At 43.2% G+C, this 72,089-nt stretch overlaps 1 protein-coding gene across 1 annotated transcript; it reads right to left on the minus strand.

Annotated features, from left to right (window-relative positions):
• Positions 1–3,166: 3,166 nt before the first annotated feature.
• On the minus strand, positions 3,167–60,688 carry npy2rl (neuropeptide Y receptor Y2, like). Its single transcript, XM_074662400.1, has 6 exons — positions 60,271–60,688; positions 22,251–22,497; positions 22,045–22,177; positions 10,946–11,111; positions 6,551–6,704; positions 3,167–5,915 (listed from the first exon to the last, which is right to left on the minus strand). Exons 2-6 carry the CDS (start codon positions 22,431–22,433, stop codon positions 5,325–5,327), a joined length of 1,227 nt encoding a protein of 408 aa, XP_074518501.1. The 5' UTR covers positions 22,434–22,497; positions 60,271–60,688; the 3' UTR covers positions 3,167–5,324.
• Positions 60,689–72,089: the final 11,401 nt, after the last annotated feature.

Here is a 72,089-nt window from a genome sequence, read left to right on the forward strand (position 1 = left end):
CCACATGGTGTTTACCAAGTCTAGCTAGCTTCACGACGTTTTGAAGATCCAGAAACGTTGAGGTCTGAAAGACATTTCGGCATCTCGATGGGAATAAACGGCTGTTTTGAAGGAACTAACCTGTGTCGGTCGTTGTGCAAGGAGCTACATAAAGTGTTTATCTTATAAAAGAGCAGAAACCGTCTCTGGGTCTCTGAAACAGTGTTTAAACTCAATGACATGAACTGTTGGGACCACACCAAGGAAGCTGGAAACCCTGAATTGTTGGGTAGATTTGAGCAAACACGATGAAGTCAGACTGTCTGAACCTCCGATCCCAAACCTGAGCCCAGCATGGTTCAGTTGAAACATTGACTGGCGTGTTGATTCAGCAGCTGTCATAGAGAATTACACCGACACACCGTCCCACAGGAAACAATCCCTTTGTTTCTTTTTGAGGCATTCAGGGGGAAGAGAGGAGAGGCGACAGACCGGCACAGACAGAAACAGCTGGTGAGCTTCAGTGGGAGGGGACGCAGGGATTTGAGAATGGCGGGTCGTGAAAGGCGGTGACGCATCAAATCTTTTATTTTTGGACTCTGATTCCCTCCTGCACCTGCGTCTGACTGTTGGTATCTGGTTCATGTGAGCCTTCACAGAGAGTCTGCAGCAGAGTCTGAGAGCCGGTCTGAGAGCCGGTCTGAGAGCCTGAGGTGTTTACTCTGGATTAAACGCTGAGTTCACGCCGGAGGGAATGTGTAATCACAGCTCAGCAGTGAAAGTTTAAACACTTTACGTCCCTGTGCTGAATTTAATTCATGGTTATGTTGTTACTAAATGTCCCGTTAAGACCTCTGACTCCAGGAAATAATCCACCAGCTGCACGTAGAGCAGGAGGCTGATGGAGGTGTGTTTTAACACCGTTTAACGTCTGCTTTGTGCTGATCCAACACTTCACGATCATCTTCAGCTGCTTTTGAGAATTTACACCAAAATTTAGGCAATGAGACGGAGAGAAGAGTGAAAAGTTCATCGAAAGCTGAAGATAAAGAAGAAAGAAGAGGAAACACCAGATAGCGACGTTTGCGTTTCTACATCCTTTTTGAGTTTTTTGATGTCAGCTTGACTAGATACTGTGACAGGATGAGCACGAAACGTAGAAATGGGTATATCACTTTCCCACTAGCACAAAGTAAACAATTCTTCTTCTCTTTCAGTAGCGCCTTTTAAGCTAGTTTTGGTTTCTGATGAAGACTGCAAACACAGAAATGAAACGAGGAACAAAAAATGTCTACGTCAGTCTCAAAAAGTCTCAAACAACACCAGGAAAAGTTGCTGGATCTGTCTTTGAGTTGGCACCAGTTTGACCAGTCTGAGGATGTGTTAGTGTTTCAGATTCTGCTGCAGCGTCATGAGCTGTGCCTACCACAGTCAGAGTAACAGGTGATGAAGTCTCTGTGAGGAGTTTTTAACAGAGGTTTGAATCGTTTCCTCCTGAGTCAGATCATCAGGGAGAGGAGCAGTCATGTCTCCTCTGTTTGAGCTCTAAGATCATTTCATTTTGACGTGACGTTTTGTCCTCGGTCTGATGCTCGAGCAGATCATCAAAAAGATTTTGTGTTGAAGTTTTAGACTGAGAAACTCTGAAGCTAAAAGAGCTAATCGTCTACGGACAGAATTTAATGCTTCAGTCAGTGTTTATGTTATTGGATTTATTGGGACTGGAGGGTTTTCTTATCGACTTTATCTTTGACCCAACCTCTTCATTCTTAACTATCTTAATTTTAACTGATTAATTGACATCCAGTTCAATGACTATTTTCTCTTGATGTGTCTCAATTCATTATTTTTTTAAATTAATTTTTAAATACAATTTTCCTTAATTTTCTAAAATAAACATTATTGATATTATCATTATAGCAATTTTAACCTTTGTCTTTTACTTTTAAGGTCAAAAGCTTTCAAGGGTTTTTTCAAAAATAGATATCTCCCTCATTTATTTTACAAACACTTTTATTCACACGCACCAGTGAGGTAACTAAGTGCTGCTTGAAGCATGCCAAACCCATAGGTGGCAGTATTTTTCAGCTGCAGAAAATCTTCACTTTGGCTGGAGTTTGCAGAAAACATAATTTTTAGTGACGTAAGACTGTGGCCGCGTTTACATGACGCCAAAAACGGTCAAATCAGATGACATTTCGTTGCGTTTTGTCCGAAAATGGAAACTTTTGAAAACGTTCTGAAGAGTGGAGAGTTTTCAAAACACTCCTCCATCCAGCCTCGTATAAACACAACTTCCTGTTAAGCCGTTCCGGTCCAGTTGGTGGCGGTAATGCGCCTCAAGGTTGGATTGCCAACCGTCTCACACAATAAAACGGCAGAAAAAGAAAGAACAACCACAACGATGATGGCTGATTTCTGAGTAGCATACACACACACATATATCCACATCGCCAACTACTGGCCTGGCTTGGCCACTACATCGTTGTGACTTGTCCTCTTGGAGTCTCATGTACGCAGATTATTTTTGACGCTGTCTTTATGTAAACGCAGGTGGTTTTTGGAAACGCAAAAGAAGAATCTTTGTGGGAGTCCCCGTGTAAACGTGGCCTGTGGTTTGTGGTTTGTGGTTTGTGTGGATGAAAACTAAGCTAAACTTATCAATCTGTGGTTTATCAGATACTGGCGACAATGTGGACATGGCCTCAGAGCTGTGGCTTGTACCCCTTGATTAATTTTTATAATCATACTGATTGCTACCTGATTTTTATGTCATTTTTAACTTTTTTTTTTTTTTCAAGGATTGTCCCTGTAAAAGTTTTAAATGACATTATTATTATAATACTAATTATTCTTATGATAACATTGTGACACCAGGGCTGTGTTCGCTAACATTACAACGCTAAGTCTTTGATGCTAAAATGTCAGAGTTTACAAGGTTCAGTTGTTAACTTTAAATTGATCATTTTGTTTGGTAGTGGTGTTAAAAATTCAGTCTTTATTCAAAAAAACCCCTACTGATTTCAACCAGAGGGGGTGTAGAAGCCCATAACGTAATAAATTTGGCCTTTTTAAAATGTAATAGGCCCATAACGTATTAACTGACCAATAACGTAAAAGTCCTGAACTTTTGATCAATAACACAATAATTTATTACGTTATGGGCCTGATGCAAAAAAAAAAAAAAAAAAAAACCCTTTGTTAATGTAATAACTGGTCTTTTAGAGCTGTTTGTTTAAGACAAGTTGGTGTGTTTTTTCAATGTAGAAAATAATTTGAATTATATTTTTTTTGTAATGTTTTAATGTAAGAAAAGGGAACAGTAAGGGCTCAGGTTAAATATGTTCAGTTCTATTGTTCTATTCTTCAGTTCAGGATCTAAAGTTGTTGAGACCAGAACTCAATTTTGTTATTTATTGTTTAATTTTATTTTGAAGAACACAAGCCATAACAGATATAGTAGATTTAAGGGGCAACTGTTACAGATAAAGATTGCATTTTCCATGACAAAAATGAGTGTTTTTTTGAGGCACTAACTGATATTCTATACGCTGTTATGGTCAGTTATTATGTGTTTTGCCTATAACATTCTCAAAAAGGGCAAATGTGTTACACTTTTGGCTGGTTATTGTGTTATTGGCTCAGTTATTACATTTTCAATGTTTTTTTTTTTTTTTTTTTTTGCATCAGGCCCATAACCGGCCAATAATGCAATAAGTTATTGCGTTATTGGTCAAAATTTATTACGTTATAGGTTCAGGACTTTTATTACGTTATTGGTCAGTTATTACATTATGGGCTTCTACAGGGGGCGCCAGAGTCAGAGCAACATGAAAACCCCTCACAGTGACTTTAGGAGTCCTCTGAAGTGTGTGGTGCTTTAATAAAGGCTGATTTATGCTTGTTGTGTGGGTCTGCGTGGCTTTGTCCAGACAAGTGACGTCGTTCTCACACATACGCCCCCTTTCACGGGGAAAATTTCCGCACCGCACACACTGCCGGACGGAGTCGCAGGGAAAAACGGGATCTCCTAGTGGTCAAAGTGCAGAAATACAGGCATCTGTTTGTCTCTTCACACAGAGATCACCGTGGTAACCAAGTGGTAAATAATTCATGGTGTGAAATTGTGACCACAATTTTACAGAGAAGAGGAATCGGTTAAAAACAAACCTGGAAAAATTGAAAGGACAGATTTGTTTTTTTTGTAAACAAAGGCAAACTTCTTCAAGTCTCGTTTAGTGCTCTGGTAGACGCACATTTGTGATATACCGCCCCCTGCAGTTTGGGAATGGACACCATCAGGCGCCAGGTGGGAAGTTAAAAAGCGTAAAAGCCTCAGAATCGTAACACAGCGTTTAGGAGATTAAAATATCTGTGGATTTAGCAGAAATATGGATAATTAAAGATTTAGACATTCGTTTGCCTGCTCGTCACAGAGGACGCTTCTTCTTCTTCTGTCTTGCTGAGACAAGCTGCTTTTCTTTGACTTTACGTTTCTCTCCTCCCACTGATCCCGTCTTGGAGTCATGTGCCAACCAATAGAAAAACAGCGTCTCTTTAACCAGTCGTCCCTCTCCCTCCTTTCCCATTCATCATCCCTATAAACTCTGTTTTACATCCCTATATCTGGCTCTTTTGACGGATAATCCACGTTAAACAAACACTTTCATTACAGAACAAAGCTGGAGATTTCACAAAGCTTGCATCATGCACCCTCGTCCACCGCGGCATCATGGGAAACCACTGGATTTTTTGGCTTTCACTCAATGACAAAGTGTTTAAGCTTTCAAGGAACATGCAGAAAATCGGTTCATCTGTTTCTCGTGCGGTAAATCCTGCAGGCTGTTAATCTCCACAACCTGCCCACGTGTCCCTTTTCAGCACCCTTACTTTTTTTTTTTTTAAGCCACTCTGTGTTTCACGCACAAGCTAAATGCTTCACATGTGAAGAAGGATGGAGGGAAAGCCCTATTTTCCAAGACGTGACCTTCCAATCAAAGGTCAGACACATTTGAACAGAAAGTCAAAGCCACTTCGTTTTGACTCCTCGGGACAAAAAATGGACTTAACGACCCGTCAAAAAGGGTCTGAGGAGTCTGCCGTTTTTCTGAGGTAACACCTTCGCCCTGCCGGGTTCAGGAGGCGCTGAGTCACTCCAGCTCCTCCTTCAAACCCTGATCCCCTTCCTCGTCGTTCCTGGTCTCTATCAGGTCTTCATCTCTGCGCGTCCTGACGTGCATCAGGTTTTCTCCCGTCGTCCTCTCAGGAACAAAGATTCCTCCTCCTGCTGTCAGCTCTTCATCTCTGTAATCCGTCCTCTCCCTGTTCCCGCCTCCTCCCGGCGCTCAGACATCAGTGGCGTTCAGCCGAGTGGAAACCACATCCTGTGTTTCAAGCACTATCTTCTTCGCCCTCCCTCCTCCTCCTCCTCCTCCTCCTCCTCTCACGGGGTGAATGCTGTCCAGTCGCCCGCTCCTCCCCCGCTCCCTCCCTTTGTGACACTTAAACACGGCGAGGAAGGCGGCGCGGTAGTTGCGGTTCATCCACCCGTACAGGAGCGGGTTGGCGAAGGTGGAGCACATGGCCACGACGTGGAAGATGGTGTAGAGCAGGCGGAAGTCGCGCATGTCCAGCACCGAGCTGTCGATGTCCGTGGCCAGCTGGAAGGCGTGGAAGGGCAACCAGCTGACGGCGAACACCACCACCATGGTCACCAGCATCTTGGTGGTTTTGCGCCGCCGCCGGTGGCGCTCCGAGCCCGCGCTGCTGCTGCCGCCGCCGTTCTCGGCCGGGCTGACGTGGCCACGCAGCTTGGACCAGATGCGGGCGTAGGCGAAGGAGATGATGGAGAGGGGCAGGAAGTACTGCAGGATCAGGATGGAGATGCTGTAGATGGTGCCGTCCGTGTTTTTGCCGGGCCACTTCTCCGTGCACACCTTGAGTTACGGCAGAGACAGAAAAAGGGGAGGAGTTTAAGCTCAGGCTGCAGCGATGGAAAATTTGCCAAACCTTCTCTGCCAATGCCAAACAGCTCCTGCTACTGTCTGGGAGCTCCTGGTGCCCCGCGGTTGGGACGGGTCAGGGTTTGACTGATCTGGATCAGGCTTCAACATGTTCTGCTTCAAACTGTGTTTTTTTAACGGCTGCTTGGCATTGGCAGAGAAGGTTCGGCACGTGATGACATGGAGGGAAACAGGAAGTGGTGGAAACCATTAGAGAATCAACAGAAGGGTAAGTGAAAAGAAGAAGAGCTAACGTAGCTGAAGTGAAGCTACGAGTGTGTGCTCAGGATCAGAGGAAGACAGAGTGGAAGAAATGAGAAAGTACAAAACCTGAAATGAAAAGTGTGGAGAGCAGAGCGAAAGAGCGCCGGGATTAAAGAGAGAAGGAGCACAGAGGCAAATCTGCGAGCTGGAGGAGGGAGGGGAGATGAAAAGGATGGAGAGGCGAACAGAGGAGGGGAAGGAGGGAAGGAAGGAGGGAGCAGAGGGATCAAAGAGTTCGATGAGGAGGGAGGTGAGGGGACTGGTTGAAGTGTCACAGGTGTGTGTGTGTGAGTGTGTGTGTGTACCTGGATAGTGTGTCCAGGCTCCAGAGTGAAGGAGCCGTACTCTCTGAAGATGGCCAGAGGGCTCGCCAGCACAGCGCTCAACACCCAGGTCAGCGCTATCACCCCGAAACACACGTCTTTACGCATCCTGGTCTCCAGGTGGTACACGATGCACCTGAAACGCAGCGACACACACACATCTCATCATCACACTCCTTCACACATCTGAGCCCAGCTTTTATTTGGAGAAGATCAGGGGAAAGCTGCGTGGATCATGAATGATTGATCAAACTGAAACCTGCAGCAGGGGTTGGGATACGGAGAGTACGGCGGTTACTGAAGCTCACACCTTCCTTCATTCCCGTTAAATCAGACACCCGTCACCTGAGGGGTCCAGGATCCTCATCACCACGTTAGCTTTCACCTCCTTCATCAATATTTCACAGAAGAAAACTTAAAACTCAACATTGAAATAAATATTTACGATCCTGCCTTTAAGACAGTGTATCTGTGACATCTCTACCTGAGAAATCTGCTGAAGAGACTTTAGAGATTAACCCACTGATGGAGCAAACTGTGAGCCCTGAAAGATTAAACTCTTTTCATACTAACAAGCAGAAAAAAGCTCTCAATTCTGGAACGATAAGGCAGCTTTTTATTAGTGTATATGCTAATGAGAAGCTAATGCTGTGGTTTTCAAAGTGTTCCCTTTAAACCACGCAACAACAGCTAAAATCTTTTTTTTTTTTTTTTAATAAAAAATAAAATAAATAAATAAATAAATAATTAAAATAAATGAATAAATAAATGAATAAATAAATAAATAAAAATAAATAAATAAATAGATAAATAAATAAATAAAAACAAAACAACGGCTAAAATCTGCTGTTTCTCCAGTGTCCACTTGGGGCTGGCTCCAGGAAGTACAGGAGGTCACAAACACACCAAGCCAAAAAAAAAAAATTCAGTTCAGAGACCACTTTTTTCAGACCCATCAGAATTTGTTTTCTGCCTTGAGTATCAGCTGCTGGTATCAGAAGTGCTACCTCAGAATAAAGCTTTGTGCACCAAAGGTGACGCTAATGAACAGCACGAAATTGCAAAAAAATTTGGAGGTGTTATTTTCAAGCTCTGTAGCTATTGTCCTCCAAATGACGTTTTTCTGTAGTTTTTAATAACCAGTGTTGAATATTTTGGTTTTTGACTTGTCAAGAACGAGCATTTTGATTGGTTAGATCGATGTACTCGTCGCAATAAAAGCTGCAATCTTGCTCAGCGGAGGTACGTTGTTGGTGCGAAAGCTTGAATTGTCCGTGGATGTTTCCTCTGTATTTCTTTCAGTCTCCATCTGTAGCAGCTCTGTGTGCTCCGGTTCATACAGGTATCCTTTTGGTTCCAAAGTGAATGAAACTTCATCGACGCTGTCATAGTCACTTATTTTGAATTTCCTACGCTGCCTCACAATCCTTAGAGTACAAACAAAAGAATTACGATACTTGATCAAACTTACACGAGGCTAAAACCAGCGCTCGAAGCATAGCTTGTTTACATTCCCTACGGCTGGAAGGAGGAGGGGGGACGGAGCGCACTAGCGCTGCACAGAAGGACACATGAGTTAGTTAGGTCCAGATAAATGTTTATATTTCCAAAGACTTAAAGCACTTAAAAAATATTTTATGTAGCGTACTCTTAAACTGTGGTGTTACTTTTTGATTTTAGTTCTTGTAGGCAGAGAAAATAGCCTTTGAATTTGGTACCGTCTGTCCCTGTTAGCGTCTATTTCCTCGTCACCATCGATTACAGTTTGTGTCTCACTGAGGGAGAGGAGACAACTTTCTACTGTATCTAATGTCCTTAGTGGTCACATAGAGCTCATACAACCCCACTTCAAAAAAACTGAACTATCCCTTTAAGGCTGGTGTTTCAATACCGGTACTCGCACATCCCTGAAAAACAAGTTAAGAATAAGAGGTGAATTAAAATTCATTCATTTATACGCACTTTAAAAACCATCTCAGAGGACTAATTATACTCACAAATGGAGAGCTCAGAGTTTGGGGGAACTTTATTTTAACAGCAGGTTTTTAATTGGGTCTCGCCGACACGTGGTGAACTCTTAAAAGCTGGAATCCAGGAGCTTTACAGTCAGGTCTTCAGGGTCACACCGGTTTCAGCTGAATTCAAAGAACATTTCTCTTCTGATGCACTCAACGTGCCAAACAGCCTCAAACTAAAGTGAAGCTTCCTGTTGGGATGTGTGTGAGGCCATTCTGTGGGCGTTATTAGCATGTGAATCACTGCTCAGATACTTTCATCCAGGGAAATGTGCCCAGGTCAGAAATGTCTTGAATGTTTTCAAACTCTCTGATGCAGAGGACGACAGCACAAAAGGTAGAGTCAGCCCAGTGGGAACAAGACGACTGATTAGCTTTATGTAACCGTCTGTTCAGAGTCCAGATCCAGAAAGATTTGGTTCATAAAACTTGCGTTTGACTTTATTAACTTAGAAAAACAAAAACAGTAAAGTTTTCATCTTTGGTCAGCTCATTTGGTTTGTTCAGCAGGTTTTAGATCGTAGTTTCTTATAGTTTTTTAGGGGGAACAGCAGGCAGTGTGAGTGGGAACTTGAACAACCAGGATTTAGATCTATAGATATTTTAGGAGATCTTTGAAAAAATCCTTGCTGGCTTGGTTAGGAGACAAAAAAATAGTCTAGGTGTTTGAATAAAACTCATAAACACTGAGGATACGGTGGCTGCTAGGTGTCAGACGATCTGCAAGGCCACAACACAACAGAAGTAAAAAGAGGTTAGTTATCCTAACAGACATAAAAGTTGTAAAAATAAATAAATATTTTTTTTCTAATCATCTACGATAAATACAGCTTTATAGGGATGTCACCTTGTGATATTCGTCATAGTTCTTATGTTTATTTACTGGTAAGATGTCATCTTATATTTAGCTTTATGAATCAGTCATGTTAAAACGTTAGCATTAGAGCAACTACAGTTAACTAAACAATTGAAGTAATTAAACATTCATTTCCTTACTTTCACTACTTTTCTGTGTCCATAGGAAAACTGTTCTTGTAACTTCTGTTATGGTTGTAACTCTGCTGTGTTGGGCCTTTTGCAAAGTGACCCCTACCAGCCACCGTATGAGCATGACAGCTAACCGGCTCTCTCCAGAATCCTGTCAGCAACAAAACACACAAGCCAATTTTCTATCAAGCCACCTGATTACAGCCAGCCAATCAGGATGGAGTTCAACCCAGAACCTAGTGGATGCATTTTGTGCAAAAACAACACTGAAACTATTCACGTTTGGTCACTGGGACCCAGAATGGAGAGGGGCTGACCACTGGTACAGTGTCCAAACAGGCAACTGGTTAAAAACCAACAGATTTCACACTTCACATTCTCTACATTCAATCATTTCCTACATCCCTTGTCCAGTTCACGTACCCTGAACTGGTCTTGGACCAGTTCAGGGTGTACCTGACCCTGAACCCAGACAACCTTTCACGTACCTTGACCCTGAACTGGACAAGCGATGTAGGAAATTGATGAATGTAGAGAATGTGAAGTGTGAAATGTGTCAGATTTTAACCAGTTGCCTGTTTGGACACTGTACCAGTGGTCAAACCCTCTCTGTTCTGGGTCCCAGTGACCAAACGTGAATGGTTTCGATGTTGTTATTGCACAAAATACATCCACTATGTTCTTGTTCTTGGCTGAACTCCATCCTGATTGGCTGGCTGTAATTCATTCATTCATTTCCTACATCGCTTGTCCAGTTCGGGGTCAAGGTACGTGAAAGGTTGTCTGGATTCAGGGTCAGGTACACCCTGAACTGGTCTCCAGGCAAATGGTACGGCCACACCGAAAGCGAATTTGCGTCGAGATTACATACAAAGTCAATACAAAAACATGTTTAGATGCAGATTAACCCCCAGATGGCGCATTGGATGAATTAGAAGTGTCATGGTTAGGGCATCAGTCGCCTTGTCAAGCAAGTTTCTGGACCATTGGGGGAAGCCGGGGAACATGTAAAGGCCACATAGAAAGGCCCACAGGGGGAGCTGGGATTCAAGCTGGTGACCTCGTAGCCATGAGACAGCAGCGCTGACCGTTGTGCAAACGTGCAACCATTATCCAATCTCAAAATAAAGCCAAAAATAAAGAAAACACTTTGAAGACACCAGTGAATAAGTGGGCCAAGGGTCGGACCATTGCCAAGGATCATCGCTTAGTTTTTACCAACTAAAAGAGCCGTTGGCGTCTTGGTCTCTCATGGGTTTTTACCCTATTGATGGAAAGGTGTCGTCACTGACTAAATAAATCAACTTAAAACTGCTAAAATAAATAACGAAACATCAATATGTCATGACAAAGTGTGACTTTTAGCCCCACCCACCTGTGGCGGTCCAAGGCGATGACGTTGAGCGTCACGGTGGAGACGTGCACAGCGAGTCCCTGGGCGTACGGCAGCAGGAAGCAGAGCGTGCTGCCGAACTTCCACTCTCCCTGCAGCGTGTAGACCAGGGTGAAGGGGAGGCACAGCGTGTTCACCAGGAGGTCGGCTGGAGGCGGGAAAACAGAGGTCACTGAGGTTACTGTAATGTTTCACACAGCATGACGGCGTGACGGCCGGCTTCATTTCTCACAGTGACAGGTTCAGGGAACAGCTCTTAACACCTTCCTCTCCGTGTGTTTGATACAAAGCCACCTTCGTTCCTCTGGTGGTTAAATCCCCCTGAAAGCCTGTCCTGGTCCGTGTGTGGATCCAAACCCTTCACAGTTAATAACAGCGACAGTCATCGAGCGCCTCACCAAGAGGAAGACAGATACTCTGATCCCTGCTATCTGGAGCCGGACGCCCGCTGTGATTGGACACCTGCTGCGTGCGATCAATCAGCTCAGGGACGACGTGCGAGGGAATGCAGGCAGCAGGTGCAGCTGCACCGATCTCATCATCTATTAGACCTCTGATGAGACGTGACAGTGCGTCTGGTACAGAAGAGGCCGGAGGGGATGGAGCGGGCGGCGCTCTGACCCTCTGCACCACGTCAGTTCAAGATATTAAATCTGGGAGAAGGGCACCATGCCAAATCGTGTTAGTTAGAAAATAAAATCTGTGCAGGCTCTCTCTGTGCCTCATGCCTGAACCCCTGACTCCTTTTCTTTGGGGATCTTCAACCGTGGCCTTTTGTTTCCAGTGAAGCTTCAGGGCACAGACAGAGACAAAGACAGAGACAGAGGCTACACGAGGAGAGGACAGAGACATAAGGCAATGAAGAAATAAACTGAGCAGGGAAAGGATTACACTCTGGAAACCAACATTCTTATTCAGAGACTGCTGGGTAAAGGCCTCTTTCCACGTTTTTCTGCACAGACTTGTGTAACAGGTTAGCAAAACGTCAAAGAAGGGAAACTGAAGATTCAAGGTCAGAGGTCAGAGGTCTGAAATATGGATACAGTGACTGTGCTCAGACGTTTCTTCTCTAAAACACTCGAACACAATGAGAAGTTAACACTCACCATGGGTGACAGTCCTCTAACAAAAAGAAAGATGCCTCAGGATGCCTTTCTTACCAATAAAATTATAAAAAGCTCCATCACAATGCCTTTCATGGAATACTAAAATAAAGAGCCCTCAGGATGCCCTTCCAGTCAAGGGTGCCAAGTTACTCACCCATAAACGCTGAAAAGTTCCCTTTTGATGCCTTTCATGCACATTAATTATGGCAAAAGATGCGCACAGGACACCCTGTAACCAACAAGAGGCTAAAACCTGCCCTCTGTGTGCCCTTCATGTACAATTAAAGTGTTCTTCTAGCCAATGAAAGGCTAAAAATGTCCTCAGGGTGATGTTCAAGTTTAAACAAAAGAAAACAATAGCCATAAGTATACCCTTTATGTACAATATGTATGAAAAGAGGTGTTCTCAGTACATTAAAAGTACCCTCTGGATGCCCTTCTTGTTAAATCAACATTAAAAAATGCACTCACGATCCCCTTCTAGCAAGTAAAATGCTGAACAGTAACCTTTGGATGTCCTTTTGTTGTTTTTTCGTTGTTGTTTGTTTTTTAATTAAAAAGTTGTGTTTAAATCACCGTTCTTGTAAAGTCTAAAACTGCCGTCAGGATGCTCTTCCAGGAAGTAAAAGCAGCAGAAAATATTCCTAAGAATGACATTATTGGACAATTTGTATGAAAAAGAGCCCACAGGATGCCCTTCCAGGAAATAAAATGCAAAAAAGTTCCCTAAGAATGACCTTATTGAACAGCTTCATGGTAAGGTAACCCCCGGATGCCCTACCAGGCAGTGAAATGTTAATCATTTTATTTAGAACTGGTTTTTTTTAAAACGAAAAAGAGCCCTCAGGATGCCCTTCCAGGAAGTGAAATGCAAAAAAGTTCCCTAAGAATGACCTTATTGAACAGCTTCATGGTAAGTGATGCCCGGATGCCCTACCAGGCAGTAAAACGTTTATTAGTTCATTGTGACTGCCCTTCATGAACATTTTTTTTAATGATAATGAGCCCTCAGGTTGCCCTTCCAGTCTTACAAACATTAATGAAAGCCCTCTGGATACCCTTCCTGCACTTCCATACACAAATGGTAGCCATGAGATGAGTTTCCGAACAGTAAAATGTGATAAAGACCAAAAGAATCCAGGAACTGATCCTGGTTCATCCTTTCCCTGTCAGAGATGAAGAGCCCTGGTTTCAGCGGTGACTCCTTCCTCAGTCAGACTTTGTTCTTTCTCCACTAAATATTCAGTTCACTCAGAGTGCCCGAGGCTTTTAGCCCCAGGTCTGAGGATAAAACCGTTCCTCTAACCTGTTTCTGTCTCTGTTCTCTGGGAGTCAAAGGACTTAGACTCAATAATGTGCTGACGAAAGGGGAAAGCTTTCTAAATGCTGAGGTCGTTGGAGTTTAATCTCTGAAAGTCCCTGAAAGTGTCGCAGCTCTGAGTGGAGACCTCTCTGAGGGGAAGAGGAAGTCCCTGGAACTTCATGTCACCAAAAGGTCCCTGAACTGTGTCCCTGAACTGTGTCCCTGCTCCTCGTGGACCTCCTGACAGCTCTACGCTCAGAGAAATCTGATCTCTGCTGCTGTCTGAGCCGTGCTGACGGAGAGACGGAGAGACGAACCGTCTGTAGCTGCTCTCTGGACTCATTTCCAGACACGTCTCAGCTCCGCTCTGAACGCTGTCGCCTGAATTGAATTATTGTTGTTATTATGAAATGACACGCTCGTTGATCAGCATAGAAATGACTCGTGGAGTGTCTATAAACAGCAGAACATTATCTGTGCCGCTCAGTAATGAGACAGCTCATATTGTTTCCATTAAGGCTAACAGACAGACAGGAATAATGAGAGCCATCAGACGAGCTGGGAGCGCGCGTTGGCATCCTGCGCTGTTCATCACTTACCGTCTGATGGACCGCTCGCTTCTGCTCGGTCCTCAGGGAGAGGAGCTGAAAACGCTCTCGCTACAATCGCTCAAACGTCCGGCACGTTTAACTTCACATCACACTCCTCTGCTGCTCTCCACCATTTCACTGAGAGCTACACAACAGCTCTCACCGTTCTCTGACAGGAAACAGAGTCAAAGCACCAGTTCCTGAACCAATCTGGCTTTCTGTCAAACCAGGTCTAAACCAAAGGAAGAAATTATCGATCGATTCAGGACGGAGAGCAGCGCCGATCACAGGCCTTTCATGATAGGGCTGGTTTTTCAAAGAACCAGGGTATACCATCCTCAAAGAGGAGAGTTTGTCTCTCTGCTTCAGTCCCACAACACGTTTTATTTCCTCTGTTCTCAAACAAGCCGCGGCAGCTTCCAGGAACCTTCGGTTTCCCCCAGAGCGAGGTCTCGTTCAGCGCCGCCTTTCATCTGGGCAGCGTCTGTTTGTCTCTCTGGTTATACCGAGATAAAGAACGTAAAAACATGGACGAGTGCCACGAATGAGTGACCGTTCAGGACAACGAGGAACCAACAGGGACGTGGACGTGCAGATCAAGTCCGTACCTTGTCTGTCAGTCCAAGACCAGGTCTGGACGTCTACACAATGTTCAGGTCCACTTCTAGGACGTCTGACCATGACCCCACTTGGATGTCGGCTTTTTGTCCAACAAGAGGACATCAGAGCAGGAGTAAGTGAGTCCACTGAGCAGTGAGACGTTCAGAGGACGCCCCGTCAACCTTGCTTAGGACGTCTTATCCTAAACATTAGGTTTGAATCAAAGTAATATTGAGTTTGTTTCCATTTCCTGTGTAGAGAGCATGACCAACCTGACAGGAAATGCTGTGAACAGACTGAAATGTTTAGATTTATGACAGATTGACTTGGAAAACCGAATGCAGCTAATTTCCTTTCTGCAATCATTTTGGTCGTCAAAAGCTTAAGAAAAGTTTATTTTCTAGGTCCAAAACGTGGCAGTTATTTACCATTTAGTGCAACAATAATCCTTCACACCCATGAGCTCAATTCTGCTCTGCTGTGCAAGTGCCTCCAACATGGCCGACAAAACAAACAGGAACAGTTGGCCACCTTCAGAGACTGGACTACAGATCTACACAGAAACAGGAAGTGGGATCAAAACAATGACAAGGGCTAAAACGTCTGCAGTGGCATCAGGAGAGACAGCAGCTCTGTCCACAGATGACGGTGAAGGGGCATCCTTTTACGTCTCTTTGCTTGATAGGATATATCCCGGAACAAAACAAAAGTCTCTTCTTTAGTTCATGTTGGTGTGTTTTTGTGGAGATACTGCACAAAGTTTGTTTTCAAACTGAAAGCAATTTGAGAGAAACTCTAACAAACTTTTCAAACTCCAAAGGCAAAACCAAGTGAGTAATTTCCTTTTTTTTCTCAGTTCACAGTTTGTTAGTGTTTTCTTCTCTCTGTCTCTCTGTAGAGTGGAGAATTAACAACAATAGCCGGGAGAAAGTTTCCCTTTGCCTCTGATTTCCCTGACACATTTCAAAACAAACGCTCCCGGCTGTACGAGGACGAGCACATCAAGAGATGCAAAGCAGTGAAGAAGTTTCACACTTTGTCTAACGACGTGCGTCTGCACCAACACATGAATAAACCAGGAATCCTGGCTGTAACGCCTCTGATAAGCTTAAGGTCCAGTTGGAAAGAAGACTTTAATGATACTATCCCCGATTAAACACGTACTTCAACCATCTGTGTCGAGGTACCCCAAACATGTGATCCAAGGATGATGGTGATGGTACGGTGCCTTTAATGTTTTTACGAGGCATCCAAAGAAACAATTTAAAATCACCTCTGAGCATTTTTTTGGGTGTTTTAGGGTACCTTTTGGCACCTACTTCAGGAATAAATCTGCGTCTGTCCTTCTCTGAGGGTTGTATTCAAGGTACCCCAACACGTCAGGTTCAAGGTACCCCAAAGTGGTATTTCAGGGCACAGTTTGGTGCCCTTTTCACTGTTTCTTCAAAGTCTTCTTGTTATCCTCTCATTCCGTTTTAAGGTACCATCATCTGTCTTTGACTTGGTACCCTAAGCTTCATTTTGACAATACCATTTTGTGTTTAGGTACACTTCAGCATCTGTTTTAAGGTGCTAACTTGCAACTGTTCTTTCTACTTATTGTTTCATGTTCAAGGTACCCTTATCTGGTAATCTAAAGCCGCATTTCCACCAAGAAGTCCGGGTCGGTTCGTCTCGGTACGGTGGGCTTTTAGCGGCGTTTCCACAGACTCATTCCGGGACGGATCCCTAAAAACCGAGACGAGCCGTCCCACTTTTTTGGGACCCTTTCGTATGGGTGCCAGACTGAACCGATCCGCTCTCAGGAGGTGGAGCAACACACTGCAGACGGTTGATTGGTCAAAAGAATCGTCACTTACCCCGACAGCGGCTGCATGTCTCCTTGCGGCTCACAGACTTCTCTGAAACAAAGCTTGACTGCACTTTGTAACAGAGAGTTACATGAAAATCACAGAGAGGACCAAATGCTGCATGTCTTCCATCCGTGCTCTTTGTTTACTGTGTCGCGTTTTCTTCTTTGTTGGATTTAATAGCGAGGTAAGCTGCTACGGCGTCGCGCTATTGTTTACCAGCTGTGGCTTCCGGCATGCGGCTTACACGCCGCCCACCACGAGAGGGCACAGTTTGCGGTGGAAACGCAAACGGGATCAGACTTAACTGTCCCAAACCGTCCCAAACCGTACTGAACCGACCCGTACCGCTTGGTGGAAACGCAGCTTAAGGTACCACACTGTGCCTTTTTGAGGGTATTTCAAGAGCCTCCTCAGAGTTACCCTCACATTCTGTTATAAAGTACCCACAGTTATCTCTAAATGATAATCTTAGTTTGATTTTAATCATATCATTCAGTGTTTTAAGGTACCCTTCACCACCTGTTGGAGGTAGTATCTTGCATCTGTTCTTCTGGGTCCATTGTGTTTTGTGTCTAGGTACCCTTGAGTATTTCAAGATTTTTATATGAATATTTTGCATTCAAAGATACCCTTCAAGATCTTTTTTAAGATACTATGTAACATCTGATCTTCACAGTCCTTTCTGTCTGTTTTGAGGTACCCTTATCTGGTATTTCAAGGTACCACTTGTTGTCTTTATCAAAGTTTCTTCTAAGTTTCCTTCACAGTCTGTTTTGAGATACCCTTTTCTATCATGAACAGGTATTCCTATCATCATGAGGGATGGGTACCTTTCACATTTGACGGTACTCCACAGTACCAATTTTTGGTACTTTTGTGTGTGTATGTGGAAAAAATATGAATTTGTTTAATAATAAAATGTAAATTCTTTTTTATTTAACACATTTATTCTTCAATATATAACCCTGTAATGTTGTGTTCATGTCCAGCATGGAAAATCTACTACTCTTTCACTCCCTCACAGTCATTAGGATGCATTTAGGTACCTAAACATGGTACCTTTTGGTTTTACATGAATTGGTACCCGGTACTTTTGACAGAATTTGGTCAGAAGTATCTAATTCAGAACCCATCCCTGATCATCATTCTTCAGAACATGCTGAAAATGTCTGTTTTAGGGTGTCCTTGGCATATATTTGAAGGTAGACTCTCCATGCTGAGTCCAGGTACCCCAGGTAATCCATTTCCAGGCCTGTTTTCTCTGTTTCTCAGAGCGCAGCCTCCTAACAGGGAGCTGGAAATCAAATATCATTGACTTCCTGTGTAACTGCTGTAGATTGTGTTGGAGAAGATGATATCAGTCGATCACAGAGAGGAGACAAAAAATGACTGAACACGAGTGAGATGTAAATGTTGCTCCCACAGACATGGTGTGAAGAGAGCATGTTCTGTAATGATTGTTTCTTTTGAAGCACAGCGGCGTGTTTTCATCCTCCCTGCCCCGTAACGATGATCCATATCACAGACCGGACAAAGACGACACAGGCCTGGGCGGTAAATGGCAGCAGTAATCCTTCAGGAATTGACTCATAAAGGATTAGGAACCTTGGTTGAGGGTCACACGGTTCAGTTCCTTTATTCAGGGCTGAAGCGAGAAAAATAATGGACTCCATAGATCTGCTTCACGGTGCTGTAATGTGATTATTTCCAGTATGGATCGCTGATATGAGGAGCCAGAGGAAGAAATCAACAGAGGCAAAGATGATGGAGCTGTCCATGAGTATACCCGCTACACATAACCCAGACAGCAAGAGACGGGCTGGTTATTCTGAGATGAGGTTTAGAAATTATTATTCATCGTTTAATTTTGATTGTTGATTGATCAATGGTTGAATTAATGTTGTTTCAATGGTGCTCTTTGTGGCACAGACTGACTGTGCTGCTCATGGCGTGGATCAGCTGATACTGTGATGTTTACGCTACCGTTACATCCCTACTAATGCTTTTTTTTTTTTTAGTTTTTTATGACTTTGAAATAAAAATAACAGCACTACAGATCTGAGTTTCCTCCATCACACGTCTCATTAGAGTTACTTTTGTTTTCTTCCTAACACCCACAGTCCCCCCAAACAAAGACGGTCCAAACAGCCAAAGTGAGATTCATTTGCAGCAGCTTGGGGTTTCACAGTGGAGCATCGGGTGTCACTTCACAGGCGGCGGACTCGTGAATCTTGTGTCTTCACACTCGTCTCATTAGTAAAAAAAAGCTCCTGGGAGGATTCAGCCGCGGTGTGTGGTGAGGAAATGCTGCTCAGAGCAGATGATTGGTTTCAGAGCAGGTGCAGGCTTCTGCTGGTGTTTACGGATGGTGTAGACCTGCTTTGTAGTCTGGAGTGAAAGTCCGGCTCATTAAAAACGTGCTAAGCTCAGCAGGCTTTCACATATTCATAGTTCAGCCCTTTGATTCCCACGCTCATCTGTGCCGTCTCATTTGTTTGTTTGTGTGGTTTCCTCGCTCTGGGTCCATGGAGGATAACGCGGCTCAGTCCTAGCTGCAGTTGGAGTCGTACCAACGCGTTGGAGTGCTGATGGTGTTAACAGACGTTTGTTTATCAGGATTCAGACAGGACATAATTCTGGGGAAGTGTCAAACAGAAACATTATTTCACCTGTTCAAACCAGTACAGCCTTTTGGAGCTTCTCTGAAATATGACAAAGACATTTTTTTTTCCCACCAGCCACTGTAGATATGGCTTCCTAGAGAAACAAGCCACAAACTTTGTTGTTGGATAAATATTTTTATTATGATTAAATAAAAGATAGATTCTAAACCTTTTCAAATGTAATGTTATCAGGTTTTTGCTCTGATAAGGGCTGAACACCTGATACGCAGTCTATGAAGACAAAGTCATACAGGAGGAGTTGAGTATTGCATTGAATGGAAGTAGTTAATGAGTTTAGAAGATTAACTAAAAAGCTAAAAAACTAAGCTGAAAAATCCTAGCTGTATTTTCTGAACTAGAATTCACATCTTAATTTGATTAGTCTATATTTGTATATATGGAAGTTTACATATTTTTCCTACAGAACCTCGTATCTGTGAACATAGTTAAATTTCACTTTCACTTCTCCAAGCGTCCTCACTTTTAAAAATGTACCCAATCTTTGACTCTTGTTTGTGACACAAAACCTGAAAACTGTTTATGACTGAGAGTGGAGAAGACATGAGTGCAGGCAGGGCTCATGGGAGTTGTAGTGTTGTACTCTCACATTACAATCAGTTTGGTATTTCAGATGCTGTTTATCCGCCAAGAGCTGACACTTGATTCAGCGTCCTTCAGTTTGTTTTCTCACACCAGCTGACAGCTGGTTTAGTTGCAGCTCTCACAAAGACTTTAAAAGGAATGGAAATAAAAAAGCCTCAGATTTCTCAAAAACGGTTCAAGTGTTGCATAAATAAATGAACAGAAATGAAGACTTTAGCCTCGGGGGTTGGTAACAGCTCCGTTTAAAAATGTGAAAGCTTAACGTGGAATGAATATTTCCTCATGGAAAAGCTGCACTAAGAACTATCGCTTCAAGTCTTTTAACAGATGAACTTTTACTTCAGACCTTCAGCTCAGGGACTGGAGGAGTCCAACAACGAAGAAACTTTATCAGTAAAATCTGCTGGAGTTAGAGTTTATATCGAGTTTAACGGTAACGCTGCTTGTTGGCAGCTGCTGGCAGGGACGCTGAAGGAGAAGTGGAAACAGATGTTTTTGGAAACGAAACGTAAAGGATCCCTGTCACAGATGATGAATGGTACACTGGAATTTGTGGGTCTTTGTCTTTCCTCCCAGCCCACAAAATGTGATATTTAATGACCAAACCTGTTCTTAGTAGAGCTTGTGAATGTAAAATCCTGACCTGAAACCAGCTGTTTGGATTTTGGGGATTTGCCGACATCAGCGATTCCCTTTTTTGACCAATCAGGAGCAAGTCTGACCTGATTGGTCCACCAGAGCAGATTCCCCCTCCAAAACTCTCCAGCAGCGGGAAAGAGAATGCCAAAGTTGAAGAGCCATCACTGCTCTGTTTTTGGCTGTAAACAGCCTCATAGCTCCATGCTCAAGCTTCCCATCTCAGAAGAAGACAGACTAAGTGTCTAGAGTTCATTTATCAGGAAATGTTCCAGCTACACTCAGTAAAACTGAGCATGTGTGTGCTAGTCACTTCACGGCCGACTGCTTTTCCAGCTTTGGACAGTCCAACAGAGGGCTAGCCAATAGACTGGTCCTGAATCCAGGCGCATTACCAACCATCCTCCAACAAACCTGGGACCCTGGAAATGTGAGTATTTTAAATGCTGTGTGCTGTGGAGCAGATGGAAGAGCTTTTCCTCAGTGTCCCCCCTGTCTCTGTGTTAGCTTCAGGATGCTAACTTTAGCTGCAGTTAGCCTGTTGTTTTAGCCTGTAATGTTACGGTAAAGGAGCTTCTCTGTTTTCTAAACATTGTGCACTCGGAGCTCGTGGCGCCGCTCTCAGTGACGTGGAAGAGCGGGGCGGTATCAGCGGTGGCTCATTTACATATGAAGGCCACGCCCACTAAATCAGAGCGTTCTGAACAGAGGGGCTATGAGAGCCTGGAAACAATGCTGCTGTGCTTGATTTATTGGCTTTTTGGACCAAAACATGTTACTACCATTTCATGAAGACATCAATGATCCAGATTACACTGCAGGAAATTAAATATCACGTAGCTGACGCAGCTATCAGCATCCAGCTTACATGCCGCCGACCAAGAAGAGAAGGTTGGCTGTGGAAACTTAAACAGGATCCAACCCGGACCACCCGGTGGAAACAAGGCTTTAATCTCTCCTATTTGTCCTGGCCAGTTTGATTGGTTTGTTGTTTTAAACCAAAAAGCAAAAATGCCTGAACAGCATGAAACAGCTTTACCTGAGACCCTTACACACCTTACACACCTTACACACCTTACACACCTTACACACCTGCATGTACACGTGTTACAACAGATACTCACACACAGAGAGGCGACTTGAAACAGACACTAAAGACACAGTGTGTGTCCGTGGGAGATAACAGAGAACAAGATTGCTTTCATGGCCTCACACACACACACACACACACACACACACACACACACACACACACACACACACACACACACAACAGACTTCTTCAATCTGTCTGTTTGCTGAAATTCAAACATCTATCTATCCAAACACAAATGACACTCATTGCGTAACTTTCATCTCTGGAACAATGTATCTATACACACACACACACACACACACACACACACACACACACACACACACACACACACACACACACACACACACACACACACACACACTGTGAGACCTGTGAATGTCAAATCCGTGAACAGCCAGTGTTTGATTTTATCTCTCCGTCTCTCCCAGAGACAGCCGCAAACAAAGCCCAGACATCATCGAAAAATCAAATATAACAGCTGACAGATGTTTGAGTCATCACCACACATGACCTACAGAGGGCACACACACACACACACACACACACACACACACACACACACACGGCTCAGTATCAGGCTGGAAATCCTCCCAGAGACGATGCTCTCTGAGGGAGTGTGGACACGTACCGACAGCCAGGTTGGCGATGAAGAAGTTGGTGACCGTGCGCAGCGTCTTGAAGCGGTAGATGACGTAGATGACCAGAGAATTACCCAGAACCCCCAGCACGATGATGGTGCTGTAGGCCAAAATCAAAACCACCTGCAGAGCAGAAAGATCAGCTGTGAGACAGAAACCAGCTCAAAGGATGCTGGGAGATCGTACAAACTCTTACCTGCACGCTCAGGAGTTTGATGGAGTCTTCTGGGAAATTCACCCCCTCAAACACCAGCGGGGGCAGCGCCGGCGGGCTCACCCGGCCCGTTTGGTCGTAGTCATTGAAAACCAGTTTCCTGGGGTCATCGTCATCAGGCAGGAAGTCGTCCTGCGTGGCGTTGAGTGCGCTGATGGCCTCCATGTCCGATCATTCGTGTTCAGCCAGCAGTGGCATGTTGTAGACGATGCAGTCACGCGCACATAACCTGTCAGTGACAAGAAACACGGACAAGTAGAGTGAGAAAATTTAGGTTTATGACATGACAACATCCTGTGGATTTTCAAAATAAAACACTCCAAATTAGGTCTGGGACGATGTGCTGTTCTTACGATTTGTTACAAAATTGAGATTCTTTGATGTTTATGATTTTTGCAATTTTTAGTTTGCTTCTTTGACACTAGACCATGTGAAAAAGTTAATTGATGATGATTACGTCTACAGACAGGAGCCATATTTTCCCATTAAATGCACATCAGGTGAGTCAGAGATAAACTTTTGGCCCTCTGTTGGACGAAAGTGGGAACTTTTTTCAATCCAGTTTATTAACAAAGATGGAAATAAAGAATTTGAAAAAAAAAAAAAAAAAAAGATTTTTCATTTTTCATTTCTTCATTTTTTTTTTCTGTGAATAGCATGATGCTATTCCCTCTGTTGCTGGGCTAGCACGGCTATCTCGTAGATCTTACATTCCCAATAATGATGGATGGAAGGACAGGTCCATGTCGTCACTTCTTAGCTCACACCAGCATGTTGTTCTCACCTTGTGGAGTAACATCTGGCCTAGCACCAGTTAGCATTGACATGCTTAATCAATCAATCAATCAAAATTTATTTATAGAGCACTTTGCAACACTCAAGGTGACCAAAGTGCTTTCCAGATAAAAATAGTTATGATAGGAAATAAAAGCAGATTAAAAGAAAGAACAGATAAAAACAGATAAAACAAGACAATGCTGCTAACAGCTGATTTCACATGTAAACAATGCAGCCATGGTTACATGTAGGATCTCCAGACAAACACAGGAGAAAAGTAGTAAAAATATCACTGAAGACACAAAAAGTTTGGTGTTCATGACCAACAATGAACCATACAACATAATGATCCACTCCAAATACAAAGATGACGAAAAAGAGATGAAAAACTTAAAAGAAACAGACAAAGAAGAGAGAGCTGCTGCAAAAGGCAGCCACAATGGAGCGACGCCTAGCAACAAAAAAACATCGTATAGGCAGATTTTTTTCCCATCAAAACAAGTGGAGCTAGAACTGGGTCAACAGGTTTAAGGTTACAGAGGATAACAAGATGATACAAAATCTAAGAATTCATTCTGCTGTTGGTCCTAATGATACACTTCTCATTTGAAAAGCAACTGCTCTTTAACTAAACCAAAATATGTTTTATCCAATTACTTGATTTTTATTGGAATTTTAAGAAGAATACTCGAACAGTAAAACACGCCAGATCTGCAGCTCTACTTAGTTCCTGTTGTTGAAATACAGCTTGATCCTGTCTGTTGGGTATTCAGCCAGTTTGTAACCTTCGAGTTTCCAACTGGAAACAACATAATCCATGTCCTCTTTTTCAGCACAGCACCATGTGATGAACCATTTTCCTTATTTCAACTCTATGTTGAGAAACAATCAGCCCACGTAGCCTGAAACCTGGTCTATTCCTGGACCTTTACACTAAAATAAAACCTGGATTATGTGAGTAAAAATGGTCTGACCAGATTAATGTTGTAAACAACAGATAATCCCCATCGAATCACGAACAAGCTGTAAAGGAGAGCATCAGGCAGAGCTGTAGCTCCATCAAACCTTTCAGCTTCCTGTTTCCACCCAGCACAGGTACGGCAGACTTTATAATCTGTTTAGCATTCAGGGAACACCCACTGTTTGTTTCTGACGCAGAGCTCTCAGGGCTCATGGAAATTAGCTACGGCAGAGGAAATGTGCGCTCGCCTGCTGCGGTTTGTGAGGACAGAGTTTAAAACGTGGGGCTGTGTTTGCTTCTCTAATGGTTTAAAATAACAGTCTGTTACTTTAACCCGCGGAGCGTGAGCTGAGAAACTCTTCACAGACTCATCACAGCAGAAGAAAAACACGGCTGAAAACGAAGAGAAAAACTCTGCACTCCAGTCATGTTTTTCCATTCCTGAAAGAAACTTTCTGATAAAGGCTGGGAGCTGTCAGAGTGCAGCGGAGCGGCGGGGTGAATCTCCAGCTCCGGTGATGTGGAACAGCAGGAGGTGGTGTGACTGGGCAGCTCCCAGTGGCCTCTCCGCCTCTCAGCATTAAACATTCAGACAGGACTGAGAAAAGACGACCTGGAGTGATTCGGAGCGTGGGCGGGCAGAGAGACGTCTGGAGACTTCACCAGTGTACCAGGAACTTTTGTTAATCATATGCTCTGCAGATTGTTTCCCACCTGAACCCTCACCCTGCTGTTTTAACAGATCCAGCTCTCCGTGTGTGAAATATGGATAAACAGAAGCTGTTCCTGCTTCTCTGGCATCGACTGGTTGTTCTGAAACCCTCCCACACAAACTTCAACTTCTCACATCCTAAACAGATTTAATCGAAGAGACGGCAAACAGTTTTAACTCTCTTCGACAAACTGAGTTCACACACATTCTTGTTTTTGTCACTTTTAGGGACACCTGTTTTTTGCAGACGGAAAGGGGACGTGACAGTGTGCTCAAAAATTCTCAACTCAAAAAGTTTTTGATCATTCTGGGAAAGCAAGAGGAAGATTTTCCAAAGGATAGATTGGTTACTCTCTTCCTGGTATAAACCTGTGAAGTTTGGATCCAGTTTGTCCCCAGTGGCCAGCCATGGTACTGCATGTTCTTGCAACAATACAAAGTATGTCAGTGAAGGGCTAAGTGGAAAAACCTTCGTCTGCTACTTGATTCCAGATATGAGTCTGCTAGCAAGTTTGCACTGCTCAAGTTAGCTATGGACTAGATATGACTATGGGTGCAGCGGTTAACTGGTTATTCTATTAATGGCAGTTTTAAACGTCACGGTTATATAACCGCAAACGCTCGGCAACAACGGTTATTCCCGCTCACAACAGTCTGTCAGTTTAAACTCCTGTGCGCAGCAAAATGCAGCCGAAACCGTCCTTATGTCTCTTTCTCTCGCGCTTTGTTTCCGCACGGCCTAGTTAGCGGGCGTACCACAGCAGCACGCAGACGAGAGACAAGAAGACGAGGAGATACAGAAAAATAGTGACACAGTGTTTGTGAAACAAACAAACAAATCCAGGGAGACGGGGACCAGACATCGGAGCTGCAGCCCACGAATCCCAGGAGAAACAAGCTCAGCTAACCATGGTGGTTACGTTAGCAAAGAGCTAATGGCAGACGTCGCTGAGCAGGCAGACACACCTGAAACTCAACCCAACAAAAACCACCTCTTTCCACCAAAAAAATACGCTTGAGGTTTTTATTTCACCGTTAAGTGTATTGTTTCAAAAAGCAGCTAATTTAAACTTTATTATTCAGTTTTCATTTTCATTTTGTTATTCAAAACTAAAGCCAATTAGACATCTTTATGTTTTTCAAGTTTGCAATTAAGAAATGTAGAAAAAAAGACCACGGTCTAGTGGGTCTACTATATTATAGTTTGTCTAGCAGCCTTTGAGTCTGTTCTGTTCAAAATAAATACAGTGAGTGCTGCAATGAATGTTTAAATCAACAAGGTAGCTCATATTTCATTCCAGAGATATAAACTTTTTTCACTTATTTGTGTGCTGTATCTGTTTCAAAAGGTAGCAACTGTTAAACAATGTGGGAAAAAAAACAATTAAACATATTTTCAAAGAATGCCAATGTGATTTTTTATGTCTATAACAATAACCGCAAAACCGTAAAACCGTGTTTTTTTAACCGTATACCAAAATCTGAAACCTCTGCACCCCTAGATACGACAACAAACTGAAACTGGTGTTTGAAGAAAAAAACCCTGGGGCAAGTGATGAATGCAGATTAAGAGAGTGAATTCTTATTTTATCCCCCTCGCCTCCAAAAATCTGACGGAAACAACACCAAAGGTTGATGGTAGGGGTATCCAGATCCTGGTCCCTGGCATCGGTCAGGCCGATTTTGGCTTTTTGTAAGGATCAGTGATGGGAAATTCTAGCCGATCCTGAACTGATCATTCATGTTATCCGTCATAAAGCCAAAATTGCTGCCAAACACCAACACGTCAGTAAAACCGAGCGCCCAACCTCATCAAGTTGATGAAAGAATGATAAACTAAGGAATGGTTCAGTGACGTAGAACAGCAGCCGCTCTTAGCTTTATACCGAACACATGTGCACAACCAGATATGTTACAGCAGTGACACCTGCTTTACAGCACCCTACGGTAACTCTACAGGGACAAACGTCTCAAAGAGCAAAAACAAACAAACATGAAACAGTCTGTTAGGGTTAAGTGGGACGCAGATGTGATGATGGTGTGATCATCCCTAGTTGCTGGGTTTGTTTTCTATCACAGGAAAAGTTTCCCACTCAAACAATCAAACCTTTTTTCTCATCAAAACATGAAACTTAGTTTCCATAAGTCATGTCACCGCAGGTTGACTTCTATTAAAATATACTGACATTATTTTCAGACACATTGCCAAGTTTCAGCTACAAGGCGACACCTGTTAGCGATGCATGCTAACGTGATGACGCAGGGACTCACAGGTGGGAGACAAAGGCACCAGCTGTGTTAGCCTCTCCTCACACACACACTTACACACACACACACACACACACCTGTCTCTGACCTCTCTGTGTAACAGCTGAGTGGTGGAGCTCAGGCATCGGCCTCAGGGGAAGCATTAACATTCACACACTCCCATATTAGCACAGGAGCTAACACGGAGCAAACACTCAAAAACAGGAAGTAACAGCACTCATGAATGAACCCAACACCTTTTTGATGTCACATGAAATCACTTGAGAATAAACGCTCTCTCACACACACACACACACACACACACACACACTCCAGCGAGCTGATTCAGAGAGCACGGCTCCTGAGGGTGTCCAGCCCCCTCCTGCTCTCGCTCGGCGCTGACAGGATCGCTGAGGCGCTGACTCACGCTTGCTGCTCGCTGCTCGCTGCTCGCTGTGAGACACAGAGGGAGCCTGTTTCTCAAAGTTTCCTCAGAGATGGTCCAAGGTTTCAGCACCACGCCGTCTTTCTCACACTTTCATCTCAACAAACAGATGAGGCGAGTGTGAGAGCGCGGCGAGAGGTCAGCGACGGGCGCGGAGTCCTGTTCCTCTCGATCTCGAGCTGTCGCTTCAAATTGAACGAACAGAAAGCGCTCGAGTGGAAAACTCTGCTCAGAAAGTCTGAGGCTGGAAAGAAGTTGTGTGGTGAACTGAAGCGTGATTAGAAAACTGAGTTTATAACCGAAGCACAGAGATGAATGTTTCTCAGAGCGCCAAAAACCACTTCACAGATAATTTCACACGATTTACTGAGAGGCCGTTTTTGGCGTCCTGACAAACATCCAGCTCTGCGCTTCAGTTTGGTTGAGTTAGAGACGAGTTAATGAGTTGTTTAGCTTCTCTTATCACTGTCCTCAGAGTCTGAAAGAAGCTTTAAGCTTTGAGAAGGACGAGAATAACCCACAGGGATCGTAGTCGACTGATGGTCAACCTTGATGTTTGAAAACATAGACTCCTGAGCTCAGGACTCTAGAGATGATGTTTTTTGCTGATGATGTTATATCTGTCTTTAGGGCGTGCCGCAGGGCTCTGTATTAGGTCCACTTTGATTTGCCATTTCTGGAAATAACAGTCAAAATGTGTCAAATGCTACATCACAGTTTTGTGTGGTTAGTTTTAGCTCAGCTTTTTGAACAAATGACTCCTAGAATGTGATTTTAATCTTCAACCTTGGGCTTTGTTGACTGTGCTCGGTCTCTTTTTGCACTTCCTGTCTGTAACTTTGTGTTTTTGCTGCAGCCTCTCTTGGTCAGGTCTCCTTTGAAACCTTTTTAATTCATTTTTAATGTCAGTTGGACCCACCTACAGATTTACAGTACTCCAGTTTCATTTAGCAGATACTTTTGTCCAAAGTGACGTACAAAACAAGCAAGAATTTAGACAGCAGGAAAAACCTAGTCAGTGCAACAACAGAGCTACAAGTTATTCAGCTGAAGGTGCTGCCATTAAATGTAGGATTTTTTTCTTTTTAATTTATTTGTATTATTTTGCATTTATTTATTTGTTTTATTTTTAATTAATTACTTAATTTATTTACTTGTTATTTCATTCGTTTATTTATTTATTTATTTATTTATTTATTTATTTATTTTAAGTAGTGTAGAATATTTTTTTTATTAATTTATAAATTTACTTATTTCATTTGTTTATTTATTTATGTATTTATTTATGTATTTATTTGTTTATTTATTTATTTTAAGTAGTGTAGAATAATTAGTTTTATTTTTAATTAATTTATTTGTTATTTCATTTGTTTAATGTATTTATTAATATATTTATCTTATTTTAAGTAGTGTAGAATAATTTGTTTTATTTTCAATTAATTAATTTATTATTTCATTTGTTTAATGCATTTATTTATCTATTTATTTTATTTTATTTTATTTTAAGTAGTGTGGACTAATCTAGCCAACCATACACAATTAATTGCTGCAACAGCATACTTCAACCTTCAACAACATTCAGTAAAAGTGCTGAAAAATCACTAAGAGCTGAGTCTGAGACCTGGACAAAAAAAGGTTATATAACAATTTTAGTCAACTTGGCCCCAGCGGAGAGGCTCAACTTGTGACATCACAAGTTGAGCGGATTCTGAACAAGATTCAATATTCATGAAGCTTTATTGCCGTATGCAAAATGTTTACATATGGACAGCATGAAATTTCACTCGCAAGCGTCAGAAAATCAAAGAAAAACTACAGATAAAAAATAGGTTAAGAACAGATCTGAAGAGCAAGTAAAACATATACACATGGACGAAACATTTAATAAACAAATCCTAAAAATAAAAGCCCAGTCTGCCCCGCTGAAAAACCAGACTGATGTCCACAGACAGCAACAGCAGCCAATGAGTTAATAACAAGCGTACACTTCTCAGCCCTTGGGTCACCAACAGACCTCCAGTTTAACACAGTTAATGAAAACTAGATGCTTTCACAGTTTTCTTGACTTCACAGGAACCCAGTTTTCATTTTCAAACCCCAAATATTGAATTAAAGGTGAAGATATGAGTGTTTAATAATTGCTCACAGCTGCTTTCGAGGTGCTTCGTTTCACTCCAGAGGAGTCTGCTCCGCGGTGCATGGAGTCAGAAAAGTTTGTACTGCTTGAACGTTTCAGATTAATTAAAAGATATTCTCTGCAAGCAGACCGGTTTTCCAAAACCCAACCTCTCATTCCCCCTGAAGCTCTGCAGAGCCTCACAGAGAGCAGCGGCGTTAGCTTGTTTTTAAAGTTTGAGGGTTTGTCCAGAATTTAATCATCCACTACTTTAAAAAGTTTTTTTCTGGGAGGTAGGGGGCATCATGTGACGGTCTCAAGAAACATAACGAATATCAGTCAATCAGTCTTTATATGTAACGTATATCAGTGTCAGAGGTGTGCAGCCTTTACTGTCACAGGAGCCATTATCCCATAGCTCACCTGGATTGAAGACATCCTGAAGCCACAAAATCGACTTTATCTTCACAATGAAAACTATAAAATATATAACATTGTATACATGGTTAAAATCAAGTGAATATTTATCAAATTAAGAAGTTTTGGGGGATTTTATGAAAATATACATGTGAAGTCTTGGTGTTTTTATTCCAATAAATGTGCCGAAAATTAAAAACATTGCAAAAACTCAAAAAAAAAGAAAAAAAAGAAGAAGAAATTAAAAAAATAATAAATAAAATAAAAAAGGGCAATTTTGAAGATTTGTAAAAATAATAAATAAAAAAAGAATTAAATTAAAATTAAATTAGACATATATATATATATATATATATATATATATATATATATATATATATATATATATATATATATATATATATATATATATATATATATATGTATTATATTATATAAATTTGCCAAACTTTCCAGATTTTGAAAGAATACTTGAATTTGATAATGTGATGAAGGTTTAGTTCAACTAAATGTTAAGAAAAAAATAACAGTTCTGTATTTCCATAATATTTTCTTAAAGCTACAAGGAGCCACTGTAAAGGAGTCAAAGGGCCGTATGAGGATCCAGAGCCACAGGTTGAAAACCCTTGGTCTAGCACAAAGGATGATATAAGAAGTTGATGTGTCATCTGTCTCTGAGCTGAAATCTTCTGCTATTTGCAGAAAGATTGAAAACCCTGAGCTGAAAACATGTCGTTGAATTGGAGCAAAAGCAATGAGAAGGAAAAACACTGCAGTCTTCCTACTGCTGCCAGACTTTCAGGTCCTCCGACTCGCTGCAGCGAGGTTTGATTTCCTCCCAAATGAGGCAGCATTATGTGTAAAAGCCGACAGCTGCTCCTTCCTCCACAGAACAACTGCTGCCCTAAAAATAAACAACCATCAGTTTTTAATGAAATCCCGCTTGTTTGAGTCTTCCTCTGACGCGTGTCTGCAGAGTCAGGTAGCTCCACATCCACTGTGAAACTTCCTCTGGAGCACAGAGCAAAGGAGGAGGCTCACTTCTGTCAGTCTGGCACAAAGTCAGGACAGAGACAGCAGCTGTATAAAACTCTGCTCTGTGACTCAGACTCTGGCATCAGGAAACCGTCTGATGGAGGAGCTGAACCAATTCAAAGCCGACGTTTGACCTTCTCTCCTGAACCTCTGTGGGCAGACTTCCTCCTGAAGCTAACCGGAGAAAATATGAGCCCTTTCTAACCACCTCAGAAGAAAAGCTGTTTAATAAGAGCTGATTATTCACCGTGTTTACAGGCCTCACAGATTTACCACTGATTCATCCTTTCTAGAAGCACAGCAGTCAAGAAGGCCACAGGTGCAGGCAAGCTAAGCGCTACAACGATAACATCTACAAAGCAGAATGAGTCTCAATCAGACTCTTACAAACCGTGCAAAGTGACATGCTTCCTATATGTGAGGCTCATGTGTCTGGTTTGGAGTGGACTGTCCCAAACACAAGTGGACGGATTTGCGTGAGCTTGGGAGCAGAAGTGTACGACTCTTCCAGGAGGAATTGTGAAACTCCCAAACTCTGATTCGTGCCAAATGTTTGCTCAACAGACTGACTTCCCCAGAGTCTTTGTGGGAGTCAAACTCCCACCAAAGGAACTTTACCCAGGAGTATCTTCAGAGGACATCCGTCAACTCCACAAAGACCAGACCAGGGTCCACAGTAAATATCATTCACAGAACAAGTCTCTGGTCCCTGGTCAGAAACTAATCTATTCTTGAGCAGTCCCAAAGAAAGACTGGAACGCTTTGTTGTTGGGGACCAAAGTTGGAAAGTAAATAGTTGTAAGAAAAGCCATTTCCTGTTTTGATACAAAAAAAAAAGTTGTATTTAACGTGAACAAACTGCAAAATGTGTCGATTGGTTTATGAAATACTACTTATGTTAGTTAAAGTTAAAACTGACTTGTTGCACATGTTTGTAGTGTCCACAATTGAGAAATTCAACTTTTTTCTACTCTGATTTTATACTTTCTGCACTTCAAGGTCCAGTGTGTCCGTACATTAAAATTCATCAAAAAAAATTGTAGGGGTGGGAGAGAAGAAGGATGCAAAACCCAGGCCCCTAAAAAAATAGTATTATCATTGCCACTATATTCCAAATTAATTTTATTATTATCAATTTAACTCAAATCATTATTTTTTATTATTATTATTGTTGTTGTTGTTGTTATTATTATTATTATTATTATTATTATTATTATTATTATTTCATGTTTATTCAACATATATATATATATATATATATATATATATATATATATATATATATATATATATATATATATATATATATTTATATATATACTTTATTATTATATTTTTTATTATTATCATTATTTAATTTATTCTTTTAATAAAAAAATATTATTATTATCATTAATTTTATAATATTTTTTATTATTATCATTATTATTATTTTTATTTTAATATAATCTGTGCCATCCCTTACGAAAGAAAAATATATGTACCAATATATATTTTGAAATGTATTTCAATATATTATTGTTTTGTTTTATGATTTACATGGAATAATATTTTGAGGGCACATATACAATATAATATATATCCATGAATTATATTGCATTATATCGGAAAATATAAACACTAAATCTCATATATGAGAATATATTACCTTTTATATAACATGATATTTTCCAATATGATGCAATATATATTTTTCTTTCGTAAGGGATCAACTCTTGATGTAAGATGATTTTTTTTGTCAATGTCACTGTCCTGTCTTGTTGAACAATCCAATAAAAATATAAATAAATACAAACAAACAAAAAAATAAGATAAATTAATAAATAAAGAATGAAAAAACAATATTAATAATAATGATAGATATCAATTCATACCAAGTGTTGCTGTTCTGGTTTTATTGTTAGCATCAAAGCAACGTCTCAAGGCCAAACCAAAATACAGAGATATATACATCGTATATCACGAGTTGGTCTAAAAGTATGGAGATATGAACAGAAACCATAGTATCAGCCAGTCCTGGTCCATATCTCCTGTTTGGTAGATTCTGAGGACGCAGACACCAAGCAGCAGAAGTTTGAACAAACTCTGAGCTCATGTTGAATCCTCAAAGCGAAGCTCCTAACTGGGGAATCAGGAGCCGTTGGTTGTTTTTCTTTGTGTGAAGTTTGTTTGGTGTAAAGGAAAGCAGTTGTTAATCCAGCCTCTCAGCCAGATAAGACCCGTACGTTCCTCCCGCTGCTTGCCTCTCCTCTCTTTCATCCTGTCTTTATTTCCTTGTTGTGTTTTTTTCTGTTTGGATCAGGACAAATCCTCTTAATGTGTTTCTCCTGCCAATCTTCCCCCCGATGCTAACGCTCAGCCCAGCGTCTGGCTGAGCCTCAGACTTTCAGTTATCTTCTGACAGGAATCAAATCTTTGAAGGGATGAAATGTTCTCTGGACCACGAAACGTTGATGGTATCGTATTTTATTGCTGGAGTGCTGTTTTGCAAGTCAAAGATCACATCGACTTCCTTTCATTCCTTCCAGTGGCCTCATTGACATTCTGCTGAGGACGTAAATGCCTTTGGATCTCAGGGGAGGGCTGTTGACTATTTGTCAAGGCCTGCCCGGCGGCTGGTTTGATGGAATCAAAGAGAAACAGCTAACAGACGCCATCAAAGGCCCCACACACACACTTACAAAGCAAGTATGCAGAGCTCTTTAATTTAATCATGCAACGCTTCTCAGAGGTGTTTGACCCACACTGATGGCAAGGTTAATAAAGCTCTCCTCTTTCTCTCAGCGGCCATTATTCTCCGCTGTCTGAGTTTTCATTCGAGGCGCTTCAGAGGAGACACCCCGTCCTCTGGGATCGTCAGGGCTTCTGTTTGAACGTTTTCAGAACAAAGCATGGGTCACACTCTGGTAGGAAGGTAAAAGGAGTAATTCAGACAAGTTCACGGTGAGTTAGAGAATAAAGATAAAAGTTTAAAAACTCTGAGTCAAGCGGTCTGAGAGAGACGAATCAATCATCTCCAATGATCGCTGATAAAACTACGCTTTATGGCGGCACCAGGAACTGTCACTGGATGTGGAAACACTTCTCTGATTTCAAGTTGGTTTTGGCATCTCGGGTTCTCCTGATCTCTGATACAGTCATGTTCTAAATAAGGAACAGTGGCACAGCAAGATGTGGTATAACACGGCTATCTGTGGCATGACAGGTCAAGGTGAGACAAAACAAGGTAAGGTGTGGCTTAGAAAGTCCAGTTATGGCACAACAAGGAAATTTGTGGCATGGGATGGAGAGTTGTGGCATTGCCTGGTGACTTGTTGCCAGGCTAGGTTAGCTGTGGCAAAATAAGGAACGTTGTGGCTAAAAAAGGCAAGTTATAGCATGGAAAGGCTAGTTGTGGCATGGCAAAGCTATCTGTGGCATGGCAAGGCTAGCTATGGCATGGATAGGCTAGCTGTGACATGGCTGTAGTGAGGGAATTCACAGACGGGTGTTCTTCATCTTTTATGTGCATCAACGTGTCGAAGACTAAAGAAATGGTGATAGACTTTCAAAAACAACTGTCAGCTACCCCTTCTCTTGTTATGGAGGATCAATGGTTGAGCTGGTCCATAACTATAAATATCGTGGCACTAACATTGATGACAAGCTGTCCTTTGATTTCCATGTTGATGTTGTTTGTAAGAAGGCGCATCAGCACATGTATTTCTTTAGGAAATTGTGGAGTTTTAATGTTGACAGCACTTTCATGAAAATGTTTTATTCCTGTTTTATTGAGTCCATTCTGACCTTTTCTTTTATTTGTTGGTACAGCTTACTTTCTCTCAAGAACAAAAACAGACTACAGTGTGCAGCAAAATTGCAGGCATTGACCTCAATGATCTCTCTGATGTGCACAAGCTCAGGACCCTAAGTAAGGCCCGCTCACTCCTCACTGACCAGAGCCACCCCTTGGTTGGTGAGTTTGTGCTGCTTCCATCAGGCCCCAGGTACACCCTGCCAAGATGCAGGACTAACAGACTGAAGTATTCTTTTGTCCCTGCTGCCATTGGTCTTCTCAATAAATGACTCACTGATCTGCTGTTGTTGTCACTGTGTTTGTTGTTACTGCTGACTGTAAAGCAATTTGCCCCACGGGGACAATAAAGACTCCTTCAACCTTGAACCTTGAAGGTTAGCTGTGGTATGGCAAGGTTAGCTATGGCATGGCAAGGTTAGCTGTGGCATGGCTAGGCTAGCTATGGCATTGATAGGTTAGCTGTGGAATGGCAAGACTAACTGTGGCATGGCAGACTGAGGGGTCACAAAACAGGGCAATTTGTGGCATGTGAAGCCAAGATGTGACATGTCAAGGCAGATTTTGCCACAACGGTGAAATTTGTGGCACGAAGTTACAGGTTGTGGCACAACAATTCAACTTTTGGCAAAGCAAAGCTAGCTGTGCCAGGATGAGGTTTGGCATTACAAGTTGTGGAATAGAATAGAATAGAATAGAATAGAATAGAATAGAATAGGCATCCTGTGATGTTATATTTTTATGAGGAGGCCTTATGGTAAATCTCCGTACATTAACCCTTTACAGGCACAGCTGGTGCAGCAGTTATAGACGTATACCAACAGGACTAAACTTTCCACTTCCCTGCAGGCTAACTGAACAAAGTGTGCACCTGACTGTGTATTGATCTCCTCTGCTCAGTCTCAGAGCCGTGTACCTGCGGGCCAACTCACCTCCCATACCCAGGGAAATCACGCTGCTTTCAGCAAACTGCTCATTTAAGAAATCTGCTTTGGCTGCAGCTTTTCTCTCACGTACAGAAGCTTTAAGGTGACTGTTTCCGTCTGGTTGTTCCCCTGGGTGACGAGCTGGAGGAGGACATGAAAAACTAGAAATAAGAACAGAGTGAAGCCATCCTTTTCATTTCCACAGACACGCTCTGAAGAGTGAGAGGACAACGATCGGCTCTGTGCTGACACAGGAGCCACCATTAGCCGTCAGGAACGCTGAAGTGCACGTTCAGACGTCCCAGCTGGACTCTGGACAGGCGGTGCTCACTGACCCGTGCTCTGCAGGCCTGAGCGGCGGTGGATCACCGAGACAGACCCTCGCCTCAGTGACTGATTAACTGACTTAAAGTTCAAGGGCTAATTGATTGATCTCATTAAGTGGCTTATTGACTCAGACTGCCACATCAGGAGACTGAAGAGTGTCCACACAGGCTCGGTGTACTCTGCGGGTTATTGGACCATAAACCCGGCTGAGCGCGCCTTAAATCTCACAGACATCTGAAATAATCTTTTTAAAGAGCCAATCATATTCTCAGCTGCTCAACAGATGTTGGTTCAGTGGAGGAAGTTTAATTTAACGGCCCAATCAACGGGAATGTTTATTGATTCAGGGAACAAGATAGATGCAGTGGACTTTAACCGCAATCAATAATTAAAGCATTGTTCGGCACGCTAAGTTTATTACCGAGCAATTCATTACGGCGCCCAGACACAGGAAGGAGCCCCCGGCTTCGTGATAACGATACAATTATATATGATTGCTTCGTAATTGATGAGTCACCTCTGCAAGCAAATAAGCCAGAAGGTAATGAGCCCAACTCCTTGTTGGTTTATAAGTGCTGTAAAACTTTCTCTGTGAGTTCATGAAGTTATTTATAGTTCCTCTTCAACCTGACGTTGGTTTGCTCTCAGTCCTGGATGGAGCCACGCAGATCAGAGAGTACGCTTTGGATCCTCAATTGGTGGGTCTTGACCCAAAAGTGGATCACAGACTTTTTCCTGGCCAATAAAAAATACAAAAAGATTTCGTTTATTTATTCATCTGTTTTTTTTTGTTTTTTTTTTTGTTTTGTTTTTTATGCTCTAATTTCTAATTTTTAGGGCTCTAATTTTGTAGACAAGGCGCAGGCGCAGGCGCACCTGCCCTTCGCTGTACACACAGGGCGTGACCGGCGCACTTTGCAAGTTTCCTGCAGTGCCAAGAGAGGCGCAGTCAAGGCGCAGAGGAGGCGCAGAGAAGCACAGAGCTGCGCTGCTCCCTCCGCGCAAATGGCAGAGAGGGAGGAGAAAAGCTGTGAGTGGGTTTAACACAGCCGAGCGCTGTTTTCACCAATCAAATGAGCGCCTCTCCTCGCCTTTAAATGCCCTGCAGCCGAGGCGCAGCGTCTGATTGGTCTGAGTGATCTCCAGCACTGTGGAAAGTGTGCTGGAAAGACCCGATAGCGGAGATGGTCAGAGCTGCTGTCCCTGCAGCAGGAGAATGGACAGCGGGGCACATCGGAGGACACAAAGCGCGTCACCGTGTGGGCCAGCTCCCAGGACAGATTTAATCTTTTCCTTTGTCTTTAATAGGAGAACAAAATGAAGAGACAGTTACACAGCTGTCCTCCTTACAATAATGCACTCCATCTTTTTAGATCAGGTTAAAAATAAAGACTAAAACAGAGAAATATGGGAAATCACGGGTAAATCCTGAGTGACAAACATTTATTTTGTCTCTTTTTTCTTCGTCTTTTCTCTCCCTCTTTTCTTTGAATTAAATGAAATGAGAGAACCAGATATATACTCAGTATCAGATGTTAAGGCTGTTTATTGTTTAATTGTAAGATGTGCATCAAACTTCCAGCTGCCGTCAGGTTAACTTTCCATTATGACAAACGGCTTTAATCTGACATCAGATGTGACGGGACAGTTAATATAGATACAAATGTATATGCTGGTTCAGATGGTTACATTAAATAGTGATTGCTGTGATTGTTTACTGCATTAAAATGTGCCTGACACTCTGGAAACCTGCCTCTGAGGCTTTGATGACATGTGTGCCTGTCACCAAATTACAGCTGCGTGGGGTGCACTCCACTTTGCGCCGAGGATAGACCAGGTTGGAGCTGGCGAGCTTTCAGCACACTTTCTGCACTGTTTTTGGCACAAAATTGTCACTGCGGCAACATGAATCTGCTGACACCTCCCCCTGGTGCACCGTCACACCCATCTCTGCGCAGACGGTCTACCAAACTGTCAAATTGGCAGCGCACAGCGGTGCGCCGCATGAAATAAGCAGTGCGCAGGGTGTGCCAGGCTTGCGCCCCCTGCGCTGCGCCACTAAATTAGAGCCCCCACTGTTCATACAGTTAAGAAAAAGACTAAAGGAGAACATTAAGAGCAACATCGTCCACATGAGATACAGAAACACACGTCAAAACTGACATCTGGAAACAGAACACCCTTTTTTTTTCTGGTCAAAGACGACCTGAAGACCTACGGACAAACGTTACTTGATTTTGGATCATGGCCTGCCATTCAGGGGGTAAAGTGGGTCCTGGAGAGTTACAGGTCATCTTTAAGACCCATTACTGCTCAACGTTAAACATGGATCTGGACCTGGGCCGAACCTTCGGTCCGTATTTCTGCATGTTGCCAGAAATCTTACAGATACAGGCCAAACGCAGCAGTACCACCGGAAAACATGGGGGCAGTGTTGCCGTTACTAGTTCTAGTGAGACACAAAGAAGACATAACAATGGATGAACTTTGGCCTCACCGACCATCGCCTGCCTCGGCTGCCCCCCCCTGGTGGGTGTATTGGTTAACAGCAACGTAAAGGACACATGGAAGTCTGAGAGCAGTGACGGTAACATGGTTTGATAAGAACGTTAACATTTTCGTACATACAGGGAGGAGTGATGGATTTTTACTTGGACACTTGTGGAACTGCCAGTTTGTGGCACTTCCCCTTGACTTCCTCTTTCAAACACTGGAGGCAGCATTGTGCCAGTTTACACAAACTGAAAAAAACCACCTCAAACTTAACAGTCGGCACTTTCTTAACTTCATAAATTATGTTGATCTACAGTTGAACCATAAACAGATTTTAAATATTGGGCAGAGAAATTACAAATTTAAACTTGCAGCTTTGAAAAACAAAAGTCAACAACTATTCAGCTGAATGTTTGGATAAAAGATCCAACTTTAACTCCCAAAAGAAAATGATTAAAGATAATAATCTTTTTCAAACTCTCGTTGAGTGTTCGTCTTCTAGTTGTTGTAAGTGTTGCGAGGTTCTTGGTTGAAATCCCCAGACAGACGCCTCTCAAGGCAGATTCTTTGAATATGTGTGAAGATAAACATTTTTACGGCTAAGATGATAACTTTACAAGTGTTAACAGAGCCACCAAAAATCCACCCTCCTGCTGAGCCATCCAGGCCTCAGCTCTGGACCTCGGCAGGAAGCCTCAGCCTGCAGCAGTGCATCAAACATGGCTGCTGTGTTTGTCCGCAGCCCGCTGGAGGAGGAAGCGGAGCAAGGAGAAAGGAGTCAGACGAAGGAAACATCAGATCTGTCACCCTGCGGCCCGAGCGCTCTCACACAGGAAGTAACACCACGCGTGGGAAGGGTCAGTTACTGGAAATGAAACCGTCTGAGTCCAATCAACTATCCCCGTCCCAGTCCGTCTCTGTTTGACCGGGCAGCTCTGTGAAGTGAGGAACCTCAAATCTCTCCTGTTTAACACCGGGCAGCCTCCCCGGACCAATCAGGAGCAGAGCCGTTTGCCAAGGTCATTAGGGCGAGCACGGCGGCTACCATCCACGGCTCTAATTCACCTTTTGTCGACTCGGTTTAAAGAGAGAATCAATCAGCTGGGCAACAGTGGAGCAGCACAATAACCTCTGAGGTCTGCTCATTAAAACACAGTTTGATGAGACACATCAGCGTGGCGCTCTCCCAGGCCGCCGGACCCGGGGCCAGATGTCCACTTCAGTGCACTTCGCTCCAGTACAGCAGAGCGAGGAATGAGCAGATGAAAGAGATGGAGCGGAGATGTGAGCCGTTTCATCACTTTCACTGCTTTTTGCAGATTTTAGAAGATTTGGCTGTAACTTTCTGTTCCCTCTGATCTTCCTCCTGTCCCCTCAGAAAGATCCAGATCTCATTTACAGTTAAAAGTACTTTGATGCTGAGCTGTGCTGTACTTAAAGGAATCAAACGTGAAGGTGGGCGAGAAGGATTAAAGCTTGTGAATGTAAGCAAAGCGTGCATTCCCCTCAGCGGGAACTGCTTCCTTTGTGACAATGAGCTTCATGACAATAAATCTTGGCGAGATGAGAGTTTTTAAACACAGATGAGCTTCTTCTTCCTCAGACACGCTGAAACTGTCAGATCTGGGCTCCAGGACAAACTGGATGAAAGTGCCGCCCACTCCCTCCAGGTGGAAGTAAGCCCCACTCAGCATGAGAGCGGCTCTCCTGCAGAGTGGAGCTGATGACGGCTCCTCCACGCCGTCAGACTCCGTACAGGAGCAGCGGCGCTGAGCTGCAGAGGGGCATGGGCCTGAATATCATCAGTGCTACGTGACCTGAAAGAGACCAAACAAAAGGGCGGATAGAGCCAGCAAGGGATGGACCTTTTCCTCTAAAATACATTTTCAGCCAAGATTGGGACTGTGTTGATGCCATTATAATCCAAAACAAATTAAACGATACATGTAGAAGATACTATCATGCATTTCCAGAGGGTGTTGTTACTGCAATAGCAAAAAATTGAAGTTATAAAAGTGTAGTGAGATGGACTTTGATGGTGTTTGTGAAATTTGAAGCAGATCGGATTTTATATGACAGAGTTACTATGACTTCCTGGTTCATGGCGAGATATCAGAGTTTGAGGTGGTGCCATAGACACACCCTTTAACTACAGGAAGGGGTCTTTAATCTAAGTAAAACACATGACTTCCTGTTGATAGTAAAAGGCACTTTGCTGTTTCCCCCCAAAAAAAGCGTAGTGATGTGACCAAAAACACAAATAAACGGACTCCCACTGAAAAACTCTGATATGGGTCTGCATTCACGCTTTCTTTAGAGAATTTTCAGCGCGTTACTTTCACACAAAAACACCGCTGAATAAGGCTCTAGTTCTCATCGTGTCTCTTCGTCCTGGCAGACTACCTGCGTTTGTTTATATCTGACACGCCGCGCGCGGACTGATACACTAAACGGCGAGCGCCTCATAGCCAGCTGTGGCTCTGCAGCGGAGGTAGCGCCGTTTTACGACGTGATGAGAACTAGAGCCTTATTTAGTGGTGTTTTTGTGTGAAAGCAACGCGCTGAAAATTCTCTAAATAAAGCGTGAATGCAGACTGATATCAGATTTTTTCGGTGGGAGTCTGTTTATTTGTGTTTTTGGTCAAGTAAAATATGGCCCCGTCTGAGTGCAGAGGAAACCTGCAGAGGAGCAGGGAGGGGGTGTTTGGTGTGAGCGCTCTGGGCTTCTGCTGCACCAAAACACTGCTGTAGGGGTAATTTCTGCCCTAAACCTTGTGATAGGACCCAACTTGTTTCATCCCAGAGTATCACTTTAAGGGGAAAAAAAAAACTAAACTTTGGAGGTCATTTGTGGCCACGCCCATTGAGTTAGAAAATATCCTTTCATAACTTTTCATCATCAATGGGTTTAGTATACACAGGCCAAGTTTGGAGTTGATCAGATCAAAAACCTAGCAGTAGTTTGTTCAAAAACATACCCTATAAATCGTCAAAATCTGATGCTTTAGTCCAAATTGTGAACTTCCTGTGACCAAGTTTTGTGGCCAGTTGCGTTCACATTTATCCCACTCCATTGACCAATCACAGAGCTCTGGGTCTACATCATTTTGCAGTGTTCTGTGCCTAAAAAGGGGCTGCACTGTAGGGTACGCCACCAATTCCAGGCAGGAGTATTAACCAGGTGTAGTAAGGAGGAAGTAGTGAGCTGGTGACGAGGTCGTTTAAGAACCGTGAGTGTGAAGAAACTTAGCAAAACAAGTTTCTGAAAGTAGAACCACGTTAGATCTGTTCATGGTCTCATGGAAACACTGGTGGAAAAGGCCAGGATGTAAAAAGTTAGTCTAGCTTCCTGTGTAAGACATGTACACACACCACTCATGGCGCCTCCATGAGCAACCTGAGGTTTAGTATTCCCACCAAGGACTCTTCAGGGTGTGGGCAGCAGAGGCTGTGATCAAACTGCCAAAGTTATGATTGAGGGATGACCCACGTCTTCACGGCCATACCATCTGAAAACACATCGCGCTGAAGGGCAAACTGGCATAAATCTGCACCGGACATGGACACACATGGTGATAAAATCAGGAGTCCTTCAGCTGCAGCTGGGGCGGGTATCGATCTCTGGCTGCTCAGCATGGAAGTTGCCACAGGTCAACATGGGAGAACACACAGCACACAGACTTTCACGCCAAGTTCAGCAAGCAAACAGGAATTTTTGACAGTTTTCCGTGACTAGCGCGACAAGTTAAGAGCATGGAGGAGAGAGGTGAGCAGCAGGGAGCAGGGGGTGTTGTAAATTTAATCAGTGAGGAGAGCAGAGGGAGCCTGAATGCAGCACGCACACGTGTTTACAGCACATCTCTGATGGAATACAAAACCAGGGAGGAGCCGTGACACCGAGAGACGAGGTTTGAATGTTAGCTCGAAGCTGACGAGGCTGAGGTGGCAAAGACCAAACACGAAACCTTTGTCTTTTCACCACTAACTCTCTGTGCAAGCTGGTGGAGACCAAAACCAGAGACAGTCGCGCACAGATGTGTCGCTTTGTGACTGTTTTCAGCAAGAAACGCTCGACTGACGCACAAGTAATGGAAACTGCTGAGTCATGGGAGGCTTTTTATGATTTCTGCCCTCATTAAAGATGGCGGACAGGGTGGAATGAGCAAGAAAAACAAAGAAGAAGAAGAAGACGTAGGAGGTTGAGTCAATTTTAAGCAACAAGAAAGTCCCAGGTTGGTGAAAGTGGAGCAGCAACATCCAGCTCTCCTCCAAATCCCAGCTGCACATTAAACTTTGAGACGCGACATTTCTCTGCTGATTAACTATTCATCTTACTTTGGTAGCACGGATACGAGCTCCTGGGTAGAAACTGTGTCCTGTACAGAACAGCAAAACAGTCCAATTAAAGATTCTTTAAAACGCCGATCAGGAGCGTGAAGGCCCGTTCTCGCCGTCAGAGACTTGAAATGACACTGCGGTGAAATGTCAAAACTCAGCTGCAGGTGTCTGAGGCAGAATCTGTACGGCTGCTTGTGAAATTAAAGTGATTAATCCGTGACATTTCCACGTCTATAAGTGAGCGAGTGCGATTTGTTTTTCAGTTTGCTGTTTGTAAAGCCTGGCACGCTTCAGCAGGACGTGTCAGTCCAGCAGTGTTGGGATTTTCTGCGGGTGTAAATCTGTCCCCGTATGTACAGAGAGAACAACGAGCTCAGGATTTTCTGATTGGGGACTAAGGGCTCGGCTCCACACTTGGAGCTCCGCAGTACGAGGATTAGTGTCAGGCTGATGATTACAGATGGACGGACAAGCTGCTGTTGGGCAAACCACAGACGCCTCCTTTATCTCAGGAAGGAGACCCACAGAGATGAGCCTTTTTTAAGAGAAAATCCTGTTTTTCCAACAAGCAAAGAAATGATAAGGAAAGCCTCAGAGAAAAGTGGAGCTGCTGGCCATCATTGCATGGTGTATACAGCTTTACGTAAACTTTTTAATGGGTGGCGGTAGTTTTTAGTGTAAATGTTGCTTTCTGCGAAATTCATGTGTAACCAGATCATAAATAACAAGGATTCACTGTTTTCTGGGGAAGTTTTGGGAAAGAAGGCTTTTATTGAATGGATAAAGACAAATCTGGCAGTTCCCTACAGGAGGCAGGTAGAGCACACCTCCCTGTCATCTTTTATGTACAGTCATGAAAAAGCCAATGTAAGGAGAGCGCATCTTCCTGTTGCATTTCATGTGTCTACAGGACAAGCCAAAGTAGGCGGAGCACACCCCTTTTTTGTCATAAATGTGCACATAAAACAAAGGCAGGGAGAGCACACTTTCCTGTCATCTTTTATGTGTGCACATGAAAAGCCAATGCAGAAAGAGCACACCCTCTGTACTGGTTGGGATGCACCAATAAAAAGCAGGGCAGGGAGAGCACACCTCCCTGTTGTTATTAAAGTGCACACATGAAAGCTGAGGCAGGAGGAGCACACCTTACTGTAGTTTTTCATGTGCACACATAAAAAAAGCCAAGGTAGGGAGAGCATACATGTTGATTTTCATTTATGTGTCCATAAAAAAGTCATTGTTGGGAGAGCACATCTTTGTTGTCGTATATCTGCACAAGTGAAAAGCCATGGCAGAGAGAGCACACCTTCATGTTTACTTTCATTTGCATTCATTTAGGGAGAGCACACCCAAGAGTTATCATGCGTGAACATGAAATCCAAGGCAGGGAGAGCACGCATCTCAATTGTTGTTAACTTACACTCATGTTAAGACAGGAATGGGAGAGCACACCTGTCTGCTGTTGTTTGTGGCACAAAAAAGCCAAGGCAGGGAGAGTACACCTACCTGTTGTCTTTAATGTGAACACGTGAAAAGAAAAGGCAATCAGAGCACATCTCTGTTGTCATTTATCTGCATACTTGAAAAGCCATGGAGGGGAGAGCACACCTTCACATTGCTGTTCTTGTGTATACAGGACAAGCAGATTTAATTGTCGTTTATGTGCACACATTCAAAGCCTAGGCAGGGAGAGCACACCTTCCTATTGTCCCTAATGTTCACAGATGAAAAGCCAAGGCAGGGAGAGCATTAGCAAATAGCCCAAGTGTTCAGAATAAAGTAAGTATCAGTGACAGTGACAAATGAAAAAATCAGACAGAAGTTAAAAATGTAAAATCTTTAACAGAATTATCATTTTCCTGGTCTTGAAATGTGCTGATGTTCTGCCTTCTCAGCCCACCTGAACAAACACTTTTAGTTTCTTTCACTGACTTTGTGACAAACTGTTACTCTACCAGGGTTAAACGAAGCGTTAGATTAGTGAATGTTTGGGAATGAAGACAAATTCAGAGCCTTGAGTGGGAGAGGCTCATTTGGAGAAAACCTCCGAGGTTTTTCGCAGAGTGGGAACGATAAATCTCAGCACAAAACTTCAGCTCAGCCAAACTGGAAGGGAGAGCTAACGAAGACTGAGGACTGGGGTACCTTTCACTGCGTAACGCTCGGCTCTAGTCTCTGATTCCTCTGAGGTTGTTTGGTGTTTGTGGAGCGCTGATTATTCAACGTTTCCCTGAGTAAACCCACCTTGGTGTGAAAGCTCTGCCTAAAGCACACAGTAAGACGTTCACGGGAGCATCTCATGCTGAGTGATGGATCCTTTTAAAGAGGATAAATCTCATCCATCATCTGTGCTTTGTGAGGCAGACGCCTGATAGGAAGACGAGTTACAGCAGCAGATGAACATTAACTCTCGCAGCAGCTGAAGTGTGACGCCTCTTGTCTCCCGACACAGAGCCTTCAGTGAAGCATGTTTCCGCTGCGTCTCTCGCTGCTCGCTGCACGCTCCCAGGGTAAAGGACAAAAATAGAGGTGCTCTAAGTGTCAGGGAAGTGAGAAAATGGAGTGATGAATAAATCAGGGCACGGTGATGCAAAGCTAAATGGAGAATGCATTAGGAGAGGGAGGAGAGCTGCCGAGAGGATGCCAGTAAATACCAGAGCGTGTCTAATATTTGAAGGATTAGTCGATGCAGCTAAAGCGACTGAGGATGTTTGGGGTTTTTTTATTTTGCTTAATGTGGGAAAAGAAGATCGTGTTCAGCTCTTTTCCAAACTGAAACTACGCTGTCAGGCACTGCTGCTGTCTCTGTCGAAAATGACAACCTGGAGAGTTTTAAACTCAGGAGAAAGACGTGAAAACCTGAAACGGCAGCTGCCACTGCTGTTACAGCACATCAGAGCGACGGTCCAGTGAGGAGATTAAAACCAGTTTGTCTGCAGAACAAAGTCTGATAAAACCAAGACTCCAATGTGAATTTTATTTAAAGCATACCAGAGGAAAAAGTTTAGAGTCAGTTTAGAGAATGATGCACTTTACATCTGATGATCTGTTGGTCAGGGAACTTTAGAAAGAAACTTTTTCTGCAGTTCAAACAAACTATCACCTGTGGATTCTCCTCTCTGTGACTGATGAGATCCACCTTTGTGTAACAGTGAGTGAGCCTCAGCAAGTTGTACTTTCCTCCTCAAGGGCTCAACGCTTTGATCCACAGCAGGACGGTTAATTGGAGCGTCAAACTACAGGTCTGAGTGACAGTGAGTCAGAACTGAGCAGGTCAAGAACACGGGAACGACCCCAGAGCGGGTCAGGAGAAAACAGCAAGAAAGGTCAGCGACTGACAAGGATGGTACTGATCAGTCCAGTAATGAGAGGAATCATGAAGTGGGGGGCAGCAAGAAGCCGTCTGAAGAGGTCAACTGAGCCTGGACGGACAATAACAGGAGCAATGAGCTGGTTGGAAAGAGGAACAAGGGAACTAGACCAAGGAGAAGGGAGAGAACAAGAAGAAAGGCAATAAGTGGTGGAGGAACAAGCAAGAAAGCATCAGTAGAGAAAGTCAAGAGGGGTAAAGGAACTGAAAAAAGGGTCAAAAGGTTGAAGAAGAGCAAGGAGTAGAGCGTCAACAGGAACCAGAGCACAAACAGGTCAAGAAACAGGCAGAAGAAGGGCACAAACAGGTCTAGGAACAGGAAGAAGATTATCAACAGGTTTAGGAGCAGGGAGAAATGCATCAGCAGGTCTAGGAACAGGAAGAAGAGCAAAAACTGGTCAAGAAATAGGAAAAACATTACAAACAGGTCAAGGAACAGGAAGAAGATTATCAACAAGTCGAGGAGCAGGAAGAAGAGCATGAACTGGTGAAGAAACAGGCAGAAGAGCATCAACAGGTCAAGGAACGGGAAGAAGAGCAAGAACTGATCAAGAAACAAGAAGAAGAGTACGAACAGGTCAAGGAACAGGAAGAAGATTATCAACAGGTTGAGGAACAGGAAGAAGAGCATAAACAATACAAAGGAACAGGAAGAAGAGCATCAACAGGTCAAGAATCAGGAAGAAGAGTACGAACAGGTTCAGTAACATGAAGAAGAGCATGGACTGGTCAAGGAACAGGAAGAAGAGCATAAATTGGTCAAGGAACATGAAGAAACATGAACTTATCAAGAATCAGGAAGAAGAGTATCAACAGGTCAAGGAACAGGAAGAAGAGCACGAACTGATCAAGGAACATGAAGAAGAGCATAGAGCTGGCCTGATTCAAGCATTTGATTTAGCAAAAGAGTAACAACAATAAAAAGAAAGACCTGGTCAGAGAAAGCTCGGAACAAGCAGGGTTTTGTCAGTGAAGATGGTCTGTTCCTGTTAGTCATGGAGGTGTTCAACACCTGGGAGACTCATGAAGGAGGAAACTGATGGCAGAAGAGGAAGTGAAAGAAAGAGTTTGATGGAGGTAACAGGTACAGGAAAAAAACAGCCTCACTTTTGTCTCTGCAGCCGTCTGTGATTTGTGGCGCCCGACCTGCAGGCCTTCCTGTCCGTCTGACGCCGTTTATAACCAGGATTTATCCAGGCAGTAAACCAGAGCTGGGCTGCAGTGAAATGAAAGGTGGGGCAGGTGCGATCATGGCTGCAGGATATGAATGTGAACAGAAAAAAGCTTCACACTCAGACGAGCTCGGAGATAAAAGATTCATTTGAAAGTGGAAACGAACAAAAACACAAACTCATCAGGCATGCAGGAAAATGAAAATGTCACAGGGCGTTACGCGTGTGCAATATTTACACGGCGTCATGCCTCCTGCTCTGCTACATCTCAATCCAGTGATGCATGGCGACCTTTATACAGCTCATTAAACTGTCAACGGCACGCTGAAACAACAGCGTCCATAAGAGACGGGCTCCAGGAATAAATCACCTGCTGCGGGGGCTCCACCTCCAGCCCGGGCAGCGCAGAGAAAGAGAAACCCTGCTTTGTTTTTCTGGTTAGAGCAGCTTGTTAGAGCTGCTGTGAAAGCTGTCAGTCACTTCACGTGGCACGGACGGACCGAGCGGGAAGCGCAGGGATTCCTGGAGAAATCCATGAAAGGCTAATTCACTTAAAGGAGAGGAGAGGAGGAGGAAAGGAGGGGGAATAAAGGATGCAGGAGGTTTGGAGGAAGGAAATAAGGAGAGAGCTTCTCAAAGAAACAAGGAGAGGAGGAGAGGAGGATAAAAACAGATGAGATGGTTACAGTGTCTCTGACATAGTGTCGATACGTTTCCACTCTAACGTGATCCCATGACGTTCACACGATCTGCTGGAGGCGGCTGATGTCCAGACTGGAGGGAGCCAGTTATTCTCAATGTTCCTCTTCATGAGGAAACAACCTAAGCCTCCTGGTGAAGGATCCATTCTGTGGTGTATAGACAGCATGAGGACTTTTCAGATGCTTCATTCGTTTTATGGAGATAAGAAGAGAGGGTGAGGAGTTTCTGTTCATGAAAAAGTTTCCTTCTCTACACTTCCGGATGAGATTATCAACTCCAATAAAAGTTATTCCTTTATGCTACTGAACAGGTCAAGAGAGACCAGATTGATTTACAGCACATCCAAGTTTCCATGACAACACCACAGAGAGAAGAAAGGTCTGAGTTTTCTCGGCTGAAAACGATTTCTGTGATTAATTTTGTAGTGATGGTGGACACTGGAGCCTAACTGTCAGACAGAAAAAGGACAGAAGTGCAGAAGAAAGAGAAACACAAGAGAGACAGAGCACAAGCTAAAGGCTAACACGAGAGCTAAAACACAGAACATGTGCTAATGGCTCAAAGAAGCTAAAGGCTAAAACACAGGTTGAACACGAGCTGAATGATAAGACACAAGTTAAAGGCTGAAACATGGTTTGAACACGAGCTAAAGGCAAAAACAGAGTAAAAGCTAAAACACAAGTAAAGGCTAAAAAACAAGCTAAAAGCTATAAGACAGACTAAAGGCTACAACTAAAGCTAAAGGCTAAAGGACGGGTTTAACACAAGAGACACAGGTTAAAGGTGCAAACACTCACTGTAGGCTAAAACACGGGAAAGATTTGAGCTAAAGAACAAAATATGAGCTACAGGCTAAACACGAGCGGATGAATAAGACAAGTTAAAGGCTCGAACATGTGCTAAAGGCTAAAATACAGGTTGGACATGTGCTAAAGGCAAAAACACAAGCAAAAAAAATACACAAGCTAAAGGCTTAAAGGCAGGCTAAAGGCCAAAAAGCAGGCTAAAGGCCAAAACATGACCCACAGGCTAAAACAGGAGCTAAAGGCTAAATCACTGGTTGAACACAAATTTAAGGATTAGACAAAAGTTAAAGGCTGAAACAAACACTAAAGGCTAACATATGAGCTAAAGGCTCAAACACATACCTAAAGCTAAAACACAAGCTAAAAGCTCAAAGACAGGCCTTAAGGCTACAACTTCAGCTACAGGCTATAACAGGAGCTAAAGGCTAAAACATGGGTTAAACACAAGTTAAAGGCTGGAACACGTGCTTAAGGCTCAAACACAGGCCAAAACACACAAGTTAAAGGCTAAAACACAAGCTAAAAGCTAAAAGGCAGGCTAAAGGCCAAAACATGAGCTACAGACTCAAACTGGAGCTAAAGGCTTAAACACTGGTTAAACACAAGTTAAAGGCTGAAACACACACTAAAGACTTAAACACGAGCTAAAGACTAAAACACAGGCCAAAACACAGACTTAAAGCTAAAACACAAGTAAAGGCCAAAACACAAGCTAAAAGCTCAAACACAAGCTAAAAGCTTAAAGATAGACTAAAGGCTACTACAGGAGCTAAAGGCTAAAAGACAGGTTTAACACATGAGACACAGGTTAAAGGTGCAAACACTCACTGTAGGCTAAAACACAGCTAAGACATGAGCTTACGAATAAAACATGAGCTATAGGCTAAACACAAATGGATAAGGTAAGTTAAAGGCTGTAACACATGTTTAATGCTTAAACACAGGTTGGACATGAGCTAAAGGCTAAAACGCAGGCCAAAACACACAAGTTAAAGACTAAAAGAAAGGCTAAAGGCCAAAACATGACCCACAGGCTAAAACAGGAGCTAAAGGCTACATCACTGGTTGAACACAAATTTAAGGATTAGACAAAAGTTAAAGGCTGAAACACACACTACAGCCTAAAACACAAGTAAAAGCCTAAACACAAGTTAAAGGCTAAAAGGCAGGCCTCAAGGCTACAACTTCAGCTACAGGCTATAACAGGAGCTAAAGGCTAAAACATGGGTTAAACACAAGTTAAAGGCTGGAACACGTGCTTAAGGCTAAAAGGCAGGCTAAAGGCCAAAACATGAGCTACAGGCTCAAACAGAACACAAGCAAAAGGATTTGACACAAGTTAAAGACTGAAACACAGACAGAAACACAAGCTGAAAGCTCAAAGACAGGCCTCAAGGCTACAACTTCAGCTACAGGCTATAACATGAGCTAAAGGCTAAAACATGGGTTAAACACAAGTTAAAGGCTGGAACACAAGCTAATGTGTTGTGTCACTAACGTTACACGTTACAGACACGTCTCAGAGCACCGGGCTGTGAGGAGAGAGAAATATAGCAGCTGCTAAACTACGCTACACCAAGCCCTGACCCGCTACGTCCCCTGGAAGAGTCACTGGACCTCAACAGAGCTCACAGGTAGGACTGACTGGACCAAAGACCAAAAAACCAAATCCAGAATCTGAGCCACAAAGAGAGGAAAAGACTCCTTGAGGTCCAGTTTTTCTGCAGAGGTCAGGTTCAGGCACAGAGAAAAGTAACGATGATACGACTCGGCGATGGAGTGGTAACCTTGGGACCTTCACGCTCCCTCCTGACACTTCACACTCTAATCAGATAAATGGTTGGATGGCAGATGATAAAAATAGCCCCCCCCCTTCCTCCTGTCACTTCACTTCTCGTTGTCACCGCTCGGCCTCGTGCCCGCTTCCTGACACTTTTCCTGGTTGACACCCTCTGTCCTTTTCTCTGCTGCTGCTGCTGCTGGAAATGTCTGGAAGTCTTTTTCTCCAACACTCACTGACCACATCAGGAAGCATCACATCATTAGATGACAACCAGCGCCTCCGTGCACAACGCCGGCTCATTAGACAAAAGGTTTCTGAGTTCAGCGTGGAAAAGACAGTCCAAAGCCGAGAACTATCCTACGGACAGATTCAGGACGAACCAGGACGGTGAAATTAAAGATATCATTCATACATCACGCTCAAACCCTAAACTCTTTCATCTGAAGACAGATCAATCAGCCACGTGGTGGAAAGAGTGAAGCCTTGAATTAATGAGAGGGGAGGGGGTGAAGGATAAGAGCCAGGAAGAACTGCTGGGAAGGTAAACGGTGTTTGCTGTGCTAACAAGCCGACACGTCCTACAAGATTAAACCTGACCTCTTAATTAAACTGCTGGCCTCCTTTCAATTCCTCCCTCCTCTTCCAGACTGCAAATGAGCTTTGCCTCGTCCCAACAGTCTGCACACACACATCTCCAGACCAGATCTGAGGAAAGGTCAGACAGAGACACCCCAGAGACAGAGGAGTTTAAAGAAGTGTGCGCAAAGAAAAGTAGAAACATCCTGTTTGGACTTGGGAGCAGGTAATCTTCGTCTGTCTCGCTCCTCATTAACAATCTGGAAGTTGTTTTAAGATTTCATGTCAGTCTTTAGCTACATTTTAGTCATTGAAGGCCTCTGTAGCTTCTTTTTCTTCTGCCTCCTCGTCTTGTTCAGAAAATCCCAGCTCATTTCATTGGCTACATGTGTTTAAAATGCTGACACCGTCTGAAGTGACTTGCACGATGCAGCCAGCCTTAAAGGTACATGCACGCGAATATTGCATAAGATCTGAATGAGAAGCGCTGGGAATACTCCAGATGCATCTCCGCTCTGTTGCGTGTTGACTGCCTACTCTGTCAGCTCACATCAGCGTGTCCAGCATCAGGATCTTTTTGTTTCATTTTGAGAACCGCTGGGAAATTCTGCTGCAACCTGCCGGAGCAGGGATGCAGCAGTTGCATGACCAGGCGGATCCAGTGCGAGTTCACACACTGGTTTGAACAGAAAACTGTCTGATCCAGTGGAGAGGAGGACGAAAGGAGCAGCGGAGCCGGACCCCTGACACACCTGAGCAGGAGTGCACCAGCTGGGCGTAAAAGAGAAAGTCTTAACTTTTACGCCGGACTTAACTACGTCTGACGATGTGACTGGAATTTGCACCAAGCATGACTGACAACACTCGTAGCTGCGCCTGGTCTTACGATGCGCGTCCACGTGAATACACATGAATTGATGATTGTTGCCAAGCAACTAGGGCTGCACGATTATCGAAATCGCGATCGCAATGTCAGCACATGCAATTCAGATTTTTCTCCATGATAACCAAGCAAGTCTGTAGACTCATCATGTCACAACTTTTTTTATTAAATCGCAAGCACAATCACAATCGCAATATTGTCCACCTAATCGCAAATCACACCTTTTCCCCAAATCGTGCAGCACTACAAGCAACACACTTCTACCCAAAGCGCTCTCAAACTTGTCCCCACAGCTGGAAGAAGAAACAATATGGAGAACACTCATCAAAAAAAGGACGGTACATTTTACAGACGGAGAAATCAGGAAGCTGATGGAATTATATTCAGAACATAAAGACATCCTCACGGCAAGACTTAATAATAGAGGTAGACTGATATATCGGGCCGACATTTGGACATTTGTCTGTATCGGCCATCAGCCGTATTTTCTTTTAAAAAGCCGATTTTCGATCCGTTGTATAAAATGACGCAATTTTTGATCAGGCACAAGATGAGCACCTCAAACTTGTGGAACCACTTGGATACATTACATACTTTTGTTCAAATTATATTAATAAGTTTAAATTTCTTTTTTGACATTTTAAGAAGAGTGTGAATGTTTACTACTGCTTGTTACATTGTGTGTTTACTCAGACAAAATATTTCATTGTTTTGAAAGCTGAATAAATGTTCAGAGGACTGGACACGACTTGTTGGAATAGATTTCTTTTAGTTGCTCAGAAATTGCTGCGTTTCACAAAAATGTGATAAATATATATTTATTTAACAATCGGCCTGAATATCAAATTGGAAAAATCGGCTATGCATATCGGCATCGGCCCCCAAAAAACCCGTATCGGTCGACCTCTACTTAATAACACCAACACCAACAGGCACAAACTGTGGAAAACAATCACTGCGTCCATAAACAATAACTGTGATGGAGGACTGCGGACAGTGGAAGAGGTCAGGAAAAAGTGGAAGGATCTTTTGTCAAGAGCCAAAAAAGACTCTTTCATTCTCAAAAACCCACCGACTGAGCATGCCCGGCATGCTGTTGTCCAGTGTACATTAATCATGTCCCCCACTGTATTTGTATTTGACTGTATCAGCTCACTTTCTGTATGCACATCGAGCGGGTTTGTCCTGTCACGAATGACTCTCTCTCGTTAAGCATCCAGTAAATACGACGTCTTGCCATCTTTCTTTCTTTTTTCCAGCCTTTTGATTCAGTTAAAATTACCATCGCTACAAGTCCGAGTTTCCAATTTACGCCTGCTCCACATTAGGCGTAAAAGTTACACCCAGGTTTAACTGGTGCACTCGTCTTAACCTTAAACTGGTCGTAACTTTCCGTTCCAAGTCAGACGTAACGTTACACCCAGGCGTATGCCCAGCTGGTGTACTTTGGCCTAAAACAGGGTGACTGCTCACAGGTGCGTCATCACGGCTAGGCCTCAACCGCTTGTCTACATTTGCCAGGCCATAACCATTTCCTGCCTTTAGTTATAGGGACTGATTAGTTTAAGTCAGTCTTAGCCTATAAAAACGTCTTCAGATCAAACACCCAGTTTCCACCAGATCTGTGTCCGGCACTGGAAAGCAGGTCTATGTGTGTCCTTCCTCTGGGTTGGGGACTTCTTCTTTTTTTGCAGGAAGCTGGAGCGCTCGGTGTTGAGGACAGATCCTATTTCACTGAACTACAACAACAAAGGTCTGGAGTCCACAAATCAGACAATGGAGAAATGATCCTCACTGTTGACTCACGAAAAGACAAAAAGACCTGACGTGTTTACCGTCCTCTGTGAAGGAAACTGAGATTACAAACCAACAAACAAGCACCACAGTCGTTTTTCACCAAATGATCGTTAGAAGAAGACGAGCTAGAGGTTAGCAGCATCTCCTCATTGCCTGGAAGTCGTCCCGATGCATCATCATTAATTCATAAGTCCTTCCTCCGCTGTTCGCTGTAAATCCCAACAGGACTGATCCTCCACCTCCTGTGAGATCCTAACAGTCTCCAGAGGGCCCGGACCAGAAAGGAAACCACAACCCTACAAACCTGCCGGCATCTGACGAACAGAGTGTGAGCGCTCGGAGAGAAAGATGAAGGACACGCGTCGCTCACAGTTCAGGGTCAGAGCGGCTTCAGGGAGGAAGATGAAGAGGACGAGGGAGACAAGGGAGAAAAGGGAGACGTGGCGACGGACTGGGAGGCGGGTAAACAGACCTCTTCCTTCCTAACTATCATTGTTTCATCTGGCCTCGTCCCTCCCTCTCTGACGCCTCTCTGCGTTTTAAAACTCGTCTCCACAGCTCCCCAGGCTTCTTCGCTGGAGGTGACGGGCCAAAACAATTAGAAACAGAAGCTCAGTTGTTTTTGTTTCTGACCAGAAAAAACACTTTTCATTGTATTGTATTTTTAATGACCAGAAGCTGCAGTCCCCGCTGGGTCCGTGTCGCTCTACAATCCCCAATTAGCACCATAAACATGTTCACGTGTGTGCTCACACTGAGAGCTAATTGCCAACATCTGCAGCTGTGGTGCTCTCATTAAGGACGAGCGTGAGATAGTGAGACAATTACAAAGACAGAGACACACTGGCTTTATTCCTCAGTCCAGACCCTGCTCTGTGTGTGTGTGTGTGTGTCTGTGTGTATAAACGTGTGTGTTTTCCACAAACCACAGTGGCAGCAGGGGGCCCTGAAACAGGAATCAACAGAGCGGCGTTGGCGCAGCAGGAGAGCTGCTGCTTTCTATGAGAGCGTATCCATGTAAAGGGATATTGTTGTTGCTTTGAGGCGTCCGTTAAGAGGAAACGCACCAGCGCTGCTCGCCGTGACGCTCTCCTTTCACTTTTCAAAGACCCAGAGTCTAATCTTCACAGAGGAATATCCTTCAAACTTTCTCCGCTCTCCCTGACAAACCCGACAGACTGAGGAGTTTCTGGGAGCAGGATCATATTTCTGCTCAGAAACTGACAAACTACATGAAGCCAGTCTCATTAAACCTACCATCTGTCTTTCTCATGACTTTGCTCTTTGTTGTCAAGTGTCCTGCAAGTTTTAAGATCTTGGTCGGTCAGTTTTGAAAGAGTATCAGGCTAAACTTGGTCTAGATTTGGGCTACAGTGCTAAGCTAATGATGCACTAGTTTTGGTTTGTCTTTATCTACAGTTTTGGGCTAGTTTGAAACTATTTGGGAGCTAGTACAAGTCTACATTCTTAAGCTAATTCAGAACTGGGATGTTAGGCTAGTTTTTAGGTTTGTCTTGAGCAGTGAAGGATCCTAGTCGGCCAAACTGGTAACCAGTCCAGTTTTAGGCAAATTGACTAGTTTTGGGATAATGTTGGGCAATAATGATGGTTGCCTCTTCTTGTCCTTTGTTTGCCACATCAATGACAGAATCAGGCTAGCTCAAGCGACAGTGTTAGCTAGATTTTGGCTAACATTTGGCTACAGTGTTGCGGCTAGTCTGTAATTTGTTTAGACAGCTTTGGGATAGCATCAAGCTAAAACTGGTCAAGTTTTGGGCTACAGCGCTAAGGTAATGATGCATTTGTTTTTGGCTTGTTTTCATCTACAGTTTTGGGCTAGTTTTAAACTATTTGGGGGCTACTCTGAGTCTACATTCTTAAGCTAACTTTGAACTGGGGTCTAAGGCTACTTTTGGGTCTGTCTTGGGCTGCTTTAAGGCTCTTGGTGGGCCAAACTGGAGCTGGTTTCAAGCTAAATTTTGTCTAGTTTCCAGCCAATGCACTAGCTCTTGGCTAGTATAAGCCTACAGTATTGGGCTACAGTATTGGGCTAGCATTGGGCTAGTTTGTAGCTGTTGTTTTGGCTCTTGGTTGGAGGAAATGGGGCTGGTATCAAGCTTAATTTTTTCTAGTTCTTGGCAAATTTACTAGTTTTGGGCTGGTGTTGGGCAATCATTCAATAATGATGGTTGCCTTTTTTTGTCCTTTGTTTGCCATGTTAATGATAGCATCAGGCTAGCTACAGTGTTAGCTAGATTTTGGCTAACGTTTGGCTACAGTGTTGTGGCTAGTCTGTAATTTGTTTAGACAGCTTTGGGATAGCATCAAGCTAAAACTGGTCAAGTTTTGGGCTACAGCGCTAAGGTAATGATGCATTTGTTTTTGGTTTGTTTTCATCGACAGTTTCGGGCTAGTTTTAAACTTTTGGGGGCTACTCTGAGTCTTTATTCTTAAGCTAACTTTGAACTGGGGTTTAAGGCTACTTTTTAACAAGTTAAATTTTGTCTAGTTTTCAGCAAATGCACAAGTTCTTGGCTAGTATTGGGCTACAGTATTGGGCTAGCATTGGGTTAGTTTGTAGCTGATGTTTTGGCTCTTGGCTGGACAAACTGGGGCTTGTATCAAGCTTATTTTTTTGGCTAGTGTTGGACAATTATGATGGTTGTCTAATTTTGTCCTTTGTTTGCCACATTAATGATAGTATCAGGCTAGTTCTAAGCTACAGTGTTAGACTAGATTTAGGCTAGTGTTTAGCTACTTAGAACTGGGGTCTAAGGCTACTTTTTGGGTCTGTCTTGGGCTGGTTTTCGGCTCCTGTTGGCCAAACTGGAGCTGGTAACAAGTTAAATTTGGTTTAGTTTCAGGCCAGTACACTAGCTCTTGGCTAGTATTAGCCTACAGTATTGGGCTACAGTATTGGTCTAGCATTGGGCTAGTTTGTAGCTGTTGTTTTGGCTTTTGGTTGGACAAACTGGGGCTAGTATCAAGCTTAATTTTTTCTAGTTCTTGGCAAATGCACTAGTTTTTGGCTATTGTTGGGCAATAATGACACTAGTTAGTTGCCTCTTTCTGTCCTTTCGTTGCCAAGTTAATGAATGTATCAGGCTAGCTCTGAGCTACAGTGTTAAGCTAGATTTTGGCTATGGCTTGGCTAGTTTGAGGCTAGTCTGTAGTTGGTTTTGGGCTTTTGGTAGGCCAGTTTTGGGATAGTAATAAGATCAAATTAGCCTAGTTTTGGGAAAACAATCCACTAGTTTTTGCCTAGTGTTGGGCTAGTTTGCGGCTGTTTTTTGGGCTGGTTCTGGGCTGGGCTCTTGGACTAATTTTGGGCTTCTTTTGGGCTACAGTATTGGATTAGTTCATGGCTAGCTTTTTATGGTCTTTGGCTACTTTAGGCTACAGTTCTGGGCTAACACTTGGGCAATGTGAGGCTAGTTTTGGGCCAGTGTTGGCTTAGTTTAACAAATTCCTGGACCTCCTTCCAAATCCTGGTTGTTGACTGAGAATTAGATTTTAAGGCATTTTTGTTTCAGGTCTGTATCTGCCTCTCATAGCTCGCTAACTGAATCAAACTGAATCAAACTGAATCAAACTGAATATCACAAAAAAGAAGAAGAAAGTAAAACAAACTAAAGGTTAATTTCTTAGAAAACCTTTCATAAGCGTGTTCGTTCTCTCATGTTGTTCTACGTGTTCTCTGTTTTCCACACCCACAGTTCCTTGTGGTCTGAAAGGCGAGGCTCAGGTAGATACTATCAGTCGGAAAAAAAAACAAAGCGTCTGTGAGAAAAGATCTGAAACACTGATTCACTGCAGCACAGTGACTGAAACCTCAGCTCACAGGAGAGGAGCGTCTGTCAGGCCGGGTACGGCGATGGCGCTGACAGATGGATCGATTCTGCCGACACATCAACACTGGCTGCCGAGCTATCCATCAAAGAGGAGCTTTCCTGACACAAACGTTTCAGACTGTGGGGGAACGCTCAGGTAGAGACAGGAAACCAGGACAGGAGATGAGGAGTTCATGGAGGGAGTCCAGGAAATGTTGGCTCAGGTTTCAGTGTTGGGTAATTCTTATTTATGAAAATGTGTGGACCTGACTCACCTTTGAATCAACCATCAACTATCTCTACAAGACCTCTTTCTACCACATCGGCAACATCACCAAACTCCGCCCCCTCCTGTGCCTCTCTGACACTGAAAGCTGGTCCACGCCTCCATCTCCCAGACTGGACTACACGCTGTAACACGCTTCACATCCCAGAGTACAGTACAGTGCAGGATCCTGATGAGTGCAGAAACAAGACTACATCACCTCCACCCACTCCACTGGCTCCTGGCTACACCAGGACCAGGTCTCAGGTTCGCATCCTAGATCTGAATCCACAAAACCCAACACGTTCCCTACACTCCACTCACTCAAACCAAACCTCCTCCACAGAACCAGGACCAGGCTCAGAACCATGGGAGGTAGGGCCTCCTGTGCTGTGCTGCTGCCCTCCCTGACACCTTCAGGCTGCCACAATCAGCTGACCGTTCTGGAAAGGGGCTTAAACCTTTAATTTTAGCAAAGCCTGTAGTGAGGCTGGATGATTTTTATTTATTTATTAATCTTTATAATTTTTTATTTTAGTATTCTTTTATTTTTTTGGTTTATTGTATTTATTTATTTTTATTTCAGTATTTTTAATTTTATTTTATTTTATTTATTCTTATTTTTATTTTAGTGTTTTTCTATTTTTTATTTTATTTTATGTATTATTTATTCATTTTATTTTATTTATCTATTTATTCAAGTATTTTTAATGTTATTTTATTTTATTTATTAATATTTCATTTATTATTATTTTATATCAGTAATTTTTATTTTTCATTTCATTTAATGTATTGTTTATTTTATTTATTTATTTTTTATCTATTTATTGGAGGGGGGGATCTGCACTTTTAACTAAACATAAGCAATAAATCATTGTGTAGTTTCACCAACAGGACAAATGAAACTGTATGTCAGGCCTACACGCTATGACGAAATGAATTGATGGGAATAACACATCTTTATTTAACGATTACAGTCACAGGAGAAAACTGGCTGTTTGATTAAAGACATGAAATATAATTATCATTCATCACCTTAAATAAAAGCAGAGGCAGGAACAGAGCACTGCAGATTAACAGGCGAGCTATGAACAATGATAGGAGAAAAAAATATAAACCTCTTTTCTATGATTCTCACTCTAAACAAGGAGAGATGTGAATCAGAGTGAATCTCTGGCTCAAACACTGAAATGTGTCAACGTGTGTGGATCAAACTTTTTGATTGATACAGAAAAACGAACACTGTGAAATTTTATTGAGCTCCAGGTGTCAGAGAAACAAACGGTAGAGAATACAGTGAGCAAAGGGAAACCAGCAGATTGACATCACCTGACTTACTCCATCCCCTCAGGTCTGCAAACATGATTTTTTTTTTTAAGTGCAGGCTTTGGCCGTTGGCTTCACCTTTCAATCAAACTTTTAACGAACACGGTGCTGAGCATGTCTTCACTGAGTCCTGTTTCACCTTCATGCTTTTTCAAACTCTCTGCTGCACTGAATTGATTTTAAATTCTTTTATTGCACTCTCACTTCTGATGCAAATGGGCTTTATCTTTTTTCTTTTCTTTTTTTTTCTTTTTAATTATTATTCTTATTAACTTCCTGATTGTGGGGCTATCAAAAAAAACCCCCAAAGATGGAGAGTTGGGTGTATTCTACTCGGTGTCAAACAATCGTGGAGTGGAGGAGCAGAGAGTGTGTTTCTGAGCTCCTGTCTGTGCAGAAACCTCCACACTCATCCAGCAAATGATCCTCTGGATGGATGGATGGATGGATGGATGGATGGATGGATGGATGGATGGATGGATGGATGGATGATGGATGGATGGATGGATGATTGATGGATGGATGGATGGATGGATGGATGGATGGATGGATGGATACTCTGTGGTGAGTTCTTCATGTGTGTGGTGAACTGTGTGTTTTGGGTTAAAGTTGTAGTTTCAGGTGTGTTTTCAGCAGTCAGAGTCTTTCTGAACCTCTCTGCGTTTCTCTCTTTAATTTCACTTTTAATCAAACTTTTATGATTTTCACCTATTCTCCGTGACACATTCCGTTTCACGTGTCAATCACCCCCAGACCTGAGCCTTCACCTGAGGAAACCCTGTAGGAGCCTGCCTCTGTGAGCACGTGCAGCTCTCTGAGCGTAAACACTCTGTCCGCGTGGGAAACGCGCAGCTGCGCAGCGGACAGAGAGCATGAGCGCGGGAAAGAAAGCCTGACACACTGACCTCCTCGTCCCCAGGTGGGTCTGCCTCCGGGTCCGGCAGCGCTCACAGATCCAGGACCGCTCCGCTCCGTCTCCAGGTTGAGACTCGCACGCGGACGCGCGCGGCCATCAAACGCAGGTCTGCAGGTGAGGGCGGGAAAAACAGCTGATGGAGGGTGAACGCGTTAAATCCCGGTCCTGGATCCTCCCCGCGCCGTGAAAACCCGATCCCAGCTCCACGGGACGCCACAGCTCCTGTTCAACTCGCACGATCCGGATCCGGATCAGCTCTCACATCCCCGCTGCTCCCGCTGTACACGAACAGAACCAGCCCGTGAATCCGGAACCACAAACAGCCCGATCCAGCCTCAGCAGCTGCCCGCGGAGACAGGAAACAGCTGTGGCTTCCGCTCTCTCCGCTGCTCCGTCCGTGCGCTCTGGACACGGACTCCAGAGTGAGGCACTTTACGCACCGCGCGTAAAGCATGAGGGGGAGGATCAGAGGAGGGGAGGGCTCTGCTCCGCGGGGGGTGGGGCCAGCTCCGGGAAGAGGAGGAGGGGGAGGGAGTTAGAGGTAGAAAGAGATATAATTAGACATAAATATTTATTCTGATACTGAGGGAGAGTCCGGTCCCCCAGAGGCCCCCATTTCCACAAACCCCCCCTCTCAGAGTGTGTGATGCTCCAAGCGTTTAGCTGCTGCAGCATCACACACTCACACACACACGTTAACAGATGTGTGTGTGTGCTGCTTCTTTTCTCCTCCTCTACCTATAACTGTGGTGTCTCCTCCACTCAGCGCTCTCTCAGGCTGGGAAGGATTTGTGCTGTGCTGCCTGGTGACATGTCAACGAGAGCGCGGCGCGCAGAGAAAAACAAGCAGGTGGATGGTGCAGAGTTCAGGTGACGGGTGATGGATGAAGGTCAGAGGTCAGATTCTCACTGTGCCTTCTTTAAAGTTAGCTGGGGGATAAATCAATAACCATGACCACACGTCAAACACAGAGATCAAGTATCAACGCCGGATGTTCAGACTGAGCATGTGCAGATTTTCACACTTCTCTGTAATTAGAGGAACCAAGGTTTTAACTAGAGCATCACGAGACTTACTGAAATGACAAGGTCATGGTATAAGGATCAACTAGTTCAAGGGTCTTCAACCTGTGGCTCTGGGGCCTCATGTGGCCCTTTAGCTCATTTGCAGTGTCTCTTGTAGATTAAAAAAATATTATTAAAATAAAGATTTTTTATTTTTCTTAAAAAGGATATTGATGATTGAAGACACTGACACTAAATAAAATCCTGCGTTAACTTTTCGTTGAACCAAATATGCATCAATTCTTACAAAAAGGCTCTCAAGTTGTTTTTGAGATTTTTGCAATTTTTTTAATATTTTGCAAATTTCTACCTTTTTTTTCATTACTGCAAATAATTAAAATTCCATTTTTTAACAAACAAAAAAATTGCAAATTTTTCAAATTACATTTTTGTGTTTTTTTTTTGCAAAATTGTGATATTCTGCAATTTTTGAAATTTCAAAATTTTGCACTTTTTTAATTTCTGCACATTATAGCACATTATTCAAATTTCTTTAATTTTGCAAATTTATGAAATATATGACTTTACAAATTTTTCTTTAATTTTCTTTTGTAAATTTTTGAAATTTTTGACTTTACAAATTGTTCTTATTTTTGGAAATTAATAAAATATATGTCTATACAATTTTTTTTTTTTTGCACATTTAAGAAGTATATGACCTTACAAATTGTTCTTTATCTTTTTTTTTTGCAAATTTCAGAAAGATATGACTTTACAATTTTTTCTTTAAATTTTTTTTTCTTTTTTGCAAATTTATGAAATATATGACTTTAAATTTTTTTCTTTAAAACAACTTTGCAAATGAATTGGAGAAAAAAAACTAAGACCTCTAATGTACAATTTGTCTTCTCATTTAGATAATTACTCACTGGGTTTGTGCTATGTTAAAAAAATATATATTTTTCACCTTTTGTCTTTTTTCCAAAGTTTGCGTAGATTTCGTGGCTCCTGATTGGCTTTTTATCCAGGTGAGATGAGCCAAAATGGCTCTTATGAAAGTAAAGGTTGCAGAGCCCTGAACTCATTCATGACATGCAAGTGGGATGGGCCTCAAACACCAAAGTCTGCTCGTAGCCCCGCCCCCATAAAGGCTCCAGAGGGCTGGCCAATCAGAGAGAAGGGGGTTTGTGGGAGCTTTAAAGAGACAGTGGCGGTACAAAGTGTTCCTGTCTTGGACAAACAGCCTCCTCTTGAGTCTTTGCTGGTTTGAGCTGAGAAGTTTCACATCTTTCAGCTGTTGTGTCACTTTTTCAGTAAAAGTCTTGATCTTACCGAAGACGACAGCTTCCTGTCAGTCGGCCTGTTATTGGAGTGACACAGGAAGTCCTCCCTCCACCTCCACGTCTCTGAAATCGTCTCCAGCTGACAGCACGCTGCTGGAGCTCGGAGTGTGAAAGTGATGGAGCGGGAGATGAAGGCCAGAGCGAACAGCGTGAGCGCCCTCGCCGCGACCCAGTGGACAAACACAGACACATTAAACATGACTGACAGCCTCCTCCACGCGTCTCTCAGTTCACCGTGATGTCTGTGTTCACGGCGTTCTGCGTCATGAACCAGATCTCATTGTGCAGCTGAGACATCCCTTTAACTCCGCAGCACGGCCCAACCAGCCAGGCTGAAAGATGATGATCTGATGTCGACGGGCTGCAGAGCGTGGCACGCCGAGCTGCTGCTGAGGTCCACACAAAACTCTGGAACTTTTCATTTTCACACATTTTCTCTTTACGCTCAGAGATTCAGAGTCTGACAGTCTGAAAACAGACACAAAGCTCCAGCAGTTAGAGCAAACTGAAATACCTCACTGAGAACAGCAGCCTGAACCGTCAGCACTAACACCACCTGTGTCCAAAGAGCGACTGATGGACTCTGATCAAAGAGACAAAGACAGGAAATAAAGCAGAGTTTGGTCAAGAATGGATGATCTGTGATGTACAAAAGTGAAGCTGAAGTGAGCAGAGGTTAAAAAGTCTTTCTCCTTCCACTAACAAATACCCACCAACACCCTGGAGACCTTATCTGTTAGAAATCTGCTTTAAGGATCAAAGACAGAGGTCAGAGATTAAAGGTCTCTGTCTTTGATCTGTCAAAGATCAAAGACAGGGTTAAAAGATCAAAACTAGAGGTCAAAGATCAGGGAAAAAAAATCAAATATTAGAAACAGGATTTTAAGACCAAAGGTAGACTTTCTTTCACTTAAAGACGAAGTTCAAAGATCAAAGACATAGGTCAAAAACTAAGGACAGGGTTAAAATAACTAAAGACAGAGGTCAAAGATTCGAGACAAAATTCAAAAGATCAGAAACAGAGGTCAAAGACCAAGAATAGTTTGTTTTTTTTTTAATTGAAAAAAAATTATAACTACGAGACCAAAGGCAGAATTTTTGAAAGACAAAATTCAGAGGTCAAAGACAGAGGTCAATGATCATAGGCCCTTTTTGCGGGGGTCATTTTTACCTTGGGACTTCTGTTATTTTGTAATATTCTTGGAGGATATCTGTGTTTTTAATCCTGTGTAAATCAACAAGGTCCATTATTTCTAAAGTATAAATTCCAGAGCAAATAATCATCCGTACTTCAAAAATCAAAGATGGAAATCAGTGATAAAACACCAAGAATAGATTTTTAAATTAAAAAAAAAAAAACTTTGAGATTAAAGGCAATTTTTTTAAATTTAAAGAAAAAGTTCAAAGACCAAAGACAGAGGTCAAAGATTTAAGAAAAAATTCAAAAGATCAAAAACAGAGGTTCAAAGATGAAAGACAGAATCCAAAAATAGGAGACAGAGGTCAAAGACCAAGAATGGATTTTTAAATTAATAAAATTAATAACTTTGAGATCAAAGGCAGAATTTTCCAGTTCCTCTGACAGAAATCAGTGAAGCTGACTGATTAATTTTAAGATGTTAATCTTTCATTAGCTTGCTTCTGTTTCTTTTGGCTGAACCATGACACGCTCTGCCATGGTTTCATTCCATTAACATGTAGCCTTAGCAGTGATAGCAGTGATAGCATTACCTTTGAAACCTCTTCAAACTCCTCTTCCCTCTTCATTTCGTCCTCTTTGTTGGCTCGCTTTGATGTGATACGATAAACGAACCTGATTGGCTGGAGAGCTCGTCCTCCAGCCGTCCAGACGTGTCGATGTCTTCAGCTCTGATCCCCGTCTCACGTGTGGACCATTGATCGTTTGATCCGTGATCCACTCTGACAGGGTTTGCTGATGATCATGTGATCAGTGCATGGCACATGGAGGCTAATGAGCTCATTAGCGATGTTGGGTGCTCACAAGTCACTGACGGCTGTTGTGATGGCTGTTGCCTGCTGACAGGAACACAGGATGGGAGGAGTTCAGTGAGCAAACCAGAGGCGGTCGAGTCCCCACAGCAATTACACGCTTGGCCACCCATGACAGCGTTACGCCGTGTGTTCTCCATATCTGAATGCTAATATGTAGGCCATGTAATTATTTCAACCTGACGCAGGAACAAAAGAGGGTACACCGTCACGTTTCTTGTAATGCAAATGACCACAATTAATTATGAATCAGCCAAACTTCTGTCAACAGGAAGTACATCCTCTTCAAAGAGACGTTTGTATGAGCGTCAAACATGAGTGTTTTATCCTCGTTTTGTCCTCGAACAGATTATCAGCTCTTTAGCATCTGTTTCATGGTACCCCTCAGGATCAGTAAAAGACTTTCTTACCCCTTTTTCTATAAATGTCCTAAAGCTTCCTTTCCTAACGTTCAATCAGTGTTCAGAAGATTGTTTACAGGCTGTTTCAAGGCACCCTTCATCATCTGTTGAAAGGAAAAACACTTTTTTTTTGGTACCCCAAAGCGTTCTTTCAAAGTTGTCCTCAACGTTTTGTTAAAAGGTACCACCCGTTATTCTCAGGTATCTTCAGCAGTAATGTCTGAGTGGAAATACCCTTAAATTTCCAATTAAAGTCACCCTGAGCAGTGGTTTTAAGGTACCCCTCAGCATCAGTTTAAAGTCTTCCTACCCGTTCCAAAGTGGTCTTTGCATCAAAGGATCCCTGAAGGGTCTGTTGTCTGGCTTTTGGAAACCCTTTCCAGACGCCATCTTTTTAACCCTGACACCTTTAAAAGCAAGTTCAAAGATGTTCCTACCATCTTCAAAGTCCTTTAGCTTGTGTTTCTGATGTGTCACCAGCGTTTGTCTTCAACGGACCCTTTACAGGCTGTTTCAAGGTGCCCTTCATCCACTACAAGGAATATTTACACATTTTTTAGCTACTCTTTAGCATCATTTTTTTCTCCGCCCTCTGTTTGTGTCACGATACTACCAGATATTTCAAAGTTTCTGCTTTCAGGTCTGTGCATCCGGTTCAAGGTCCCCCTCAGGATCAATGGAAAGGTCTTACTAACCTTCTGTTCTGTTGTACATCAGCTCCTTGATTCTCCAAGTATCTGATTTAGACCACGTTTACACGGAGACTCCAGCAAAGATTCTTCCTTTGCGTTTCCAAAAGCCATCTGCGTTTACATGAGGACGGCATGAAAACGATCTGTGTTCATACGACTCCAAGAGGACAAGTCACAACGATGTAGTGGCCGAGCCAGGCCAGTAGGTGGCGATGTGGATATTTGTGTGTATATACTACTCAGAAATCAGCCATCGTTGTTGTGGTTGTTCTTCCTTTTTCTGTCGTTTTACTGTGTGAGATGGTTGGCAATCCAACCTTGAGGTGCATTACCGCCACCAACTGGACCAGAACGTCTTAACAGGAAGTTGTGGCTGCGCGCACGTTTCACCCTGAAACACTCTGCTCTGTGTTTGTACGAGGCTGGATGGTGGAGCCCTTTGAAAACTCTCCACCATGGAGAGCATTTTCAAAAGTTTCCGTGTTCGTACAAAACAGAACCCGGTCTCTTCTAAACACAACGAAATCTTATCGGATTTGACCGTTTTTGACGTCGTGTAAACGTGGCCTTAGTGTACCCTTTGGAGTCTGATCAGGGTACGCCTGCCAGAGCGGTCTGAAAAATCTAAATGTGAAGTTTTAAAGAGACAGTAATTGAAGAGTACCGTGTGTTTTGGGCTACCAGAGCACGCACAGAACGCCGATGAGTTAATTCACGACCTCGTTGCCCTCTCGCAGTAAAACGTCCTGAAAGCCCAGAAATAAATCTGAGATTTGCACCTTGGGAGGAATTAAAAGCCCGCAGAGTCCAGCAGCTGCTGCTGGTCACAGTTTACATCCACCAGCCGTGAGAGAGTGTGGTCAGGAAGCCTGGTTCATGTCTGCTGTGCTCTTTGATGTGTGTGAAAATGTGTGTGTGAGGGAGTGTGGGAGTGCCATGTGTGTGTATGTATAACAGATCTGCATGTCGTGAGGGGGATGCTGCGTGTTGATGCGAGTGTGGGGCAGGGTTTAGAGGAAGGATGCACCAGTGTGTGTGTGTGTGTGTGTGTGTGTGTAGGTGTTATTTTTGTGTGTGAAAGTGTTTGTGTTGGCAGGGTGCTAATTCAAAGTGAAGAGAACCATACACTTGGACTTGGCATTGCAGTGTGTGTGTGTGTGTGTGTGTGTGTGTGTTTGAAGGGAAATCTCTGAGGATGGACTCAGCAGAGCGTTCAGGATCAGCAGCACAATGGGGGCTGAGGACTCAGATCTCGTACGGCGAATGAGAAACCGTGACATCATCAGGGGTTGATGGACCAGCTGCTGTGACGCCTCCTGTTGGCCAATGAGTCCTGATTGGTGGAGAAGCAGAAGAGACCACATGGTGGTGCCTTGACTAACGAGTTTAATTAGCTCCATAAAGGAGCTCGTATCTCAAATTAATTGTATCAAATCAGTTATTTCCCGTTGAAATGAATTGAAATGTCAATAATCTGTTCCCTCAAAACATATGTGTATTGTTTATTGTCTAAATACACAGCTCAATAAAATCTTCCTCCACTTATCCAGGTCCAGGTCCAGAGTACAGCGGTGCCATCAGTGAGGACCAGTGGCCTCTGTACACAAATACTTCTGCCAGCTCTTCTTGGGGTACACCGAGGCATTCCCAGGTCAGTAGAGGAGTATAATCTCTCCATCCTGTCGTAAGTCTACCCAGGGGTCTCCTCCCAGATGAAAATACCCAAAACACCCCCAAAAAATACAATCATTTCCTTATGTTTACAACTTTTCTGTGTCTGTTGCAGTAACTTTCTTCTTTTATCTTCTGTGGTGGCTTCACTTCCTTTATGTTGTGGCCTTTACATTCTTATTGTCACTTTTGCAAATCGTCTGACACCTACCGGCCACCGTCTCTACGGCTGAGTCCAGACACACTGTGGAGGAAGCTCATTTTAGCTGCTTGTACTCACAGTTTTGTCCTTCTGGTCACTACAGCGTGGCTCCACCGTTTATCATTGTACGGTTTTGAAGCCAAAATTCCTCCGTCTCAGGAGCAGACATTGTAGCAGTTTGGAGCCAGAGTCTGTGCAGTAGAGACTGTGAGGGATTCTGGGAGAATCTGAGTGGAGCTGGGTGACAAAAATATTAATTATATTCTTCTTTCGAGAGTCTAATCACTTCCTGACTCTACCTCCAGACATATTTCATATTTCAGAAAAAAGAGGACTTGGATACAAGACAGCCAAATGATATCTTCAAATCACCACAACAATCAGACGTGAGAAACATTTCTACCAGGTGTATTAAATTTTTAAAGTTTGACCACAGCCCATCTGGAATGACTGGGGAGATGGATTTTTAAACCTATACTGCAGCCAGCCACCAGGGGGAGCAGTTTTTGTGGAGACCTCACTTCGAGCCAAGAAAGCGGACGTCCATTTTGTTTACAGTCTATGGTCACTACCCGCAGCTCGTGGTCATAGGCGAGGGTGGGGATGTAGATTGACCGTCAAATCGAGAACCTTGCTTTCCAGCTTAACTCCCTTCTGTCGACACCACCCTGATCCATCCTTCAACTCCTTCGCTTGGTTTTATTAAATATCGTCTACAGCACCAACCTCAGGATCAAAATGGCGCTGCTAGTGGCACCTAACACCTGTAAGGGTACGGTTTTTGGTTGGTCTACCGAGGTCATCGTTTGGACTTTCTTGTATCTTGAGTTTCTTTGTGGTTACTTGGGTTTCTTGTCTTGTGCTTTACATTTATTTCAGTTATTCTCGTGTTTTTCTTTGTGTTTCATGTTCACTTTGTTGCTTCTTGTGTTTGGTTAAGCTCCTTTAATGATTCATTGCCCCTCATGTGTTTCACCGGTGTCTTGTTTTGCCTTCCCCTGACTACAAAGTCTCTCTGAGTTTTCCAGCGCTAGTGTTCTCTTGAAAGGGTTTTTGGAGTTTTCAGTTTTGGGGTTTTTGGTTTAGTTTTAACAAAGACTGTGATTGGGTCCACCTCCTGTTGTTTCCTGCTCTGTGGCTCCTGCGCCAGCCGTGTGGTATCTGAAGCCGACTGGTAACCTAGCAGAAACCCTTGTATTGGATCCATCGAACAGTAACGTATCGTCGACATAGAGTGGACAGATTGACTTCTCTCTCTCAGGGAGGTGCGGGGCATTTGCAGCAGACATCGTTGTGCTATAGATTATTTAACAGCTGTGGAGTTGACCTCATTAAAGGGCCTATTAGGAGCACTGTCCTCCCATGTTTGCTCATCCACAGCGTTCAATAAATCATGATGCTTTACAGGAGCCGGCTTTCCCCTGGTGTCCCCGCAAATTGAAGCCTCTCTGCCCTCGCTGTCGGCTGGAAGCATTTGCCGGGCACTTGACTCGCAGCTCGGGGGTCATTCTGTATTCTGCTGATGAGTTCACGTACCTGACGACTCGCACTCGTGTGTAAATGTTTTCATTTATTCAGCGACGGCATCAAACTTTAATCAGAGTTTTAAAAACAGCTCATTCAGCAAAATCCAGCGGTTGTCGGGGCCTGAGATGAAGATGACCTTAAGGGGAGCCAGGTTTGGATTGGGTCCAATTTAATGCCCTGGGCTGTCTGTTTATCATAATTGTTTGACATATTGAACTCCTGTGTTTGATCAGTGGAAAGAAAGAAGAGGGAGGGTGCTCTGTGAGGCCAAAAAGTATTGATCGCCAAGCTCCAGGGACGACAGAAAGACAGCTCCTTACATCACGAGCATTCCTACCATACATGTTGAAATATTCTGTAAAATAGGTCCAGAGACATCTCAGAATAATGTTCCTGCAAGGGTCAGTGATTTCTCTCGTTGCCAGGAGAGGCATTCCCTACCCGAGGTGCAGGAATACCAGAATCACATTACGGCACTCCAGAAATGCCAACGCCACGTCAGAGACACACATCAGAAGAAGCAGAAAGACAGAGTCTGCAGGTTGTCCTGAAAAAATAATAAAATTAAATGTCAAATTTTACAGGAATTATTATTCAATCATCTCTTATGCATGTGTCAGTGTCTGTGTCTGCCTCAGCCCCCTCCTCTGCCTGGATGTTGATGTGTTGGTTGCATCAGGACGTTTCTGGAGGTTGGAGAATAAGCATGGTGTTGAGGGTGAAGCTTGGCTCGACTTTCATTCGCTTTTAGAAACTTGGAGAGCAGCATGGAAGGAAGAGTGACGTGAGTGTGTTCACGTTGTCACGGTCGAAGGCTGTGGGTGTGGGCTGCCGCTGGCACTGAGCCGAGGAGGAGGAGCCCAGTTTGAATGCTGTGTTTACGAACAAGTAACAACATCTCCTGCAGACCCTACCTCTAACGTCAGGAAATAAACATATTTAAAAGATCTTTAGAGCAGACAAAACCGAGAACGATCAGAAAATAGTGTCTGACTGATCAGGTTCATATCTTTGTTTCCTTAACAGGACTCGATCTCGTCTCTGTTTCCCTATATAGCTAAAGGGATGAATGAATATCTTATACTTTTTAATAACTTTGGTACTCTTTTGATACCACTAGACGTAACATAAACAGAGATCAAATCAAAGGATCACAATCTAACAACCAAAATGTTGGCTTTGCAGTGGTCTGTGCCTGAACCCAGTGAAATTAACATCTCTATCATCTCTATCTCTGCAGCCTGAAAGACTTGTAAACCCAGTACTCGTTTCTCGCCCTGAGCATTTCTCCTCCTCAGCTGCTCTTAATTCAATAAAAACTTAAAGAACCAACCAGACGAACAGAGTGCCAGGAGCGGGTACATGCCCCAGTGCAAAGAAGCTCGTCAGCATCAGTTGCTCTGTTTCCCAGCTCAGTGGTTCCTGTGTCTGAGGCAAAGAGAGGACAAGCCAGAGAATGTTGGACATGGGAAAGTGGGCAGTTTCAGAGTAGAAACGAGCCACCGGGATTTGGGTTTCTCCAGTCACTTTCCATCATTTCTTCATTAGTTGTTGTGGTAAGGGTTACACAACTCCAGGAATTTTCAAAGCTGGGAAATTCTCTGGAAACAGAAATCTATGAGAGTAAACTGGAGATCTGTGATGAGGAGCTTAAATTTAGCTCGGGCAGCGCCAGCCAACCAGTCAGACAGAAATGACCATGGTACCACAAAGAGCCGGATCACACGGTCACATGGTCTCACCAACACACGCGTTCTCACACACAAAAAGAAATGACATGAAATGAAATGTCATAAATTTCCAGTTTTCTAAGGTTTTACACAAACTGAATACCCATGAACAAAGATACACACGCTGTATTTAAAGTTTCTTTTTGCAGGCTTTTACAAATGTATAGTGTGGCCAGAGTACTATATTTATTTTCTGATAACGTCACAGCGAGCAGTGTTTTGGTATTTGGCTGTAAAATAACACAAAACAAAGCTGAGTGAGTGACTGAATCTGAAGTTTTAGGGATTTTTCAAACCTTTCACTAAGTGGGCCAAAACTCTGCAAGACGTAGCCCCTCCAGCTCTGATACTCCCAGGGCACATCCGTGAAGTATCCCAAGTGGGTTTTCACAAAACAGGGTTTCAGGTCCAACTTTCAGACATGAGGCCTTTTGTCAGGACATTTTGACATCCTCATAATGTCCGTTTACCTTCATAGATTTGGCTGTAAGTCTGGAAAATGAAGTCCCTTAGGCTCTGGTACTCCCATGAGGTCCTTGGAGCTTTTCAAATCACAGATTTCGGGTCCAACTTTCTAAATAAAGGCAATTTTGTCAAGCCATTTTGACAGCCAAAAAGGGCCTTTTTTAACCTTTTATCAAGTGGGCCAAAACTCAGAAAGACTGAGCCAAAGGGCTCTGATACTCATAGGGCACATCCATGAGGTTCCTAGGAGCGCCCCTTGTGGGTTTTTTTAAAACTGAGTTTTGTATCCAACTTTCAGAAAAATGGCCTCTAGCCAAGCCATTTTAACAGGCCAAAAGGGGCTTTTTTAAAACCTTTGACAAATGAATCTGTAAGTCCACAAAATTATGCACCAGGGCGCCAGTACTCCTAGGACACATCCGTGAGGTCCCTGGGAGTATCCAATGTGGGTTTTCTTAAAACTGGGTTTCGATTCCAACTTTTGGAAAGGACATTTTGACAGCCAGAAAGGGCCTGTTTACTTTTCACAAACTTGGCTGTAAGTCTGCAAAATGTAGTCCCCCATGCTCTGATACACATCTGCAAGGTCCCTAGAAGCATCCCAAGTTGGTTTCTCAAAACCCAGGTTTGGGTCCAACTTTCTGAATAAAGGACACTTTTTCAGGTCATTTTGACTGCCAAAAAGGGCCTTTTCTAACATTTCACCAAGTGAGCCACAACTTTGTAAGACTTAGCCAGGGGACTTTGATAATCCTTGGGTAC

This window comes from Halichoeres trimaculatus, unplaced genomic scaffold, assembly GCF_033239565.1.
Source record: "Halichoeres trimaculatus isolate MK-OKI-2021-1 unplaced genomic scaffold, fHalTri1.1 fHalTri1_scaffold_22, whole genome shotgun sequence".
Taxonomy (NCBI): domain Eukaryota; kingdom Metazoa; phylum Chordata; class Actinopteri; order Labriformes; family Labridae; genus Halichoeres; species Halichoeres trimaculatus.

Excerpts from the sequence above, each read along its gene's own strand:
- npy2rl (XM_074662400.1), bottom strand. The coding sequence starts at position 22,433 with ATGGAGGCCATCAGCGCACTCAACGCCACGCAGGACGACTTCCTGCCT. Across the intron at positions 6,705-10,945 it reads ATCGCCTTGGACCGCCACAG|GTGCATCGTGTACCACCTGG; the intron begins GTGGGTGGGGCT and ends GCTGCGTTTCAG. Across the intron at positions 5,916-6,550 it reads AGCCTGGACACACTATCCAG|GTGTGCACGGAGAAGTGGCC; the intron begins GTACACACACAC and ends CCGTAACTCAAG.